At 43.8% G+C, this 72,089-nt stretch overlaps 1 protein-coding gene and 6 non-coding genes across 7 annotated transcripts; 5 read left to right on the top strand and 2 right to left on the bottom strand.

The window, feature by feature from the left end:
• Positions 1 to 7,120: 7,120 nt before the first annotated feature.
• On the bottom strand, positions 7,121 to 15,793 carry LOC140411338 (probable G-protein coupled receptor 139). The gene is made up of 2 exons (XM_072500459.1): positions 15,661 to 15,793; positions 7,121 to 8,016 (listed from the first exon to the last, which is right to left on the bottom strand). The coding sequence occupies exons 1-2, from the start codon at positions 15,791 to 15,793 to the stop codon at positions 7,121 to 7,123; spliced, it is 1,029 nt and encodes a 342-aa protein (XP_072356560.1).
• Positions 15,794 to 28,084: 12,291 nt separating this feature from the next.
• trnai-aau (transfer RNA isoleucine (anticodon AAU)) lies at positions 28,085 to 28,158 on the top strand. The gene has a single exon. It is a non-coding gene; the product is annotated as a tRNA-Ile (tRNA).
• Positions 28,159 to 29,738: 1,580 nt separating this feature from the next.
• trnat-agu (transfer RNA threonine (anticodon AGU)) lies at positions 29,739 to 29,812 on the top strand. The gene has a single exon. It is a non-coding gene; the product is annotated as a tRNA-Thr (tRNA).
• Positions 29,813 to 33,043: 3,231 nt separating this feature from the next.
• trnat-agu (transfer RNA threonine (anticodon AGU)) lies at positions 33,044 to 33,117 on the top strand. The gene has a single exon. It is a non-coding gene; the product is annotated as a tRNA-Thr (tRNA).
• Positions 33,118 to 39,470: 6,353 nt separating this feature from the next.
• Positions 39,471 to 39,544, bottom strand: trnat-agu (transfer RNA threonine (anticodon AGU)). Its single transcript has one exon. It is a non-coding gene; the product is annotated as a tRNA-Thr (tRNA).
• A 3,722-nt stretch (positions 39,545 to 43,266) lies between these two features.
• Positions 43,267 to 43,340, top strand: trnat-agu (transfer RNA threonine (anticodon AGU)). The gene has a single exon. It is a non-coding gene; the product is annotated as a tRNA-Thr (tRNA).
• A 22,848-nt stretch (positions 43,341 to 66,188) lies between these two features.
• trnat-agu (transfer RNA threonine (anticodon AGU)) lies at positions 66,189 to 66,262 on the top strand. Its single transcript has one exon. It is a non-coding gene; the product is annotated as a tRNA-Thr (tRNA).
• Positions 66,263 to 72,089: the final 5,827 nt, after the last annotated feature.

Genomic DNA, 72,089 nt, shown 5'->3' with positions numbered 1-72,089 from the left:
GAATCAAGTCCAGCCTGTTCAAACGATCCTCATAAACTAACCTGTTAATTCCAGCTATCAGTCGAGGTGGGAATTCTCCGACTGTTGGGATTCACTTTTCCCGCGGGCAGCGGATCCCCACCTGGGGTTTTCCTGGTGGGATGGCCATCAATGAGAATATCCATTGACAAGCGACATGAAAAATACCTACACACGATTTTATGCCAAATTAAATTTTCATTAGGGACCTGGAATTGCTGACAAAAGCAACAACGTACAAGGGTTGGAAAAGATTTCAATGATGACCAGACTTCCAAAGTTGAATTTAGCACCTTTTGTGCCACCTCACTGGAAGGACCTTGCAGGTAGACTCGGCTTACATTTATGACCAAGTCTGGGGGCCTCGAGTTGTTTGGCCTAGCTGCCTCCTGCCGGCACTGCTCCCTTGCCTGGTACCACCCAATTCGCCATCTGCTACCAGCAGAATAGGGCAGGCATCTGGTGTCAGGGTTAGAGGAAGAGGTAGCGGGTTTTAAATCTCAAAATGGCCCAACTACCAACAGTTGGCTCCAGTAAATTGAGGATTGGAAAGGACAACTTTAAACGCGAAGAGGAGTGCACTTTCCAGCACTTTACAAGGGACAGAGGTAGGAATTTGAGGGGCATACGATGTTACTGTGAGGGGTACTCGCCCCGAAACAGTTGACATAAAGTTGTTTCTCTCCATCCAGATCTGAAGTCTGATTAAGCAAAACTAAACGATGACCAGGGCAATATTGGAATTTACAATGTGAGAATGGAATCCCGCATCACCTACTTCTCGATCAATGATCTCTGTTGCACAGAACATTAGCGATCATTGTTCAATTATCCTGTCAGTTAGAATGACCTACGTGCAGGATTTGCTACTTCAGACACTGACCATCCTGATCGACATGTCACACGGCCTCTTCTCCTCTCCGAGACTACCCCGCAATTTCCAATTACCCAGTCCCACGTTAGGAATGCAAGGGACGAAGATTTAATAATGTTTTTATTAGTTAATAAATATACCGATCGACAAATAATAATGCATCTTCACATGGATATTTATAACATGTGCATGATTTTGATTTTCTGAGAACTCGTTTAATTTTACTTTTGGGAAAATGTGAAGAGTTGGGAATCGAGCCAGAAGAGGCAAAGGGAAGATGGTGTTTGCTGATACATTTCTAAAACCTTCATGTTCACTGTTGTCCATCCCGAATAGTTATTTTGTATTTCCTACTCTTCCTGGCCTTTTCTATACGATCAACCTGCTTTACCCTTTTGGACTTCAGCACTGTGTCATGAGAATGTCCCTTTAAGAAATGTGTGGCTGCTCATGTTACGGCAGTGAAGTCAGAGTGTGGATGAGCATGTTGTGGTTGCTTTTCAGGTGTGGTATTTTAGGTTTAGTGGGGTGTGTATTGTGAACAATGGCTCTTTCAGAGGCTCATAAGTTTTTGGGGGTGGAGACGGTCACATGCAGAACCTTACGGAGAGAGACGAAAATCAGACTGTTACATTTGGCAAACACATTGCAGTTAACATTACCTGACAAAATGCGAATAGGTGAGGTAATTATGGCGGTGGCTAAGCATTTAAAGTTGCCAGAGATACAGTCTGACTCATTAGAAATGGTAAAGATCCAGTTGCAGATTAAGCAACTTGAACATGAAAAATAATTAAAGCAGCTTGAATATGCAATGAGAGAAAACAAAAAGGAGAGAGAAGAAAGGAACAAAGAAAGAATAGTCCTAGCAAACCAAAAAGAAAAAGAAAGGAAGATACCGATCAGGGAAAAAGATAAAGAGAGAAAATTTGAACTTCAGAAAATGGCCACGAAACATGACAGTCAGTTAAAATTGGCAGACGTAAAGGGAAACGTACAGTTGGATGATAGTGATGAGGATAGTGAAAAAGAGCGTCATAGTCGAAGGCGTGGTGGGGATTTATTTAAATATGTCCAAGCATTGCAAAGGTTTGACGAGAAGGAAGTGGAAGCCTTTCTCATTTCATTTGAGAAGGTAGCTAAACAAATGGAATGGCCACAGGACATGTGGGTATTACTGATTCAAACAAAGCTGGTGGGTAGTGCTAGTGAAGTGTTTGCATCACTACCGGAGGAGATGAGGACGTATGAGGAGATGAATAAATCCATCTTAGGTGCATATGAACTGGTGCCTGAAGCCTACAGATAAAGATTTAGAAATTTAAGGAAATAATTTGGTCAAACATACATGGAGTTTGAAAGGCTCAAACAGAGTAATTTTGATAGGTCGATAAGGGCTTTGAAAATAGACCAAACGTATGAAGCTCTCAGAGAAATTATACTTTTGGAGGAGTTTAAAAATTAAAATCCTGATGTAGTGAGAACTCATGTGGAAGAGCAGAGGGTTAAAACTGCGAGTTTAGCAGCAGAAATGGCAGATGATTATGAATTAATTCATAAGTCAAAGCTTGGTTTCCAACATCAGTTTCAGCCTGTAAGGGATAGAAAGTGGGGCATCAGAAATACTCAAGTGGTAACGGTAAAGGTGATCTGATGGGAGATAATAAGGAGAGTGTACTTCAGATTTAAAAAGAAATCCAGGAGGGTGGAAAAGAAATGAAAAGTTTCAAATGTTGTCACTGTAATAAAATAGGCCATGTAAAGTCACAGTGTTGGTGGTTGAAGAAAAGCACTGGGAAGGCTGATGTGGTAAAACAGGATAAGTCAGTGGGGTTTGTTAAAGTGGTAAAGGAAAACCCCAAGTGAAGCGAAGGAGGTGCGAAAGATCGTACAGCCTGATCGAGAGGTGATTGATAAGAAGGTGCCAGATCTCTTTCAATAATTTACTTGTGTGGGTAAAGTTTACACATGTGTATCAGGAGGAGCAGGTAAAGAAGTCACAATTTTAAGAGATACGGGAGCAATCAATCTTTAATGGTAAGTGATGAGGAGTTATGTAGTTTGGGACGAATGTTGCCAGAAAAGGTGGTAATATGTGGAATTCGGGGTGAGAGGAGTAGTGTTCAATGATATAAGGTAAGGTTGGAAAGTCCAGTGAAGAGTGGTGAAGTGGTAGTAGGAATAATAGAGAAACTATCTTGTCCAGGAATACAGTTTATCTTGCGTAATGATATAGCTGGATCGCAAGTGGGAGTGATGCCTACTGTGGTTGAAAATCCAGTGGAGAATCGGACAACTGAAGTGTTGAAGGACGAATATCCTGGGATTTTTCCGGATTGTGTAGTAACAAGGTCGCAAAGTCACATGTTAAGACAAGAGGAGAAATCAAAGAGTGAAGATGAAGTTGAAGTGCAATTATCAGAAACGATTTTTGATCAGATGGTTGGAAAAGAACAAGAACAGGTGGAGGGTGAGGCGGATATTTTTAGTTCAGGAAAATTCGCAGAGTTACAACAAAAAGATAGAGAAATAAAACGGATGTTTGAGAAAGCATACATGGAAGAGGAATCTGCGTGTATACCAGAGTGTTATTACCGTAAAAGTGATGTCTTGATGAGAAAATGGAGACCTTTACATATGCAGGCGGATGAAAAGTGGACAGAAGTTCATCAAGTAGTATTGCCGGTAGGGTATAGAAAGGAGGTATTGCGAGTTGCACGTGAGGTACCAGTGGAAGGTCATTTCGGGATAAGGAAAACTCAAGCTAAAATCCAGAAACATTTTTATTTGCCTGGACTACATAAAGATGTAGTTAAATTTTGTCAATCATGTCACACATGTCAAGTGATAGGGAAACCTCAAGCAGTGATAAAACCAGCGCGCTTAATACCCGTTCCAGCCTTTGAGGAACATTTACAAGGGTCCTAATTGATTGCGTAGCACCGCTTCCTAAAACAAAAAGTGGGAATAAATATCTTTTGGCTGTAATGGATGTGTCTACTACGTTTCCAGAGGCCATTCCAGTACTTAATATTACAGCTAAAAAGATTGTGGAGGAATTACTTTAATTCTTTACTCGATATGGACTACCCACAGAAATACAATCGGATCAAGGATCAAATTGTACCTCCAGGTTATTCAAAAAAGTTATGGATAGCTTTGGAATAAAACAATTGAAATCAACTGCGTACCATCCAGAATCGCAGGGAGCGTTAGAAAGGTGGCATCAGACATTAAAGACAATGTTGAGGGCTTATTGTCAAGATTATCCAGAGGATTGGGATAAAGGAATTCCATTCGTACTGTTTGTAATTAGGGATGCAGCTAATGAGTCAATCAAATTCAGTCCCTTTGAACAAATTTTTGGCCGTAAGGTAAGAGGACCATCTAAATTGATTAAGTTAAAATTGGTGAGTGAGAAATCGGAAATTACATTATTGGATTATGTGTCAAATTTTAGGGAACAATTAAATAGAGCAGGTGAATTGGCTAGACAACATTTAAAAGTCGCACAAAATGCGATGAAACGGATCGCGGACAAAAAAACAAAGTTTGTAGTTTTGCCAGTGGAGATAGAGTTTTAGTGTTGTTAGCAGTGGTAGGTGAACCTTTAAAAGCAAGGTTTTGTGGACCTTATCAGATTGAAAGGAAATTAAGTGAGGTGAATTATGTGGTTAAAAACACCAGACAGAAGGAAGAATCATCGAATGTGTCTTGTTATGCTTAAAAGGTACTTTGAAAAGGAAGGAGAGAAAAAGGAGGAGGTTTTAAGGATTCTAACTCCAAGTGACGAACCAAATCCAGATAACTGTGAATTTGGCATCCCTCAAATTAAATTGGAAAATGAGGATGTTCTTAAAAATTGGGATAAATTGTTGAGTTACCTTCCAGAGGAAAAACGAACTGGCCTGAAAGAGTTATTGAGATCACATGGGCAAGTTTGTGGAGATAAATTGGGAAGTACTAAAATGACTAGACATGATGTAGATGTGGGAAATGCTGTTCAAATCAAACAACATCCATATAGACTTAATCCTTTAAAATTGGCACAGGTTAACAAAGAGGTTGAGAGTATGCTAAAAAATGGCATAATTGAGGTGGGTTGCAGACAATGGAGCTCACCCATACTGATGGTACCTAAACCAGACGGTACCCAACGGTTGTGGACTCTGGAAAGGTTAATGCAGTTACAAGAATGGACTCTTATCCTATCCCACGTTTGGGGCATTGCATGGTTAGGGGCTGGTTTAGCACACTGGACTAAATCGCTGGCTTTTAAAGCAAAGCACGGCAGGCCAGCAGCATGGTTCAATTCCCGTACCAGTCTCCCCGAGGCGCCGGAATGTGGCGACAAGGGGCTTTTCACAGTAACTCCATTTGAAGCTTTGAAGACAATCAGCGTTTTCATTTCATTTTTCATTGATAAAGTGGGACAGGCCACTTTTATTTCCAAATTGGACTTACTTAAAGGTTACTGGCACGTACCTTTTTCCGAAAGGGCGAAGCAGATTTTAGCTTTTGTGACTCCAGATGGTATATACCAATTCAAAGTTATGCCATTTGGCATGAAAAACGCCCCAGCCACATTTCAACGGTTAACTAACAAAGTTGTTTCAGGATTACCTAATTGTGCGGTATACATCGACAATCGGATCATTTTCAGCACGGCATGGAAAGAACAGTTAAACATCTGATGGAGTAATTCAGGAGGCGGGTTTGGTGATAAACCTAGCCAAAAGTCAATTTGGAAAGGCCTAAGTCACTTTCCTTGGCCATACAATTGGACAGGGTCGAATGGTCCCACGGTTTGTGAAAACAAAAGTTATTGGGGAGTTTGCGATACCCTCGACACAACGGGAAATGATGCGATTTCTTGGTATGAGTGGATTTTACCGGAAATTTGTACCCAACTTTAGCAGTGTGGTCGCTCCACTGACGGACTTGCTCAATAAGCGTAACAAATTCCAGTGGACAGCGGAGTGTCTACAGACATTTGACGGCCTGAAGGCTATGTTAACCACTGCTCCTGTATTAGCCATCCCAATTATACAAAACCATTCAAAGTGGCGGTTGATGCGAGTAATGTGGGTGTAGGTGCGGTGCTTCTACAAGACGACGACGAAAGGCTAGAGTGGCCTATTGGTTATTTTTCAAAGAAATTGAATTCTCACCAGAAAAAGTATTCCACGATTGAGAAGGAGACTTTGAGTTTGGTGCTGGCTTTGCAACATTTTCACATTTATTGACCAGCAATCCGTCTGACACCGTTATATATACTGATCGTAATCCGTTGACGTTATTGGAGTGATTCTGGAATAACATTGCAAGGCTGTTTCGCTGGAGTTTACAGTTACAGCCATTTCATTTTTAAAATAGTACATGTGGCAGGACGCGAAAATGTGATAGCCGATGCTTTGTCACGTATGTGATGAACGGAAGCAATTTCAGTTGGAGGAAGAAGAATGAAAAACAAATGGACTATATTATTATATCTGTTTGCGTGTGCTGTTTTTTGAAACAAAAAAGTGTATTTACTGTGTGCATTTCTTAAAGGATGGTGAAAAGTTGAAAAATGAAACCATCTTGAAGTTGATGGTTTACTTTTTTTTTTCTTGGGGGGAGCTGTCACGAGAATGTCGCTTTACGAAATGTTTGGCTGCTCATGTTACTGCAGTGAAGTCAGAGTCTGGGTGGAGCTGAGCTCTGGTTCTGCTTTTTAGTTTCACTTTGAGAAAAGCTTGGGTGTGTCTCTGTCCTTTTGGTTTCGTTTTGCAGGGTGTTGCAGCTGAAGTCAGTCAAAGCAGCTGTATTATTGGGCTCTCTGCCATGAAGGACTATCTCTTAATCATTTGTTGAATTCAGAAGAATTATAAATGTTTCCAGTAGTGACTGTAAACTCTGATGTGCTTATGTTTAAAGGTTTGTTAAGTCTTTTGGGTGGAAAAGGACAGCATACGGCTTACTTAGTGTTGCATTCTTTGGGGGATGTATTTGATTTACTGGTTGCTAAGATATTCACTGTTTGTTTTAAAAAGGTTAACTTGAATTCAAAGAATAAACATTGTTTTGTTTTTTAAAATACTTTTCCATTTCTGCTGTACCACACCTCTATAGGGGCCATGTGCTCCCCATACCACAACCTATTAAAAGTTATGGGTCAGGTGAACTCCATGATACACTTTGGGGTTCTATAAACTCTGCCCCATAACAACTGCAACTGATTAAGTCTCAGATGTGTTGTTTATTAATTAATTTAATGATTGATGTAACTGGATATTTCACCATGTTCGTTAACTGCTCTCTGAACTTAGACTGAGTCAGGACATAAATCAGGGTGTTTGTGCAGCAACTTAAGTTCCGCAGCATATATGCAATATTTCGAAAGATGTAAGATGAATCAGCATCTAAGAGGTCATTTACATCAAAGAAATACAAAACATAAACAAACCACAGGAGAATGAAGCTGCCGGATATGGAGAAGAGTAAAATCATCGACTTCCTTCTGCTCTCCATCTCCGGGTCACTGTGATTATCCCCCATGCTCTGACCTCTCAGTTGCTCACGGACCCGACTGGTCACCAAAATGTGTCTGACTGTCAGTAAGTTCAGCAGCAAAATTAAAGCGAATGGTATCAGTGGCGTTAAAACCTTTTCAAAGATTCTAAATCCAATCCAAACAGGGTCAGTAAAATAGCTCAGCTTATTTGAACAGATAAATGGTACATTATCGATAATCCATCTCGGTTTAAATCGAAAGTAGATGGGAATGTTTTTCACAGTGAACAGAATGCCGATAATTGCTAGGACCACAGCTGCAGTTCTCTTGGTGCAATATTTCGATTTCAGTTTCTGACAACAAATGGCGACAAATCGATCAAAAGTGAAAGCCACAGTGAACCAGACAGAACAGTCTGTAGCTATACGGAGCAGGACGTAGCGAACACTACACACAGTGGTGATTTTTAGGAAATTCAATGGGAAATAATAATCATTGATTCGGTTCAGTATGACCTCAGTGATAATGACCAGAAGATCCGCTGTTGCCATAGCCACCAAGTAGCGTGTGGTGCAGGTGGAGAGGCTGCACTTTCCACGGGAAAGAATCAAAATTGACACCAAATTCACTGTAAGAAATCAAAAGGAAAATAGACTTGAAATTGCTAACAAATATTGCCTGTTCCTGGGACCAGACAGCAAGCATTTTACCATCAAAAATGGGTGGCAAAGAATCAGGAAAGGCATCAACGAATCTGAACCATGACCGCAGGTTGGAATGGGGGAAGCAGCAGATTTCGCTCATTTGAAAGGTCGCAATGTAAAATATGTTTCTAAAGGAACCAGCAGACTAGGCCATTGGAGACTTATACCTTCTCTCTTCCCACGCCTCTGGTAGATACTTATTTTGGATTTGGATCAGGACGAGACCCTCATCGATGACCATAACTATTCAATGAGATAGACAATCCGCCAAAATCTCTGAACAATTCCTGTATTTGTGCAGCCAGGGCTGTAGATGTATGAATCAGTTCAATTTAGAAGGAAGTTAATGGGCTTCTGCAAATGCGACCTAAAAGGCCATTCTGATTGGAAGACCACTCAAACAAGAGAGGTTATCTTAACCTACATATTGCAATTATTTTAGACCACTTAACATACTTTGTACAGTCCTTGTCTTCACATCACAAAACATTTCGACTCATGGAGCAGGTGTACATATGCTGTTGACAAATAATGTAATACCTGATGGTTTAGAATGATGGGGTAATACCTCACCTCTCTCCTGTGGATAGGAGAATGCTGAAGCATGGTACAATTGAGGCCATTAAAATTCTAAAGGGGCTTAAGGGTTGAAAGATGGAGAAGGTTATTGCCTCACATGTGAGGTTGTGCATTTTTCAATATCATCAATGCAATGCCGGCAGCAATAAATGAATGAAAATATTGCAAGAAGCACAATTTACCTCAGTAGTGCTGCCAATATGTAATTTATGCCACATGCAGTAGGTGATATGAACAACATTTGGAGTGAAGAGAGGTAAGCACTTGAGTGAGCCAGGAATGGACTGTTGTACCCTCAGGGATAAATAAGCTGGAAAGCTAATTGGCCCAGGTTTCTTCAATACACAGCCAAAATTATTAGTTTATACTAAAATGAGTATTTGTGAAAAAAAAGCAAAGTTTGTTATTATACATTATGAAAGTATAATAACTGTTATTTCTAAATACCCTGACTCTAACGTAGACACACGCACAAAAATAAAGCAACATAAAATTACACCAACAGGTTACAAATCTTTGTTCCAAGGAAAATCAAATAGATGATGGCACCCTTAAAATGGTTTCTAGTTGCTTTCTCAACACTGCAGAATAAAAATCCATGACTCTTCGCATTGCTTTTCAGGCAGACAGGAGGACAACTTGCAGACACTCAGTGGCAGAACATAAAGCAACTTATCCGCCACGATTGAGTGGTGGGGCAGATTCGATGGGCCGACTGGCCTAATTCTGCTTCTATGTCTTTTGTCTTATGGTCAAACTTATTGCAGCTTCTAGTCACATCCCAATATGGACAGGCTCTGAAATGCAAAGAGCTGTGACTTTTTGCAGACAGTTGACCCTTCTCTTTTCTTCCAGATGTTATGGTCCTGGAACAGATCCCAACCATCGTTAGGATTTCGGATAAAAACGCCAAATTTCAACACAGAATGAACCTTATTAACATCTGTGAAAATAACTTAATAATTATCAGTTAAACAATTCATTCTTTTAAAATTTAGAGTACTCAATTCATTTTTTCCAATTAAGGGGCAGTTTAGCATGGCCAATCCACATACCCTGCACATCTTTGGCTTGTGGGGCGAAACTCACGGAAACACGGGGAGAATGTGCAAACTTCACACGGACAGTGACCCAGGGCCGGGATGGAACCTGGAACCTCGGCGCCGTGAGGCAGCGGTGTTAAACATTGCATCGCCGTGTTGCCCTCGTTGAACAAATCCTATACACAGGGAAAACTTAAACTCATGCCATCCGCCTGCACTATAGATATTCAATGAAAGTAATCCAAGAAATGTCGAATGCCACTGATAAATAAAGTTAATGGAATTGGTTTACTTGCATATCTGTGCAGATCTTTAGAGAGAAAGATCGTTTCAGGAATAACATTAAAATCATTCTGTCTTGTCAGACACATCTGAATGGAAAGACGTTAGGCACAGTTGATGTCAAAAGCGATTTGGAGGTTCGGGGTCACAATCATTAATGTGCCACCAACAAGGGCAGGAAATACTCAAAAAGGTTAATGTAATGCTAAGCTTTTTTCAAGAGGATAGTTGTACAAAGACACAGATGTTTTGCTGCAGCTATACAAAACTCTAGTTAGACACCAGTTGAAGTATTGTGATCAGTTCTGGCCACCACACCTTAGGAAGGATATTTTGGCCTTGGAGAGAGCGCAACTTGGGTTTACAGAAAATATTCCTGGACTACAGGGCTTAATTATGAAGAGAGATTACATAGATTATGCATGTTTTCGCTCGAATTATAAGGTGAACGGGTGATCTGTTCGAAGTATTCACGATAATAACAGGGAAAGTCAGGGTAGACTAAGATACATTGTTTCGACTGGTTGGAGATTCTAAAGCTCGGGGACATAGTCTAGAACGTAGGGCGAGACCATTCAGCAGATATATTCGGAAACACTTCTTCACTCAAAGGGTGGTAGGGGTTTGGAACTCTCTCCCATAACCAGCAGTTGAAGCTAGAACAATTGTTAATGTTAGGTCTGGGATATTTAGATTTTTGTTAAGCAAATATACTAAGGGATATGGACTGAAAGAGTTAGGCTCCAGATCAGCAATTACCTCATTAAATGGTGAGACAGGCTCGAGGGGCTGAATGACCTACTCCTGTTCCTATGCTCCTACATTCTGCCCAACCGGACAGCATTTGGGAGAAGTGCTGTTCAACTTAAATATATCCAGCAGACAGCAAAACTACGTGCAGACCTGGCTCCCATTAATTACATCACTGGCATGCCACTATGTTGCATGAACTGCTTAGCTACAGCTAAACAGCACTCCCCCATTAATTATCCACATTCCAGGGTATCTCTAGCAATAAAAACGGAATTCTATTAGCCCCTTCATCTGTAACAAAATAAATGTTTGGAATCAATCATGACTCCACCTTTTATGACTCCTAATTACAGCTTTAGCAGACATACGTCTGGATATATTAACATTGATTATTTAAGAATATTACTGCAACAAACACATACCTTATCCAAGCTTTTAAAACGTTTCTGCCAAAATCATAATATAAAATACAATTTATACAATCTTCACACCTCTACCTTAAAGAAGAACAGCAATATGAAATGATGGCTTCATTTTTCAACCCAAACTTGCAACAGCCAGCGAAACAAATCCAACTAGCCTTTGTTCAAATGACTGAATTCAAATGATCACCAGTGCTCTATATGAATTAACAACCCACTTTCCAACAATTTCACGCAAGCTCTGCCTCTTTCCCCAAACAAATATTCATCTGCAATTTTCTCAACTTACAGTGAACTGTTTCGAAACGTCATTTAAACCTGGTAGTATTCGGAAACTGGACCAGACTCCAACTTTTGTTTCCATGAGCCGGATGAGAACCCAAAGCAATATTTCCACAGGAAAGCATACTTCATCCCAGCAGTGATCATTCCGAACAATATGTAACTTCTATGTTAAAACACATTTGCATTTCAAAACAGAATGAACTACATTAACATCAAATAAATAGCTTCATAATTAAGAGTTCAACAGTGCTGAATTAAAAACAAAAACTTTGACTTACTGCCTGTACCTGCGCCACTCAGTCCAATGAAGCTATAGAGTAGCACTTGTAAATAAAGTTAATAAAACAGTTTGCTTACTTATCTTTTTTGGAGAGGGAGGCCCTTTCTAGAGCATTTCCAGTACAGGGCGGCCTTGACAGATTCTTCTGCCCAGCCTGGCAGAATTTGCAAAACTGCTGTTCAGGCTAAAATCTTATATCAGGCTGCAAAACTAAAGACATACTTGGGTCCATCATTAATTACATCATCTTTATCCTACTATGATATCCCATCAACCGTTTAGCCTGCACAAAATGCAATCCTTCATACATTATCTATTCTACAGGGTATCTGCAGAAATAATAACAATGTTCCATTCGCCCTCTATATGTAAACACTTATATGTAAAAACTTAATAAAAGATTTAACAGACACACAGTCTGGATCCTGTAACCTGCGTTCTTTAATAATATGACTGCAACAAATATATATCTTAACCAGCCTTTAGATAACATTGCTGCAACTGTTACAAAATGCAATATATACCAGTTTTGTTCATCGCCACATTTCCACCGAAACAAAATGAACCATCAAAATTAAAAGATGGCTTCAGTTTTCAAAGCCTTTAAACTTTAAACACTATTCATTACTACATAGTAAAATTGCTCTGTATGATACATATTTATGCATGCAAATTTAATCATCAGGATAGAACATTTCAGTCCTTGTTTCCCAACTTTGATGTTCCCCTCTCCTTTCATCTCGAATGGTGATAAAGCTTTCGCAATCAGATTCTCTCTTCCTTTCACATGTATAATTTTCAAGTTAGATTGTTGTAGCAATAAATTCCATCTAAACAGTCTTTCATTTCAATATTTAAACTTCTCTAACCTCAATGGATTACGGTCTGTGTAAAAGAAACATTCTATGACAAATAATTGTCAAAATGCAACAACGCCAATACCAAACACAATGCCTCCTTCTCGATGGACAAATACTTCCTTTCATGGGTCTCTAGCTTTCGGGAGAAATAACCAACTGGTCTTTCTATAGCTATTTTGTCTTCTTATAACACTACAGCAACAACGCCCACATCTCTCGCATCAATGGCCACCTGAAATTGCCTATCATAATTTGGTGTCTCCTAACCTGATGCAGTGGTTAGATTTTAGATTTCCAAATGGATCCTCACAATCTGACGTCCATAGAAATTTCCTGTTCTTTCTTAATAGTTCAGTCGGCTATAACGTTCTTCCTGTTGATTCCTTATTTCCCATTTATTTTACTTTTGCATTGTCATTTTTCATCCATGGTATGTAATGTACGTATGCGTTTAAGCTGAGCACAGGAAGTGAGGAACTCAAAAGTTGCAAAGTTGTGCACTCTTCTGACTTTTAAACATAAGACAATTGACTTTTTGCACACGAGAGCTCGGAGGGAGTTGATTCGATTCATTGGCTTGCAGCCAATGAATCGTCAAAAGGCTGCATTCTGCCCAGCGCCGGTCAGTGATTGGGTCCAACGTGAGTGAGGTCGTTTTCAGAGAACCAAGAAAAGGGCTGGAATTCAACTATCTGAAAGAAAGAGTCTTATCTTTTAATTGTCATCATTACACTACACCCGTATTTTACCTCTGTGTTTGTTTGTCTGCCTTGTGGGGATGAGTAAAATGGGAGGGGGTGGGGTTAGGAGTTATATAACCTGTTGTATCTGCTGCAAACTGAATTATAGTTATTGCGAAAATGAAATTTAATATTGTTTAAATTTACAAACCTGCTGACTGTAATTATTTGTGAGTCAAAGATCAGAGACGTCGGGCTTCTTCTAAGACTTAATTGTTAATTTCAAATATGTTACGATTCGGTGACACGTGGGACAGTAATTGACCGCATACTCGCACAGGTTGTTGCAACATAATTTCGGGGCTTGCCCGAGATCTTTGCAATGGTACACAGCAACATTTAAATTAGGAAGATACACCAGATTTGTTGTATTATAACACAATGGCTCTGGAGGCTGCTAAGAGTTTTCTTCAGGTGGATGACAGGCTTCGCTTTATTTAAAAGCTCTTTGAAAAGCAAACGAATGGAACTACCTAGATTGTGGCTTGGGTTTTTGTAAATTGACTTTGAGTCAGGTTTACCATGAAGCCGTCCTCTTGTAGGAGATTGGACAATTCCTTGAGGTGTTCCAGATGTTTCTTTCACGTTTGACGGAACACTACTCGATCATCTGTGTGTACTGCACAATTGTGTTATCCAGCAATGGCCTTGTTGTTTTGTCGTTGGAATGTTGCTGGTGCATTCTTCATTCCAAACTACAAAAACATTACACTGGTACAGTGATACAAAAGCCGAAACATCCTTCACCCTTTCTGAAAAAGGTACATGCCAGTATCCGTTTAGTGAATCAACTTTGGTGATGGACTTTGCTTGTCCCACCTCTTCAATACAATTTTCAAAGTGAGGACTAGGATACGTTCAGCCTTCATAGGTGTATTGACGTTCCTGTAGCCCATGCACAATCATTTTGTTCCATTTGGTTTTGGTACCATCACAATAGATGATTTCCAATCGCTGTTCCTCACTTCAATTATATCATTATAAAGCACGTGCTTAATCTCCTTTTGTATCTGCCCTAACTTTAGTGGACACAGTCAATATGGATGTTGCTTAATTTGAAGAGAACTTCCTCCCCCGATATTATGTATCATTAACTTTGTACTTCCGAGTTTATTCCAACATATAGCTCTATGTGATTCCAACAACTTCTTCAGGTCACTTTGATTTTCCTCCAGAAGTTAAATAATAACTTAGCCAAATTTCTTGTTCCGTCCTCATTGTCCAATGTAATTTGAGAAAATATCACATTCAAAATCACCTGGATGCCTTCTCTCTGAGATACAACTGCTTAAACACCCTCCTTCTGCTTTCCTTCCCTATGAAAGTATATTTTGACATGTCACCCTCTGTGGGTTTCTCTTATATTAGTCATTCTTATCAAATGATACACCTTACTACCTTTCCTTGCGCTATGATAAGACACATTGATTATAGCTTTTAAGAGTTCAGCTATCATTGGTAATAATGCTGAATTATTTCTCTTCATTAACAAAATTACATTTGGAAAAACAGCTATTCTACTTAACTCCTGACAGACTGCAAAACTACAGACAGACCTGACTCCTCCTATTAACTACATGTTGTGTAACACACTAATTTCCACAACCTGCCTAGCTAAGACGAGGCACCAGCCCCCAAAATATTATTGTATTTTCCAGGAACAGCAGCAGCCACTGTCCTTGATTTAAACAATTAAAGGACATTATCTGGAAAATAACTCTTTAAAAATAAATTTAGAGCGCCCAATTCATTTTTTCCAATTAATGGGCAGTTTAGCATGGCCAATCCACCTAGCTTGCACATCTTTGGGTTGTGGGTGTGAAACCCACGCAAACACGGGGATAATGTGCAAACTCCAAATCGATAGTGATCTATAAAATAACTTAAATTGTTCGAGAATGTCCTAACTTCTTGGCGATGAAAACTTTTCTGTCAATAAAGCGGCCAGGAATCATGTGATCATAGGATTAAAAGTGAAGAAGGAGGCCATTCAACCCACAGAACCTGCACTGGCCATTGCAAAGAGCATCCTACGTGAGCACACACATCCACCTATCACGTAACCCAGCAACCCCATCAACCATTTTGGAATTAAGGGCAATTTATCATGGCCAATGCAGCTAACCTGCACACCTTTTGACTGCGGGAGGAAACCGGAGCACCCGGAGCAAACCCATGCAGACACCGGGTTAAAGTGCAGACTCCGCACAGACAGTGATCCAAGGCAGGAGTCAGGAGCTGTGGAGCAACAGTGCTACTGTGCAGAATTACAAAAAAAAACGCATGTTCAGAATTTCAGAACCTCATTTGTTGTAGACTCTTACCTGGAACACCAATTATAGCAAGTATCAAGTAGTATATTTTCCTGACCCACTGAATCGGCAGAAGCATTTTCTGTGTGAAGTAAATCTCTTCCTGCGTGCAGCAGACAATATCTTCTAATAAAACTGCATTCATTTTATACTCTCCAAGAGCCCAGAGGGAAACTGAGGTTGGAAAATGGTTCAAATTGTTTTTTTTGTATTATTTGCACAAACAGATTACGACAGCTGAATTCATTCCCTGTTGACTGAATATGAAAACTGTGATTTCATTGTATTCCCAACTACTTCCTTCCCCTGAGACTGGAAAGTCTCATCATGTTCACTAACAAAACAGACTTGGAAGCAGTATTAAACATCTTTACAATCATTGATGCAAATATTATGAGCCCTATGTTCAGAATCCGTATCATTTCAGTAAATGACCTTCCTTTTAGCGAATTTGTGGTAATCCTAATGTCAGTGGGCATTCTTAAGGTTCTTTCTTTACACTCTGGCATGTGGTTTCTATCGTCACCTGTAGAAATTCAGTTGGATAATTCATTGAATTCAAAACAGAACGTGAAATGGTATCAACAGAAAAGTTGGCCATTCGGCCCATTTTTCCATTGCGTGGTCTCCGGACACCCAATCGCATTTCCCCCCCACAGTTTGCTCGCAGCGGGATTCTATACTACAGCTGCTTGTCAATGGAAAATTTCCCATTGAAGCGACCCCACACTGTTGGGGGCTCCGCGGCGTGAGGGCGCTGCCGACAGGAGCAAAGAATCCATAGGGACGGAGGCCAGCCAATGTTGCCTATTATCAATGGTGTTCTGATTTTCCAAACTTCCAGCTGCTCAATCGTTAACCATGATTTCCAGTATTTTCTCAATGATAGGTATTAGGCTCGCTGGTCTAGTGTGCCCTAGGTTCTATTTCTCCTTGTTCATGAAGAGAGGTGTAATATTGTCATTCTCTAAAACACTGCGGCATTTCCAGAATCTGGATCATTTCATAATTTTAAATCAACACATCGTCTCTCTCCGCAGCCACTATTGCTGCGACATTCGAATATAAGCCTTCAGATCCAGGGAACTTGGTGTTCTCATGCCTTGTATTGTTCAACGTTTGTCGTCTTGACACTTTCCACCATACATTTTACTCAGTGGTGCGTCGAGGCCATCAGTTAATATCATAGATGTAGATGCACAGGTTTACAAGAAAATTACAAAGATTTACAAGAATTGTAAGATACTTACAATATGCGATTTGATTTATGTGATTAACAGTTGCGGAATTGTCAGAGATGGGCAAGAGTTCCCAGAGAATGCTCGGCATAAGTATTTTCAGCCATACATTTTTTTTTAAAATTAATTTTTGGTCTCACAAGCAGGCTTACATTAACACTGCAATGAAGTTACTGTGAAAATACCCTAGTCGCCACATTCCAGCGCCTGTTCAGGTACATGGAGGGAGAATTCAGAATGTCCAAATTACCTAACAGCACATCTTTTAGGACCTGCGGGAGGAAACCGGAGCACTCAGAGAAAATCCACGTGGAAAGGGCGTGCAGGCTCCTCACAGACAGTAACCCAAACTGAGATTCGAACCTGTGACCCTGGCACTGTGCTGCCGTGCTGCCGAGACAGGGGGCATTGCAGCACTTGTTTCTTGACAATGAGGGGAGCCAAGGTGATAATTGAGGAAAATTTAAGGGACAGCGATGATTTAACATGGGATTTAAGATGCTGGATGGAAAGGACAAACAAATCTTCCAAAAATCAATGGCCTTGGGGAATTGGGTGAGACTCGGTCTGGTCACATCCAACTGGAATCATTGTTCGATTGGAAAAAGTGTCTGCAAACATAAGCTATGTTTAGGCTAAATATAAAGGTACGGAGGAGAAGTGAAGGAGCAAAAACAGATGAAGACCACATTTGAAAAGAGGCTGTCAGTTATTACAAATGGTAATCCAACGTCTTTGGTGGGCACATAGAATTTACAGTGCCGAAGGAGGCCATTTGGCCCATCGAGTCTGCATCAACCCTTGGAACGGCACCCTACACAAGCCCCCACCTCCAGCCGATCCCCGCAACCCCAGCTAACCTTAATGGACACCAAGGGCAATTTAGCTTGGCCAATCCACCGAACCTACACATCTTTGGACTGTGGCAAGAAACCCATATAGAGAACGTGCCGATACCACAATGTAAACAGGAGATCCTGAATTCGAATCTCAGCAGTGTCTTCATACCTCATCAAAATGAGCTGGAGAGGCTGAATTACCAACGCAGGAAATTCAAAAGATGCCTCATCAGACACTGAAGTGAGGTATGAGAAACGTTTCTGACTGGGCATTGGCAGCTCAGCCGGCAGAGCATCAGAAACTTAATCTGTGGGTCCAGGCTTCAAGTCCCTGTCAGAGATTTTATTTTGGCTCAAGGTGTTTGCTTCCAAATGAACAGCAGGAAAAATGAATAAAGAATGCAGGATGCCTTGGGGAAAAGGGAAGAACCGTGACAACATCAGCTTCACCAAATTGCAACAGCCATCGAGAATTTTCAAGAATCGTTGCTTCATTTTCAGTTCATGTTAAAATTCTCTCCTGGGCTTGTCCTACAAATACCACAATAATTTTCTGGTCAGGTTCAATATCGTTCCAATTCGCAAAACCTTTCCTGTTTGTTTACTTCTTCCCTGCAGAGCTGCTATAAATCAATATCTTGCAGAAATAATTGCAATTTTTAGTTTCAAAAGTTCCAGACCCGCTTTCCCCTTACGCCATAGAGGTAGCAACCACAGACCGCACCCTTTCGGCCGTGCTCCTCCAGGAACGGCACGGACAGTTAAGGCCGGTAGCTAACGCCTCCAGAATTTTAGATGCTGTGGAGCAGTGATTTTCAGCCTGAGAGATGCACCAGCTCACAGTATTTTGGGCAGTGCAGTATTTTTCATATATTACCGGACAGAACCCCATCACAATTCTCACCGAACACACCCCCACCCAACATTTTACTGGACGGACGACTCAAGGACAATACAGTCATCCAGATTAGAGCAGCTAGATGGACCCTTCTCTTGCAGGGACGGGACATTACTGTTAAAAGGACAAAGACGCACACCTACTTAGCCGACAACTCACAGTACCCCGGAACCCCCATGAATGTGAAATTATCTCTCCACACCACAACACAGGCCCCTTTTTTGATAAAACAACCCCCAGAAAGATAGGTAGTTCAACCCAGAGCCCCCAGCACACGGACACGTGTGAGCCCATAAAGATCTATGTGGATGGATCTTCCACAGTCTTGGATGGGAGGCGCATAACAGGTTGCGGTGTATATTTCAAGGACGCGCAGGGACGTGCCCTTGAGGAAATATTGTTAAAACTTCCAGGCCACTTATGCTCGCAGGCAGCAGAGCTCGCGGCCATCGCGAATATAGTGGAACACCCAGATTCCTTCCCCAGCCCAGCAGACATATACTCGGACAGCCTCTATGTCTGCAACAGCCTCACGGAATTTCTGCCCCTGTGGAAAGTAAGAGGATTTGTTTCCGCAGACAGAAAACCCCTCCCCTCAGCCCCATTGCTCCGTCATATTTTAGAAAGAGACCAGAACAGGGCTTTTGGGATAATCAAAGTCCGCAGTCACCATCATTCCTCCCCCCCTGGAAATGTAAAAGCCGACGCACTGGCCAAAGCAGGTTCCAGACACGGATATTTTTTGGACACCGCCCGAACGCGCACCAGTGAGTGCAGTTCAGGTCTCACAGACAAAGATCGAGGATCTAGTGGAAGCCCAGAAGCAGGACAGCAATCTCAGGGAGATTGTAAAAGGCAAATATCCAGCTCCCTATGAGAGGTTTAGAAATGCACTGACCACACATGACGGTGTGGTGTTAAAAGACACCCTTTATGTGGTTCCTGAACAGAACAGGAATCAACTGATTTGTTTGTTCCATGACAGTCATGGACATCAGGGAATCGATCCCACTACAGCCCATCTCAAGCAGCTTTGTTGGTGGCCGAATTTAAAGGACGATGTAAACCACTACATCGAGAATTGTCTTATCTGTGCCCAGAATAATCCAGACAGATGTGCCAAAAAGGCTCCACTCAGCCACACCCGACACGTTAATGGCCCCTGGACTAACCTCCAGATTGATTTTATAGGACCATTGCCCCCTTGCAGGAATGGCTATAAATATGTACTTGTGGTAATTGACACATTTACGAAATGGGTGGAAGCATTCCCAGCCCGCACAAACACTGCAAAAACCACGGCAAAGATTTTGACCCACCACATTTTTACAAGATGGGGACTCCCCCACAGCATTGAATCCGACCAAGGTTCCCACTTTACGCGACATGTCATGCAAAACGTCCTCACGATATTTGGCATCACCTAAAAATTCCACATAGCATACCACCCACAGTCGAGTTGTATCGTGGAGCGCATGAATCGGACCCTAAAATCCACCCTCAGAAAAATGGTCCAGCAGAACAACACCACTTGGGGACTCAGTCCTCCCTTTTGCGCTGATGTTTTTGCGTAATGCAATTTCTACTTCCACAGGTTACACCCCACACACTCAAGACCGGACGCCCTATGAAAGGCACAGAATTTTTGTTAAGTTTGGACTTGACCAGCCCCAAAATGACGGCCCTCACACACGAGAAAGCAGTAGAGCAATTAGTGGAGAATGTTAAAACTGCTCAGTTAGCAGCCGCAGTAAAATTGGGCACAATGAAGAAAAAGAGCAAGGCTTGTTTCGACAAGACAGTGCATGCGACTGAGGACAGTATAGGGCAGCAAGTGATGCTTTCTGTATATAACCCCAGCACATTCCTGTCACCAAAATACTCGGGTCCTACTCCATTGTGGATAAAGTAAGCCCTTCCATGTATAAAATAAAGTACCCCAACGGTAAGACTGCGTGGTTCCATATAAACCAGCTGAAGGCATATGGAACCCAGTCGAACCACGCAAACCACGTCATGCTCGACGCAGCACACCACACCCCGCCCACCGCCAACGTAACCCTACCATCCCCCAACACATCCAGCCCAGCCACGGACTCGACCTCGACTCCACCCCCGAAATATACACTCCGCCCCGGTTCGCCCACAGACTGAAGCAGCAGAGACAGCGACTGTGACTCGGATGATAGCCACAGCACGCCTCCTACTATCTCCATGCAACAGGACCCACACCCAGCGATTCCGACTATGATCCAAGTGATCACTTTCCTAAATAAACCCCACCACCGACCACCGAACTTCCATGGCGACCCCGATTTTGTCCCCACACAACTAGACACCAACTATTGGCACCATGATAACTCGTTCCGACTCGTCCGCAACGACGAGAGCGACCCCACCTCACACTATGCAGCCCTTTCAGCCCTGATACACTCAAGAGTTTGGCACCCGGGAGAAGAGGACGACCTTGGGTCTGACTCCCAAACCGAGAACCCCTTTGCGACCCTGTTCGCAACCGAGAACTGAGGTGTCCAGATGATGTTTTAAAAGGAACCGCTTGGGAGAAGTGTTGTCCTTTCTGATGGAACCTGCAGAATCTTTTATGTTGTTTGTAAGTTTGTTAAACGTTGCATGACCGACAGGAGAATTTCTTCTCACTGCCCCAAGCCTATTCGGACGAAACCTCTGAGGACTTGCCTACAGAGACTCACCATTGCCAGACACTAGTTCAGCAGAAGCCTCTGAGAGCTTGTCTGCAGAGACTGGTTAAGGAACCAGATGCCCGTTCGTAACTGCCCTTCTGGTTCGAAGGTAAAACCACTACGGCAGCCCCACCATGATGACTACATTTCTTGCCCGTTCTTGTCGGTTTCTCAGGCAGTGGAGAAATGGCTTGGGACCCGCCCTGCCTGGGACCCCCCCCCCCCACCTCTGGTCAACTACGCTCGGGTAGGAGAGACACGACATTGGTAGCCGTCCTACCCGGGGACTCCATCCAAATCTTACCCGTCGCGGCCCATACGCACCTCATTTTGGCACTTTTCGTTCAAAACGTTTTGTTTTGTTTAGGTAACCTTTAGGTTGCCAACCACATGCTATTTACATCCTGAAACATTTGGATGGTAAATTGCACAGTCTGCGAGACGGCTCGCACTGGTTCATTAGTTGGAAGCGTGTCTTGTCCTAAAATTCGGTTTTTGAAATACAATGAGGGAGTCACACATAGTGACCAATTATAAAGGGAGTATTTGGCACTACAGGACAGACACACTATCGTACAAGATATTAAACAAAGATAGTTACAGACACTATGCTTGTTTCTACAGAACTCCAGAAGCTCCAGGACCGGAGAAGAGAAGAAAGAAAAGGAAAGAGAAGAGCCATGAGGACTTCCTTCACATGGATCAGCATCATCTTTATAGACATTTGGTTGCACGTGAACACGAACTTCATGACTTCAAGCCCCCCAGCCGTTAATGTCTCACTTCCCCGCAGTACCCAGAGCCCAGTCACCAGCGACACCGCATCATCTTGGTGTGCCAGGTTTATAACCTGGTACCCTCTGTCCTATGTAATAGAAACATTACTGGTATTAGCGATACTCTGCTGCATAGTGCAGACTATGCGTCTACAGAAATGGAGAAAGAGAGACGGTATATAGGATCAGATCCCCTATTTTCGGATATGACCAGGCCCCAGAAGCCCGCGATCTATAATAAAGTGCATTCACTTCCGTTTATTGTAAATAAAGAAATGTAAAGAACTGTTCATGAGCAAATTGTACGATCCTGAGCTTGACTGCCAAGCCAGGAAAACAGATGTATAAAATGCTATGATTTTGTTTGTATGGTTGAGGAAGTTGGGATGATGAAATGTTTAAGTGAGTGTAGCGTATTAAGAATAGTTAGAGGTTCCCAGTTTATTGTTTTGTAATGCATGTCCCTGTTTGACATAGCGCCCTTAGAATTGTTAGTTAAAAATTTTTGCATAGCTATGGTCAGTGCAGAGGCCATAAAGGAAGTGTCCCCCGCCAGGTCAAGGAATGGAAAGCAACAGAGTTATGTGATCCTACACGCTTCGCGTTAGGATCACAAGGAGGATTTGTAGCCACTTAAAATGGCTAACTCCGGATTTAAAATGGCGAACGGCAAAGGCTGATGGGAAAGTCAACCAACAGGACACAAACAAGCAGCTGCAGGTTGACTGTGTATTTACCTCTGGAAAGACCAGACAAGATGATCGATACCAGCAACCATCAGCATAACAAAACACCAGCCATCTGCATACTAATGAGAAATCCCTGGGAACAATGAGCAACATTTAGACAAATAAAGCAAATCCAGAATCTTCGGCGACAGCAGAGGCCTACACAAAAGGAGGTGAACGACCACCACAGGACCGCCCATCGATCAGGGAACCGCTCCAGCATTGGAGAAAATCGAACCAAGCGATTGGGACAAAGTACACTCACTTGGAACCAGGTACAGGGTTCACACCCGAAAGGTGGGAAGCCCCTGGGGACTATAAGAATTGAGCCCCAAGTTCAAATTGTTCTTCTTGACCGGGTCACTCAGCAACGCGAACCAACCAATGACAGTGACCGGTTCAGCCGCCGCCGCTGTCCATCCAGTAAGTCTTACTTCAACGCTCGCTACGAGATAGGCGCTCCTAGCTACCAATCTGTACCAACTTCGAAACCCGCAGGCTCAGAACCCAAACAAAAGGCATTCGTTTCCCTGACCTGGGGGGCCAGTTCCAAGTTAAGTATTGGCCTGTTAGCTGTAGAAGTAGCTTAGACATGGAATTTGTACATGAGTAGTGATTACTGTGTAAAATAAATGTGCTTTGATTTAAATCTTACTAAGCGGTGCATTGGATTATTGATCATTACTCGGACTTGAACCACGTGGCAGTATCATAAAGATACCTGGCGACTCAAGACCAAAGGTGATAAAACAGAGCAATTAAACTAAGGCAAAGTTAGCAACAGGGTAACAACTGCTGTCATATCACAAGTCACTGGTAAGAAGCGAGTAGTTGGTGCAAGCTGAAGAATTTGTGACAGGAAGCCAAACGGAGGCTGCTGCTCTGCCTGCGAGTAAAATGAGCTGCAGAGGCTGCATCACCAAAGAAGGAAATTCAAAACATCCCTCATGAGACTTTGAAGTAACTTATGAGAAGCAGCAAAGATTAGGCCATGGTAGCTCATTCGGTAGTGCTTCAGAATTTTATTATGAGGGTCCAGCGTTCAAGTCGCTATCAGGGCTCTTACTTTGGCTCAAGACGTTTGCTTCCCAATGAACAACAAAAAAGATGAATAAAGAATGCAGAACGGGTCAGGGAAAATGGAAGAACGGTGACAATATCATCTTTGCTAAAGTGCAACAGCCATGGAGAATTGTCAAGAAGTTTGCTACATTTTCAGTTCATGTTAAAACTCTCTCCTGACATTGTCCTGTATTATACCACAATAGATTTCTGGTCATGTTCACTAACTTTCCAATTCGACCAATCATTTCCTGTTTGTTTACTTATCCCATGCAGAACTGCTACAAATCCAGCATTTCCAGTAATAAGTGCAATTTTACAGTTCCAAAGACCAGTGCCAATGAATATTTTAATATGCACTCGGAAGGCCCGTATGAGAAGTCAGGAAAACTGATGTTGAATCAAAATGATTGAAATCTGTTCTAAGCTTGCACGCTAAGCTTGCATGCTGGTGCTGTGGCTTAGATGGCGGGAATAAGCGAATGACTAGGGAAAGAATGTCAGGAATAAGCGAATGACTAGGGAAAGAGTAGGACCAGTCAAGGACAGGGGTGGGAAATTGTGTGTGGAGTCTGAAGAGATAGGCGAGATACTAAATGAATATTTTTCGTCAGTATTCACTCAGGAAAAAGAGAATGTTGTGGAGGAGAATGCTGAGCCCCAGGCTAATAGAATAGATGGCATTGAGGTATGTGGGGAAGAGGTGTTGGCAATTCTGGACAGGCTGAAAATAGATAAGTCCCCGGGACCTGATGGGATTTATCCTAGGATTCTCTGGGAGGCCAGGGAAGAGATTGCTGGACCTTTGGCTTTGATTTTTATGTCATCATTGGCTACAGGAATAGTGCCAGAGGACTGGAGGACAGCAAATGTGGTCCCTTTGTTCAAAAAGGGGAGCAGAGACAACCCCGGCAACTATAGACCGGTGAGCCTCACGTCTGTAGTGGGTAAAGTCTTGGAGGGGATTATAAGAGACAAGATTTATAATCATCTAGATAGGAATAATATGATCAGGGATAGTCAGCATGGCTTTGTGAAGGGTAGGTCATGCCTCACAAACCTTATTGAGTTCTTTGAGAAGGTGACTGAACAGGTAGATGAGGGTAGAGCAGTTGATGTGGTGTATATGGATTTCAGCAAAGCGTTTGATAAGGTTCCCCATGGTAGGCTCTTGCAGAAAATACGGAGGCTGGGGATTGAGGGTGATTTAGAGATGTGGATCAGAAATTGGCTAGATGAAAGAAGACAGAGGGTGGTGGTTGATGGGAAATGTTCAGAATGGAGTACAGTCACAAGTGGAGTACCACAAGGATCTGTTCTGGGGCCGTTGCTGTTTGTCATTTTTATCAATGACCGAGAGGAAGGCGCAGAAGGGTGGGTGAGTAAATTTGCAGACGATACTAAAGTCGGTGGTGTTGTCGATAGCGTGGAAGGATGTAGCAGGTTACAGAGGGATATAGATAAGCTGCAGAGCTGGGCTGAGAGGTGGCAAATGGAGTTTAATGTAGAGAAGTGTGAGGTGATTCACTTTGGAAGGAATAACAGGAATGCGGAATATTTGGCTAATGGTAAAGTTCTTGAAAGTGTGGATGAGCAGAGGGATCGAGGTGTCCATGTACATAGATCCCTGAAAGTTGCCACCCAGGTTGATAGGGTTGTGAAGAAGGCCTATGGAGTGTTGGCCTTTATTGGTAGAGGGATTGAGTTCCGGAGTCGGGAGGTCATGTTGCAGCTGTACAGAACTCTGGTATGGCCGCATTTGGAGTATTGCGTACAGTTCTGGTCACCGCATTATAGGAAGGACGTGGAGGCTTTGGAGCGGGTGCAGAGGAGATTTACCAGGATGTTGCCTGGTATGGAGGGCAAATCTTATGAGGGAAGGCTGATGGACTTGAGGTTGTTTTCGTTGGAGAGAAGAGATTTACCAGGATGTTGCCTGGTATGGAGGGCAAATCTTATGAGGGAAGGCTGATGGACTTGAGGTTGTTTTCGTTGGAGAGAAGAAGGTTAAGAGGAGACTTAATAGAGGCATACAAAATGATCAGGGGGTTGGATAGGATGGACAGTGAGAGCCTTCTCCCGCGGATGGATATGGCTGGCACAAGGGGACATAACTTTAAACTGAGGGGTAATAGATGTAGGACAGAGGTCAGAGGTAGGTTCTTTACGCAAAGAGTAGTGAGGCCGTGGAATGCCCTACCTGCTACAGTAGTGAACTCGCCAACATTGAGGGCATTTAAAAGTTTATTGGATAAACATATGGATGATAATGGCATAGTGTAGGTTAGATGGCTTTTGTTTCGGTGCAACATCGTGGGCCGAAGGGCCTGTACTGCGCTGTATTGGTCTATGTTCTATGTTCTATGGTTAAAGCACCTGTCTAATAGAAAAAAGATCATGAGTTCAAATCTCAGCAATGCCTTCAATCGAAATTAACAGCTGGAGTGATGCTCATCATTTCATGGTGAATGCAGAAAATGTTGGCACAATCCCTGCAACACGAACGTTAAAGCTTCTTTTCCCTTGTGTGCAGAAGCATTTTTTTCAAACCTTTTAACTCCCATTTTCCGCTCATCTTCAATTTTGCTCACCTGCACCTCGCTTCAGCCTTGTAGATGGATATTGCGCATTTGAAACTTTAACTCTGTGTCTGGCACCACGGATATCTTCAGATTTTTATAGATTTTATCCTCTCACTTTTAGTTTCTCTTGCAGATTTGCAGCATCCGCGGTATTTTCCTTTGAATGCATAATAGGATTTACCTCAAGAAAACCTGGAGGAACATTTTAAATGTATAGCAACGACAACAGAGTGTAACGATTGAATGATTAACTGATTTGCTCTGCCGAAGAGTGACCCTGAGTCGAAAAAATTGCTCAGTTCTCTCTTCACAGATGCTGCCAGAACCGCTGGGATTTTCCATCTTTTCCCCTTTTTCTTTGAGATTTCACAACCGCAGTAATTTGCTTTAATATTGAACAATTTCTGTTGCTGGACGTTAGCAAGAACAATTCGGGCGGGAGAAATAGCGGTCCGTTTTGCATGAAGATTTGGTGCTGACAAATCTACTTCCACCCAAAAACATTGAGATTTTGACACTTTGCAACTTGACCGGTTAACCTTACTTGCATTCACACTCTGCCACAACAAACACCAGATGACACCCTTTACTCTCTCTCACAATACAATCTGTGTCTTTTTAGCTTCCCACTTAGATTTCACCGAATTAAACGTAATCTTCAAAGCCTTGAAGTGACAGTGCAGGTCCGTGGGTAACAACTGATGTCACATCACAAGTCACTGGTAAGAAGCGAGTAGTTGGTGCAAGCTGAAGAATTTGTGAAAGGAAGCCAAACGGAGGCTGCTGCTGTGCCTGCGAGTAAAATGAGCTGGAGAGGCTGCATCACCAAAGAAGGAAATTCAAAACATCCCTCATGAGACGTTGAAGTAAATTATGAGAAGCAGCAAAGATTAGGCCGTGGTAGCTCATTCGGTAGAGCTTCAGACTTTTATTATGAGGGTCCAGCGTTCAAGTCCCTATCAGGGCTCTTACTTTGGCTCAAGACGTTTGCTTCACAATGAACAACAAAATAGAAGAATAAAGAATGCAGAACGGGTCAGGGAAAATGGAAGAACGGTGACAATATCATCTTTGCTAAAGTTCAACAGCCATGGAGAATTGTCAAGAGGTTTGCTTTATTTTCAGTTCATGTTAAAATTCTCTCCTGACATTGTCCTGTATTATACCACAATAGATTTCTAGTCATGTTCACTCACTTACCAATTCGACCAAGCATTTCCTGTTTCCTAGATTATCATAGAGTTTACAGTGCAGAAGGAGACCATTCGGCCCAACGAGTCTGCACCGGCTCTTGGAAAGAGCACCCTACCCAAGGTCAACACCTCACCCTATCCCCATCACCCAGTAACCCCACCCAACACTCTAAGGGCAATTTTGGACACTAAGGGCAATTTATCATGGCAAATCCACCTAAGTTTGTTTACTTATCCCATGCAGAACTGCTACAAATTCAGCATTTCCAGTAATAAATGCAATTTTACAGTTTCAACGACTAGTGCCAATGAATATTTTAATTTGCACTCGCAAGGCCCGTATGAGATGTCAGGAAAACTGATGTTGAATCAAAATGATTGAAATCTGTTCTAAACTTGCACATTAAGCTTGCATGCTGGTGCTGTGGCTTAGATGGTTAAAGTGCCTGTCTAATAAACATGAGATCCTGAGTTCAAATCTCAGCAGTGCCTTCAATGGAAATTAACAGCTGGAGTGATGCTCAACATTTCATGGTGAATGCAGTAAATGTTGACACAATCCCTGCAACACCAACCTTAAAGCTCGCTTTCCCTTGTGTGCAGAAGCACCTTTTAACTCCCATTTTCCGCTCCTCTTCAATTTTGCTCACCTACACCATCGCATTTACTCCTCGTTTCAGCCCTGTAGAAGGATCACGTGCATTTCAAACTTTAACTCTGTGTCTGGCATCTCAGATATCCTCAGATTTTTAAAGATTTTATCCTCTCACCTTCACTTTCTCTTGCAGATTTGCAGCATCCGCGGTATTTTCCTTTGAATGCATAATAGGATTTACCTCAAGAAAACCTGGAGGAACATTTTAAAAGTATAGCAACGACAACAGAGTGTAACGATTGAATGATTAACTGATTTGCTCTGCCGAAGAGTGAACCTGAGTCGAAAAAATTGCTCTGTTCTCTCTTCACAGATGCCGCCAGAACCGCTGAGATTTTCCATCTTTTCCCCTTTTTCTTTGAGATTTCACATCCGCAGTAATTTGCTTTAATATTGAACAATTTCTGTTGCTACACGTTAGCAAGAACAATTCGGGCGGGATAAATAGCGGTCCGTTTTGCATGAAGGTTTGGTGCTGACAAATCTATTTCCACCCAAAAACTTTGAGATTTTGACACTTTGCAACGTGACTGGTTAACCTTACTTGCATTCACACTCTGCCACAACAAACACCAGATGACACCCTTTACTCTCTCTCACAATACAATCTGTGTCTTTGTAGCTTCCCACTTATATTTCACCGAATTAAACGTAATCTTCAAAGCCTTGAAGTGACAGTGCAGGTCCGGGGGTAACAACTGATGTCACATCACAAGTCACTGGTAAGAAACGAGTAGTTGATGCAAGCTGAAGAATTTGTGAAAGGAAGCCAAACGGAGGCTGCTGCTATGCCTACGAGTAAAATGAGCTGGCGAGGATGCATCACCAAAAAGGAAATTAAAAACATCCCTCAAGAGACTTTGAAGTAACTTATGAGAACCGGCAAAGATTAGGCCGTGGTAGATCATTCGGTAGAGCATCAGAATTTTAATATGAGGACCCAGCTTTCAAGTCCCTATCAGGGCTCTTACTTTGGCTCAAGACGTTTGTTTCCAAATGAACAACAAAATAGAAAAATAAAGAATGCAGAACGGGTCAGGGAAAATGGAAGAATGGTGACACTATCATCTTTGCTAAAGAGCAACAGCCATGGAGAATTGTCAAGAAGTTTGCATCATTTTCAGTTCATGTTAAAATTCTCTCCTGACATTGTCCTGTATTATACCACAATACATTTCGGGTCATGTTCACTCACTTCCCAGTTCGACCAATCATTTCCTGTTTGTTTACTTATCCCATGCAGAACTGCTACAAATCCAGCATTTCCAGTAATAAGTGCAATTTTACAGTTTCAAAGACCAGTGCCAATGAAAATTTTAATTTGCACTCGGAAGGCCCGTATGAGATGTCAGGAAAACTGATGTTGAATCAAAATGATTGAAATCTGTTCTAAACTTGCAAGCTAAGCTTGCATGCTGGTGCTGTGGCTTAGATGGTTAAAGCGCCTGTCCAGTAAACAGGAGGTCCTGAGTTCAAATTTCAGCAGTGTCTTCAATGGAAATTAACAGCTGGAGTCATGCTCAACATTTCAAGGTGAATGCAGTAAATGTTGGCACAATCCCTGCGACGCGAACCTTAAAGCTCGTTTTCCCCTGTGTGCTGAAGCACTTTTTTCAAATCTTTGAACTCCTATTTTCAACTCATCTTCAATTTTGCTCACCTACACCATCGCATTTCCTCCTCGCTTCAGCCCTGTAGAAGGATATCGCGCATTTGAAACTTTAACTCTGTGTCTGGCACCACGGATAACCTCAGAATTTTAAAGATTTTATCCTCTCACTTTTAGTTTCTCTTGCAGATTTGCCGCATACGCGGTATTTTCCTTTGAATGCATAATAGAATTTACCTCAAGAAAACCTGGAGGAACATTTTAATAGTATAGCAACGACAACAGAGTGTAACGATTGAATGATTAACTGATTTGCTCTGCCGAAGAGTGACCCTGAGTCGAAAAAATTGCTCAGTTCTCTCTTCCCAGATGCCGCCAGAACCGCTGGATTTTCCATCTTTTTCCCTTTTTCTTTGAGATTTCACATCCGCAGTAATTTGCTTTAATATTGAACAATTTCTGTTGCTGTACGTTAGCAAGAACAATTCGGGTGGGAGAAATAGTGGTCCGTTTTGCATGAAGATTTGGTGCTGACAAATCTATTTCCACCCAAAAACTTTGAGATTTTGACACTTTGCAACTTGACCGGTTAACCTTACTTGCATTCACACTCTGCCACAACAAACGCCAGATGACACCGTTTACTCTCTCTCACAATACAATCTGTGTCTTTTTAGCTTCCCACTTATATTTCACCGAATTAAACGTAACCTTCAAAGCCTTGAAGTGACAGTGCAGGTCCGGGGGTAACAACTGATGTCACATCACAAGTCGCTGGTAAGAAGCGAGTAGTTGGTGCAAGCTGAAGAATTTGTGACAGGAAGCCAAACGGAGGCTGCTGCTCTGCCTGCGAGTAAAATGAGCTGGAGAGGCTGCATCACCAAAGAAGGAAATTCAAAACATCCCTCATGAGACGTTGAAGTAAATTATGAGAACCAGCAAAGATTAGTCCTTGGTAGCTCATTCGGTAGAGCTTCAGACTTTTATTATGAGGGTCCAGCGTTCAAGTCCCTATCAGGGCTCTTACTTTGGCTCAAGACGTTTGCTTCCCAATGAACAACAAAAAAGAAGAATAAAGAATGCAGAACGGGTCAGGGAAAATGGAAGAACGGTGACAATATCATCTTTGCTAAAGTTCAACAGCCATTGAGAATTGTCAACAAGTTTGCTACATTTTCAGTTCATGTTAAAATTCTCTCCTGACATTGTCCTGTATTATACCACAATAGATTTCTGGTCATGTTCACTCACTTCCCAGTTCCACCAATCATTTCCTGTTTGTTTACTTATCCCATGCAGAACTGCTACAAATCCAGCATTTCCAGTAATAAATGCAATTTTACAGTTCCAAAGAATGTTTTAATATGCACTCGGAAGGCCCGTATGAGATGTCAGGAAAACTGATGTTGACTCAAAATGATTGAAATCTGTTCTAAACTTGAACGCTAAGCTTGCATGCTGGTGCTGTGGCTTAGATGGTTAAAGCGCCTGTCCAGTAAACAGGAGATCCTGAGTTCAAATCTTGGCAGTGCCTTCAATGGAAATTAACAGCTAGAGTAATGCTTTACTTTTCATGGTAAATGCAGAAAATGTTGGCACAATCCCTGCAATGCGAACCTTAAAGCTCGCTTTCCCTTGTGTGCTGAAGCAATTTTTTCAAACCTTTAAACTCACATTTTCCGCTCATCTTCAATTTTGCTCACCTACACCATCGCATTTCCTCCTCGCTTCAGCCTTGTAGAAGGATATCGCGCATTTGAAACTTTAACTCTGTGTCTGGCACCACGGATAACCTCAGAATTTTAAAGATTTTATCCTCTCACTTTTAGTTTCTCTTGAAGATTTGCAGCATCCGCGGTATTTTCCTTTGAATGCATGATAGGATTTACCTCAAGAAAACCTGGAGGAACATTTTAAAAGTATAGCAACGACAACAGAGTGTAACGATTGAATGATTAACTGATTTGCTCTGCCGAAGAGTCACCCTGAGTCGAAAAAATTGCTCAGTTCTCTCTTCCCAGATGCCGCCAGAACCGCAGAGATTTTCCATCTTTTCCCCTTTTTCTTTGAGATTTCACATCCGCAGTAATTTGCTTTTATATTGAACAATTTCTGTTGCTGTACGTTAGCAAGAACAATTCGGGCGGGAGAAATAGCGGTCCGTTTTGCATGAAGATTTGGTGCTGACAAATCTATTCCCACCCAAAAACCTTGAGATTTTGACACTTTGCAACATGACCGGTTTACCTTACTTGCATTCACACTCTGCCACAACAAACACCAGATGACACCCTTTACTCTCTCTCACAATACAATCTGTGTCTTTGTAGCTTCCCACTTATATTTCACCGAATTAAACGTAATCTTCAAAGCCTTGAAGTGACAGTGCAGGTCCGGGGGTGACAGCTGTTGTCACATCACAAGTGACTGGTAAGAAGCGATTAGTTGATGCAAGCTGAAGAATTTGTGAAAGGAAGCCAAACGGAGGCTTCTGCTGTGCCTGCGAGTTAAATGAGCTGGAGAGGCTGCATCACTAAAGAAGGAAATTCAAAACATCTCTCATGAGACGTTGAAGTAAATTATGAGAACCAGCAAAGATTGGGCCTTGGTAGCTCATTCGGTAGAGCTTCAGACTTTTATTATGAGGGTCCAGCGTTCAAGTCCGTATCAGGGCTCTTACTTTAGCTCAAGATGTTTGCTTCCCAATGAACAACAAAAAAGAAGAATAAAGAATGCAGAACGGGTCAGGGAAAATGGAAGAACGGTGACAATATCATCTTTGCTAAAGAGCAACAGCCATGGAGAATTGTCAAGAAGTTTGCATCATTTTCAGTTAATGTTAAAATTCTCTCCTGACATTGTCCTGGATTGTACCACAATAGATTTCTGGTCATGTTCACTCACTTCCCAGTTCGACCAATCATTTCCTGTTTGTTTACTAATCCCATGCAGAACTGCTACAAATCCAGCATTTCCAGTAATAAATGCAATTTTACAGTTCCAAAGAATGTTTTAATATGCACTCGGAAGGCCCGTATGAGATGGCAAGAAATCTGATGTTGAATCAAAATGATTGAAATCTGTTCTAAACTTGCACGCGAGCTTTGCATGCTGGTGCTGTGGCTTAGATGGTTAAAGCGCCTGTCTAGTAAACAGGAGATCCTGAGTTCAAATCTCAGCAGTGCCTTCAATGGAAATTAACAGCTGGAGTGATGCTGAACATTTCATGGTAAATGCAGAAAATGTTGGCACAATCCCTGCAACGTGGATCTTAAAGCTTGCTTTCACTTGTGTGCTGAAGCAATTTTTTCAAACCTTTAAACTCACATTTTCCGCTCATCTTCAATTTTGCTCACCTACACCATCGCATTTCCTCCTCGCTTCAGTCTTGTAGAAGGATATCGCGCATTTGAAACTTTGACTCTGTGTCTGGCACCACGGATAACCTCAGAATTTTAAAGATTTTATCCTCTCACTTTTAGTTTCTCTTGCAGATTTGCAGCATCCGCGGTATTTTCCTTTGAATGCATAATAGGATTTACCTCAAGAAAACCTGGAGGAACATTTTAAAAGTATAGCAACGACAACAGAGTGTAACGATTGAATGATTAACTGATTTGCTCTGCCGAAGAGTGACCCTGAGTCGAAAAAATTGCTCAGTTCTCTCTTCCCAGATGCCGCCAGAACCGCTGAGATTTTGCATCTTTTCCCCTTTTTCTTTGAGATTTCACATCCGCAGTAATTTGCTTTAATATTGAACAATTTCTGTTGCTGTACGTTAGCAAGAACAATTCGGGCGGAAGAAATAGCGGTCCGTTTTGCATGAAGATTTGGTGCTGACAAATCTATTTCCACCCAAAAACTTTGAGATTTTGACACTTTGCAACTTGACCGGTTAACCTTACTTGCATTCACACTCTGCCACAACAAACGCCAGATGACACCGTTTACTCTCTCTCACAATACAATCTGTGTCTTTGTAGCTTCCCACTTATATTTCACCGAATTAAACGTAACCTTCAAAGCCTTGAAGTGACAGTGCAGGTCCGGGGGAAACAACTGATGTCACATCACAAGTCACTGGTAAGAAGCGAGTAGTTGGTGCAAGCTGAAGAATTTGTGAAAGGAAGCCAAACGGAGGCTGCTGCTGTGCCTGCGAGTAAAATGAGCTGGAGAGGCTGCATCACCAAAGAAGGAAATACAAAACATCCCTCTTGAGACTTTGAAGTAACTTGTGAGAACCAGCAAAGATTAGACCTTGGTAGCTCATTCGGTCGAGCTTCAGACTTTTAATATGAGGGTCCAGCATTCAAGTCCCTATCAGGGTTCTTACTTTGGCTCAAGACGTTTGCTTCCCAGTGAACAAGAAAAAGGAAGAATAAAGAATGCAGAACGGGTCAGGGAAAATGGAAGAACGGTGACAATATCATCTTTGCTAAAGTGCAACAGCCATTGAGAATTGTCAACAAGTTTGCTACATTTTCAGTTCATGTTAAACTTCTCTCCTGACATTGTCCTGTATTATACCACAATAGATTTCTGGTCATGTTCACTCACTTCCCAGTTCCACCAATCATTTCCTGTTTGTTTACTTATCCCATGCAGAACTGCTACAAATCCAGCATTTCCAGTAATAAATGCAATTTTACAGTTCCAATGACCAGTGCCCATGAATACAAAGAACAAAGAACAAAGAAATGTACAGCACAGGAACAGGCCCTTCGGCCCTCCAAGCCCGTGCCGACCATGCTGCCCGACTAAGCTACAATCTTCTACATTTCCTGGGTCCGTATCCCTCTATTGCCATTCTATTCATGTATTTGTCAAGATGCCCCTTAAACGTCACTATCGTCCCTGCTTCCACCACCTCCTCCGGTAGCGAGTTCCAGGCACACACTACCCTCTGTGTAAAAAACTTGCCTCATACATCTACTCTAAACCTTGACCCCTCTACCCCGGGGAAAAGCCTCTGACTATCCACTCTGTCTATGCCCCTCATAATTTTGTAGACCTCTATCAGGTCACCCCTCAACCTCCTTCGTTCCAGTGAGAACAAACCGAGTTTATTCAACCGCTCTTCATAGCTAATGCCCTCCATACCAGGCAACATTCTGGTAAATCTCTTCTGCACTCTCTCTAAAGCCTCCACATCCTTCTGGTAGTGTGGCGACCAGAATTGAACACTATACTCCAAGTGTGGCCTAACTAAGGTTCTATACAGCTGCAACATGACTTGCCAATTCTTATATTCAGTTATTATACCTTCTAAGTTAACATTCTGGTTTCCACCTGCCCATTCCTGGACACTAAGGCGCAACTTTAGCATGGCCAATGCACCTAACCTGCACATATTTGGACTGTGGGAGGAAACCGGAACGCCCGGAGGAAACCCACAGAGACATAGCAAAAAGCGTATAGTCACCCAAGGCCGGAATTGAACCCGGGTCCTGACACAGTGAAGCAGCAGTGCTAACATCTGTGCCACCGCACTGCCCCATGAAGAAACATGAAGAACTGAACACAAGTCTAGGCCAACAGTCCAATGCGGAGTGCTGCCTTGTGTGCAGGTGCCAACTTTTTATCTTTCATGGGATGTTTGCATCACCGACAAGGCCAGGATTTGTTTCCCGCCCGCCCCCCCCCCCCCCCCCCCCGCCCCCGCCCCCAGCCACCACTCTTTGCTTGCACTTAGTTCAAGCGGATATTAAAGACCTTCAATGGGATTTTTCAGGTGGTGGGGTTTCTCCTCCCTCAGATGGAAGTCCTACCTCAAAGAGCTGCCAGCCAATCTGCTTAGCCCACAGCTTAGTCCTAGCATCGCCAGTAACAATGGTGGCCAGGATTGGGATTACCAGCAGTCCCCAAAACCTAATTCTGGAGCTCAGAACCAGGTAAGTGCGGCGGTGGGAGGGAGGCAAAGCCCAGGGCGACAAAGCAACCTTGGAAGTCAGACCTGGCGACATGGGGGGGGGCGTCATAGTGGAAGGTGCCGGTTATGGAAAGGGGGCCATTGAGAGCGCAACTTCTCCATCTCACATTCCTGCCAGGGTCCAAGCAAATTGTTCTGCCTAGCTCCCCCTCCTGCTCCTGAACTCTCCCACCACTTAATGGCCTCACTAGCGTGAGGCCTAAGCTAGCCCGCCCCTATATAATTGTGGACAGCTTCAGGGTAGGGAGGAAACCATAAAATCCAGCCCCCCAGATTCCAACAGTTATTAGCTGTCTTATGGCGTCGAGCAACCGGGTTCGATCCCAGCCCTGCGCCACTGTCCGTGTGGAGTTTGCACATTCTCCCCGTGTCTGCATGGGGCTCACCCCCACAACCCAAAAGATGTGTAGGGTAGGTGGATTGACCATGATAAATTGCCCCTTAATTGGAAATTTTTAAAAATATAGTAATGTTTACAGCCAGATCTACCAAGTGTCCGGGATTGAATCCCCTCGCCTCGGAGACCCCGGGCGGGCACCATTTAGCACTGGTCTCCAAAAACGTGGGTCCGGCGGAATGGCATTTTCAGGGGGGTCCCCAAGGTGATCGGAGGTTCCTGGGTGGTCAGCCTCTGGGCGGAATGGTACCCTGGCACTGCTGTCAAATGGGCACCTTAACACTGCCAGCCTGGCACTCCATCTGGGCATCCTGGTAGTTCTACCTGGGTGCCATCACTACACCTGACAGGGACACTGCCAAGGTTCAAAGTTGGCAGTGCCAAGGTGCCTGGTTGGAATTTTGCCTGTGCCAGGGATCGGGCCTGGGGGTGTCTGCCCTTTTGAGGTGGGAGGCTCGATGACCCCTTGTATTGGAGTTGTGGGGTCTGGAGGTCGCGATGAGGGGTTCAAGGTATTGGGATGTCATTGAAAAATGGCACCTTGATTTTTTTCCAGCACTGGCGATAGGAGCTCGTTATTGTAGGAAATGGGACTAAGAGAGGACTGAGCAATAGTGTCCTTGGTTGGATATCCTCGTTTAATAGCGGGGTTGTTCTCAGCGCTGCCAGTGCGGGGAAACACCCGGCTAGTCGCGCTCAAAATGGGACTCTATTTCATTTCCGTTAAATCGCACCCAATATTTATTTTTAAAGTGATATCACTACAAGCACTGGAAACAAATGCTGATTAATTGTCATTGTAATTATCTTTTAGAACCAGTAAGTAGGGGTTGCAGACCTTTGGGCACTATTGCTCAGGTTGGGAATGGATTTCAGTCTTCCGGTGTTCAATGCCCTATTGTGAACTGATTGAGTGGGGAGACATTGACCAAGGGCCACAGCATCTTCTAGAGGAGAGTGAGGAATTACTCCAAGGGGACATTCATACCTGGACATTTCACATGCAATAATCATTGTTGGAATTTTGGGACAAAGTTTGTCTGGGATAATTCAGGATGGGGTTTAATTTTTGTAACAGTAAAATTGAGAAGTAACTGCTTCAAGTAACTAGAAGTAGAATATGCAATGTTAACATCCGCATTACAGCAACATGTATAAACATTTCAAAACCACCACTGCTAAAATATGATTTTCAAGACTTCCCAGTAACCAGTTGTCTGGCGACTTCTTCATTAAACTAATTAAAACACAAAATAGTGTGACACTGCTGAGGGCAAAGATCATGTGCCATCCTCTGTGCCCGAGGGCAATCTCAGGTCTACCAGTACAATAAGACTGTGTTCAATGAACTAATGCACTGGTTAGAAAAAAAAAAATCAAAGCATTGCCCAATTTGTCTGAAATAAAAAAGCACTTCTACCCTGCTGAACTGACACAGGGAGTAGTCTAAAGACAAAACAAAATAACAAAGGTCGACAGAAACCAGATTAGTTACTGGCAACGGAAGAATTCAATGAATATTATTGCGAAACTGTAAATTAAGAAAAGTAATCCTGTATTTATAATGCAGTCGCAATGTTTTGAGAATAGGTTTCAAGGTGCGAGTTAGCAGCCTCGTCGTGCCCGATTTGGCGACGGGATGAGGTCATTGAATCTCGCAAAGGCCTCTCGCGACATTTATATACTCGGAATGCCTCGCAGGGTTTAATGAAACATCACGATCTGGATTCACTGGGTGTGATCCAGACCTGCATATTAAAATGAGCCATATGCATTCGTGGGATTCTCCCAGCACCAGAAACCTAACGGCCACACAAACAAAGAACAAAGAAAGAACAAAGAAATGTACAGCACAGGAACAGGCCCTTCGGCCCTCCAAGCCCGCGCCGACCATACTGCCCGACTAAACTACAATCTTCTACACTTCCTGGGTCCGTATCCTTCTATTCCCATCCTATTCATATATTTGTCAAGATGCCCCTTAAATGTCCCTATCGTCCCTGCTTCCACTACCTCCTCCGGTAGCGAGTTCCAGGCACCCACTACCCTCTGCGTAAAAAACTTGCCTCGTACATCTACTCTAAACCTTGCCCCTCTCACCTTAAACCTATGCCCCCTAGTAATTGACCCCTCTACCCTGGGGAAAAGCCTCTGACTATCCACTCTGTCTATGCCCCTCATAATTTTGTAGACCTCTATCAGGTCGCCCCTCAACCTCCTTCGTTCCAGAGAGAACAAACCGAGTTTATTCAATCGCTCCTCATAGCTTATGCCCTCCATACCAGGCAACATTCTGGTAAATCTCTTCTGCACCCTCTCTAAAGCCTCCACATCCTTCTGGTAGTGTGGCGACCAGAATTGAACACTATACTCCAAGTGTGGCCTAACTAAGGTCCTATACAGCTGCAACATGACTTGCCAATTCTTATACTCAATGCCCCGTCCAATGAAGGCAAGCATGCCGTATGCCTTCTTGACTACCTTCTCCACCTGTGTTGCCCCTTTCAATGACCTGTGGACCTGTACTCCTAGATCTCTTTGACTTTCAATACTCTTGAGGGTTCTACCATTTACTGTATATTCCCTACCTGCATTAGCCCTTCCAAAATGCATTACCTCACATTTGTCCGGATTAAACTCCATCTGCCATCTCTCCGCCCAAGTCTCCAGACAATCTAAATCCTGCTGTATCCTCAGACAGTCCTCATCGCTATCCGCAATTCCACCAACCTTTGTGTCGTCTGCAAACTTACTAATCAGACCAGTTACATTTTCCTCCAAATCATTTATATATACTACAAACAGCAAAGGTCCCAGCACTGATCCCTGTGGAACACCACTGGTCACAGCCCTCCAATTAGAAAAGCATCCCTCCATTGCTACCCTCTGCCTTCTATGGCCTAGCCAGTTCTGAATCCACCTTGCCAGCTCACCCCTGATCCCGTGTGACTTCACCTTTTGTACTAGTCTACCATGAGGGACCTTGTCAAAGGCCTTACTGAAGTCCATGTAGACAACATCCACTGCCCTACCTGCATCAATCATCTTAGTGACCTCCTCGAAAAACTCTATCAAGTTAGTGAGACACGACCTCCCCTTCACAAAACCGTGCTGCCTCTCACTAATACAAGGTTCGCGTTGCAGGGATTGTGCCAACATTATCTGCATTTACCATGAAATGTCAGGCATGACTCCAGCTGTTAATTTCCATTGAAGGCACTGCTGAGATTTGAACTCAGGATCTCCTGTTTACTAGACAGGCGCTTTAACCATCTAAGCCACAGCACCAGCATGCACACCTGGGAGACCTCGCCAGGATGCCATTTGGTATTGGTTTCCACAAAGTGGACCAGTCTTAATGGCACCCGAGGGGATATCCCAGGCCACTAAAGGCAATATATTTTAATTTGCACTCGGAAGGCCCGTAAGAGATGTCAGGAAAACTGATGTTGAATCAAAATGATTGAAATCTGTTCTAAACTTGCACGCGAAGCTTGCATACTGGTGCTGTGGCTTAGATGGTTAAAGTACCTGTCTAGTAAACAGGCGATCTCTAAGTTCAAATCTCAGCAGTGCCTTCAATGGAAATTAACAGCTGGAGTGATGCTCAACATTTCATGGTGAATGCAGTAAATGTTGGCGCAATCCCTGCAACGCGAACCTTAAAGCTCGCTTTCCCTTGTGTGCTGAAGCACTTTTTTCAAACCTTTTAACTCCCATTTTCCGCTCATCTTCAATTTTGCTCACCTACACCATCGCATTTCCTCCTCGCTTCAGCCCGATATCGCGCATTTGAAATTTTAACTCTGTGTCTGGCACCACGGATATCCTCAGAATTTTAAAGATTTTATCCTCTCACTTTTAGTTTCTCTTGCAGATTTGCAGCATCCGCGGTATTTTCCTTTGATTGCATAATAGGATTTACCTCAAGAAAACCTGGAGGAACATTTTAAAAGTATAGCAACGACAACAGAGTGTAACGATTGAATGATTAACTGATTTGCTCTGCCTAAGAGTGACCCTGAGTCGAAAAATTTGCTCAGTTCTCTCTTCACAGATGCTGCCAGAACCGCTGAGATTTTCCATCTTTTCCCCTTTTTCTTTGAGATTTCACATCCGCAATAATTTGCTTTTAAATTGAACAATTTCTGTTGCAGTACGTTAGCAAGAACAATTCGGGCGGGATAAAAAGCGATCCGTTTTGCATGAAGATTTGGTGCTGACAAATCTATTTCCACCCAAAAACTTTGAGATTTTGACACTTTGCAACTTGACCGGTTAACCTTACTTGCATTCACACTCTGCCACAACAAACACCAGATGACACCCTTTACTCTCTCTCACAATACAATCTGTGTCTTTGTAGCTTCCCCACTTATATTTCACCGAATTAAACGTAATCTTCAAAGCCTTGAAGTGACAGTGCAGGTCCGGGGGTAACAACTGATGCCACATCACAAGTCACTGGTAAGAAGCGGGTAGTTGGTGCAAGTTGAAGAATTTGTGAAAGGAAGCCAAACGGAGGCTGCTGCTCTGCCTGCGAGTAAAATGAGCTGGAGAGGCTGCATCACCAAAGAAGGAAATTCAAAACATCCCTCATGAGACTTTGAAGTAACTTATGAGAACCAGCAAAGATTAGGCCTTGGTAGCTCATCCGGTAGAGCTTCAGAATTTTAATATGAGGGTCCAGCGTTCAAGTCCCTATCAGGGCTCTTACTTTGGCTCAAGACGTTTGCTTCCCAATGAACAACAAAAAAAATGAATAAAGAATGCAGAACGGGTCAGGGAAAATGGAAGAACGGTGACAATATCATCTTTGCTAAATTGCAACAGCCAGGGAGAATTGTCAAGACGTTTGCTACATTTTCAGTTCATGTTAAGATTCTCTCCTGACATTGTCCTGTATTATACCACAATAGATTTCTGTTCATGTTCACTCACTTCCCAATTCGACCAAGCATTTCCTGTTTCCTAGATTATCATAGAATTTACAGTGCAGAAGGAGGCCATTCGGCCCATCGAGTCTGCACCGGCTCTTGGAAAGAGCACCCTACCCAAGGTCAACACCTCACCCTATCCCCATAACCCAGTAACCCCACCCAACACTCTAAGGGCAATTTTGGACACTAAGGGCAATTTATCATGGCCAATCCACCTAAGTTTGTTTACTTATCCCATGCAGAACTGCTACAAATTCAGCATTTCCAGTAATAAATGCAATTTTACAGTTTCAGCGACTAGTGCCAATAAATATTTTAATTTGCACTCGCAAGGCCCGTATGAGATGTCTGGAAAACTGATGTTGAATCAAAATGATTGAAATCTGTTCTAAACTTGCACGCAAACCCTGCATGCTGATGCTGTGGCTTAGATGGTGAAAGCGCCTGTCTAGTAAACAAGAGATTCTGAGTTTAAATCTCAGCAGTACTTTCAATGGAAATTAACAGCTGGAGTGATGCTCATCATTTCATGGTGAATGCAGAAAATGTTGGCACAATCCCTGCAACACGAACGTTAAAGCTTCTTTTCCCTTGTGTGCAGAAGCATTTTTTTTCAAACCTTTTAACTCCCATTTTCCGCTCATCTTCAATTTTGCTCACCTACACCATCGCATTTCCTCCTCGCTTCAGCCTTGTAGATGGATATTGCGCATTTGAAACTTTAACTCTGTGTCTGGCACCACGGATAACCTCAGAATTTTAAAGATTTTATCCACTCACTTTTAGTTTCTCTTGCAGATTTGCAACATCCGCGGTATTTTCCTTTGAATGCATAATAGGATTTACCTCAAGAAAACCTGGAGGAACATTTTAAATGTATAGCAACGATAACAGAGTGTAACGATTGAATGATTAACTGATTTGCTCTGCCAAAGAGTCACCCTGAGTCGAAAAAATTGCTCAGTTCTCTCTTCCCAGATGCCGCCAGAACCGCTGAGATTTTCCATCTTTTCCCCTTTTTCTTTGAGATTTCACATCCGCAGTAATTTGCTTTAATATTGAACAATTTCTGTTGCTGTACGTTAGCAAGAACAATTTGGGCGGGAGAAATAGCGGTCCATTTTGGATGAAGATTTGGTGCTGACAAATCTATTTCCACCCAAAAACTTTGAGATTTTGACACTTTGCAACTTGACCGATTAACCTTACTTGCATTCACACTCTGCCACAACAAACGCCAGATGACACCGTTTACTCTCTCTCACAATACAATCTGTGTCTTTGTAGCTTCCCACTTATATTTCACCGAATTAAACGTAACCTTCAAAGCCTTGAAGTGACAGTGCAGGTCCGGGGGTAACAACTGATGTCACATCACAAGTGACTGGTGAGAAGCGAGTAGTTGGTGCAAACTGAAGAATTTGTGAAAGGAAGCCAAACGGAGGCTGCTGCTGTGCCTGCGAGTAAAATGAGCTGGAGAGGCTGCATCACCAAAGAAGGAAATTCAAAACATCCCTCATGAGACGTTGAAGTAAATTATGAGAACCAGCAAAGATTGGGCCTTGGCAGCTCATTCGGTAGAGCTTCATACTTTTATTATGAGGGTCCAGCGTTCAAGTCCCTATCAGGGCTCTTACTTTGGCTCAAGACGTTTGCTTCCCAATGAACAACAAAAAAGAAGAATAAAGAATGCAGAACGGGTCAGGGAAAATGGAAGAACGGTGACAATATCATCTTTGCTAAAGTGCAACAGCCATGGAGAATTGTCTAGAAGTTTGCTTCATTTTCAGTTCATGTTAAAATTCTCTCCTGACATTGTCCTGTATTATACCATAATAGATTTCTGGTCATGTTCACTCACTTCCCAGTTCGACCAATCATTTCCTGTTTGTTTACTTATCCCATGCAGAACTGCTACAAATCCAGCATTTCCAGTAATAAATGCAATTTTACAGTTCCAAAGAATTTTTTAATATGCACTCGGAAGGCCCGTGTGAGATGGCAAGAAAACTGATGTTGAATCAAAATGATTGAAATCTGTTCTAAACTTGCACCCTAAACTCGCATGCTGTTGCTGTGGCTTAGATGGTTAAAGCGCCTGTCTAGTAAACAGGAGATCCTGAGTTCAAATCTCAGCAGTGCCTTCAATGGAAATTAACGGCTGGAGTGATGCTGAACATTTCATGGAAAATGTTGGCGCAATCCCTCCAACGCGAACCTTAAAGCTTGCTTTTCCTTGTGTGCTGAAGCATTTTTTTCAAACCTTTAAACTCACATTTTCCGCTCATCTTCAATTTTGCTCACCTTCCCCATCGCATTTCCTCCTCGCTTCAGCCGTGTAGATGGATATCGCGCATTTGAAACTTTAACTCTGTGTCTGGCACCACGGATAACCTCAGAATTTTAAAGATTTTATCCTCTCACTTTTAGTTTCTCTTGCAGATTTGCAGCATCCGCGGTATTTTCCTTTGAATGCATAATAGGATTTACCTCAAGAAAACCTGGAGGAACATTTTAAAAGTATAGCAACGACAACAGAGTTTAACGATTGAATGATTAACTGATTTGCTCTGCCGAAGAGTGACCCTGAGTCGAAAAAATTGCTCAGTTCTCTCTTCACAGATGCTGCCAGAACCGCTGAGATTTTCCATCTTTTCCCCTTTTTCTTTGAGATTTCACATCCGCAGTAATTTGCTTTAATATTGAACAATTTCTGTTGCTGTACGTTAGCAATTCGGGCGGGAGAAATAGCGGTTCGTTTTGCATGAAGATTTGGTGCTGACAAATCTATTTCCACCCAAAAACTTTGAGATTTTGACACTTTGCAACTTGACCGGTTAACCTTACTTGCATTCACACTCTGCCACAACAAACACCAGATGACACCGTTTACTCTCTCTCACAATACAATCTGTGTCTTTGTAGCTTCCCACTTATATTTCACCGAATTAAACGTAACCTTCAAAGCCTTGAAATGACAGTGCAGGACCGGGGGTAACAACTGATGTCACATCACAAGTCACTGGTGAGAAGCGAGTAGTTAGTGCAAGCTGAAGAATTTGTGAAAGGAAGCCAAACGGAGGCTGCTGCTCTGCCTGCGAGTAAAATGAGCTGGAGAGGCTGCATCACCAAAGAAGGAAATTCAAAACATCCCTCATGAGACGTTGAAGTAAATTATGAGAACCAGCAAAGATTGGGCCTTGGTAGCTCATTCGGTAGAGCTTCAGACTTTTATTATGAGGGTCCAGCGTTCAAGGCCCTATCAGGACTCTTACTTTGGCTCAAGATGTTTGCTTCCCAATGAACAACAAAAAGAAGAATAAAGAATGCAGAACGGGTCAGGGAAATGGAAGAACGGTGACAATATCATCTTTGCTAAAGAGCAACAGCCATGGAGAATTGTCAAGAAGTTTGCATCATTTTCAGTTAATGTTAAAATTCTCTCCTGACATTGTCCTGTATTATACCACAATAGATTTCTGGTCATGTTCACTCACTTCCCAGTTCGACCAATCATTTCCTGTTTGTTTACTAATCCCATGCAGAACTGCTACAAATCCAGCATTTCCAGTAATAAATGCAATTTTACAGTTCCAAAGAATGTTTTAATATGCACTCGGAAGGCCCGTATGAGATGGCAAGAAAACTGATGTTGAATCAAAATGATTGAAATCTGTTCTAAACTTGCATGCTAAGCTTGCATGGTCGTGCTGTGGCTTAGATGGTTAAAGCGCCTGTCTTGTGAACAGAAGAGCCTGAGTTCAAATCTCAGCAGTGCCTTCAATGGAAATTAACAGCTGGAGTGATGCTGAACTTTTCATGGTAAATGCAGAAATTGTTGGCACAATCCCTGCAACGTGAACCTTAAAACTTGCATTCCCATGTGTGCTAAAGCAATTTTTTCAAACCTTTTAACTCTATTTTTCCGCTCATCTTCAATTTTGCTCACCTACACCATCGCATTTCCTCCTCGCTTCAGCCCTGTAGAAGGATATCGCGCATTTGAAACTTTAACTCTGTGTCTGGCACCTCGGATATCTTCAGATTTTTAAAGATTTTATCCTCTCACTTTTAGATTCTCTTGCAGATTTGCAGCATCCGCGGTATTTTCCTTTGAATGCATAATAGGATTTACCTCAAGAAAACCTGGAGGAACATCTTAAAAGTATAGCAACGACAACAGAGTGTAACGATTGAATGATTAACTGATTTGTTCTGCCTATGAGTGACCCTGAGTCGAAATAATTGCTCAGTTCTCTCTTCCCAGATGCCGCCAGAACCGCTGAGATTTTCCATCTTTTCCCCTTTTTCTTTGAGATTTCACATCCGCAGTAATTTGCTTTTATATTGAACAATTTCTGTTGCTGTACGTTAGCAAGAACAATTCGGGCGGGAGAAATAGCGGTCCGTTTTGCATGAAGATTTGGTGCTGACAAATCTATTTCCACCCAAAAACTTTGAGATTTTGACACATTGCAACTTGACCGGTTAACCTTACTTGCATTCACACTCTGCCACAACAAACACCAGATGACACCCTTTACTCTCTCTCACAATACAATCTGTGTCTTTGTAGCTTCCCACTTATATTTCACCGAATTAAACGTAACCTTCAAAGCCTTGAAGTGACAGTGCAGGTCCGGGGGTAACAACTGATGTCACATCACAAGTCACTGGTGAGAAGCGAGTAGTTGGTGCAAGCTGAAGAATTTGTGAAAGGAAGCCAAACGGAGGCTGCTGCTATGCCTGCGAGTAAAATGAGCTGGAGAGGCTGCATCACCAAAGAAGGAAATTCAAAACTTCCCTCATGAGACTTTGAAGTAACTTATCAGAACCAGCAAAGATTAGACCTTGGTAGCTCATTAGGTAGAGCTTCAGAATTTTAAAATGTGGGTTCAGCGTTCAAGTCCCTATCAGGGTTCTTACTTTGGCTCAAGACGTTTGCTTCCCAATGAACAACAAAAAAGAAGAAAGAATGCAGAACGGGTCAGAGAAAATGGAAAAACGGTGACAATATCACCTTTGCTGAAGTGCAACAGCCATGGAGAATTGTCAAGAAATTTCCTACATTTTCAGTTCATGTTAAAACTCTCTCCTGACATTGTCCTGTGTTATACCACAATAGATTTCTGGTCATGTTCACTCACTTCCCAGTTCGAACAACTATTTCCTGTTTGTTTACTTATCCCATGCAGAACTGCTACAAATCCAGCATTTCCAGTAATAAATGCAATTTTACAGTTCCAAAGAATGTTTTAATATGCACACGGAAGGCCCGTGTGAGATGTCAGGAAAACTGATGTTGAATCAAAATGATTGAAATCTGTTCTAAACTTGCACGCTGAGCTTGTATGCTGGTGCTGTGGCTTAGATGGTTAAAATGCCTGTCTAGTAAACAGGAGATCCTGAGTTCAAATCTGAGCAGTGCCTTCAATGGAAATTAACAGCTGGGGTGATGCTCAACATTTCATGGTGAATGCAGAAAATGTTGGCACAATCCCTGCACTGCGAACCTTGAAGCTCACTTTCCCTTGTGTGCTGAAGCAATTTTTTCAAACCTTTAAACTCACATTTTCCGCTCATCTTCAATTTTGCTCACCTACACCATCGCATTTCCTCCTCGCTTGTGCCTTGTAGAAGAATCACGCGCATTTGAAACTTTAACTCTGTGTCTGGCACCACGGATATCCTCAGATTTTTAAAGATGTTACCCTCTCACTTTTAGTTTCTCTTGCAGATTTGCAGCATCCGCGGTATTTTCCTTTGAATGCATAATAGGATTTACCTCAAGAAAACCTGGAGGAACATTTTAAAAGTATAGCAACGACAACAGAGTGTAACGATTGAATGATTAACTGATTTGCTCTGCCTAAGAGTGACCCTGAGTCGAAAAAATTGCTCAGTTCTCTCTTCACAGATGCCGCCAGAACCGCTGAGATTTTCCATCTTTTCCCCTTTTTCTTTGAGATTTCACATCCGCAGTAATTTGTTTTTATATTGAACAATTTCTGTTGCTGTACATTAGCAAGAACAATTCGGGCGGGAGAAATAGCGGTCCGTTTTGCATGAAGATTTGGTGCTGACAAATCTATTTCCACCCAAAAACTTTGAGATTTTGACACTTTGCAACTTGACCGGTTAACCTTACTTGCATTCACACTCTGCCACAACAAACACCAGATGACACCCTTTACTCTCTCTCACAATACAATCTGTGTCTTTGTAGCTTCCCACTTATATTTCACCGATTTAAACGTAATCTTCAAAGCCTTGAAGTGACAGTGCAGATCCGGGGGTAACAACTGATGTCACATCACAAGTCACTGGTGAGAAGCGAGTCGTTGGTGCAAGCTGAAGAATTTGTGAAAGGAAGCCAAACGGAGGCTGCTGCTGTGCCTGCGAGTAAAATGAGCTGGAGAGGCTGCATCACCAAAGAAGGAAATTCAAAACATCCCTCATGAGACGTTGAAGTAAATTATGAGAACCAGCAAAGATTGGGCCTTGGTAGCTCATTCGGTAGAGCTTCAGACTTTTATTATGAGGGTCCAGCGTTCAAGTCCCTATCAGGGCTCTTACTTTGGCTCAAGACGTTTGCTTCCCAATGAACAACAAAAAAGAAGAATAAAGAATGCAGAACGGGTCAGGGAAAATGGAAGAACGGTGACAATATCATCTTTGCTAAAGAGCAACAGCCATGGAGAATTGTCAAGAAGTTTGCATCATTTTCAGTTAATGTTAAAATTCTCTCCTGACATTGTCCTGTATTATACCACAATAGATTTCTGGTCATGTTCACTCACTTCCCAGTTCGACCAATCATTTCCTGTTTGTTTACTAATCCCATGCAGAACTGCTACAAATCCAGCATTTCCAGTAATAAATGCAATTTTACAGTTCCAAAGAATTTTTTAATATGCACTCGGAAGGCCCGTATGAGATGGCAAGAAAACTGATGTTGAATCAAAATGATTGAAATCTGTTCTAAACTTGCACCCTAAGTTCGCATGCTGTTGCTGTGACTTAGATGGTTAAAGCGCCTGTCTAGTAAACAGGAGATCCTGAGTTCAAATCTCAGCAGTGCATTCAATGGAAATTAACAGCTGGAGTGATGCTGAACATTTCATGGTAAATGCCGAAAATGTTGGCGCAATCCCTGCAACGCGAACCTTAAAGCTCGCTTTTCCTTGTGTGCGGAAGCAATTTTTTCAAACCTTTAAACTCACATTTTCCGCTCATCTTCAATTTTGCTCACCTACACCATCGCATTTCCTCCTCGCTTCAGCCTTGTAGAAGGATCACGCGCATTTGAAACTTTAACTCTGTATCTGGCACCACGGATAACCTCAGAATTTTAAAGATTTTATCCTCTCACTTTTAGTTTCTCTTGCAGATTTGCAGCATCCGCGGTATTTTCCTTTGAATGCATAATAGGATTTCCCTCAAGAAAACCTGGAGGAACATTTTAAAAGTATAGCAACGACAACAGAGTGTAACGATTGAATGATTAACTGATTTGCTCTGCCGAAGAGTGACCCTGAGTCGAAAAAATTGCTCAGTTCTCTCTTCCCAGATGCCGCCAGAACCGCTGAGATTTTCCATCTTTTCCCCTTTTTCTTTTAGATTTCACATCCGCAGTAATTTGCTTTTATATTGAACAATTTCTGTTGCTGTACGTTAGCAAGAACAATTCGGGCGGGAGAAATAGCGGTCCGTTTTGCATGAAGATTTGGTGCTGACAAATCTATTCCCACCCAAAAATTTGAGATTTTACACATTGCAACTTGACCGGTTAACCTTACTTGCATTCACACTCTGCCACAACAAACACCAGATGACACCCTTTACTCTCTCTCACAATACAATCTGTGTCTTTGTAGCTTCCCACTTATATTTCAACGAATTAAACGTAATCTTCATAGCCTTGAAGTGACAGTGCAGGACCGGGGGTAACAACTGTTGTCACATCACAAGTCACTGGTAAGAAGCGAGTAGTTGGTGCAAGCTGAAGAATTTGAGAAAGGAAGCCAAACGGAGGCTGCTGCTCTGCCTGCGAGTTAAATGAGCTGGAGAGGCTGCATCACCAAAGAAGGAAATTCAAAACATCCCTCATGAGACTTTGAAGTAACTTATGAGAACCAGCAAAGATTGGGCCTTGGTAGCTCATTCGGTAGAGCTTCATACTTTTATTATGAGGATCCAGTGTTCAAGTCCCTATCAGGGCTCTTACTTTGGCTCAAGATGTTTGCTTCCCAATGAACAACAAAAAAGAAGAATAAAGAATGCTGAACGGGTCAGGGAAAATGGAAGAACGGTGAAAATATCATCTTTGCTAAAGAGGAACAGCCATGGAGAATTGTCAAGAAGTTTGCATCATTTTCAGTTAATGTTAAAATTCTCTCCTGACATTGTCCTGTATTATACCACAATAGATTTCTGGTCATGTTCACTCACTTCCCAGTTCGACCAATCATTTCCTGTTTGTTTACTAATCCCATGCAGAACTGCTACAAATCCAGCATTTCCAGTAATAAATGCAATTTTACAGTTCCAAAGAATTTTTTAATATGCACTCGGAAAGCCCGTGTGAGATGGCAAGAAAACTGATGTTGAATCAAAATGATTGAAATCTGTTCTAAACTTGCACCCTAAACTCGCATGCTGGTGCTGTGGCTTAGATGGTTAAAGCGCCTGTCTTGTGAACAGGAGATCCAGTGTTCAAATCTCAGCAGTGCATTCATTTGAAATTAACAGCTGGAGTAATGCTCAACATTTCATGGTGAATGCAGAAAATGTTGGCACAATCCCTGCAACACGAACGTTAAAGCTTCTTTTCCCTTGTGTGCAGAAGCAATTTTTTCAAACCTTTTAACTCCCATTTTCCGCTCATCTTCAATTTTGCTCACCTACACCATCGCATTTCCTCCTCGCTTCAGCCCTGTCGAAGGATTGACGAACGTGATATTAAATAGTTACTTTAGATGTATTAGTTACTGTAATGTCGAGATAGGCCAGTCTCATTCTGGTGAGTTCACAGACAAAGGATTTCAGACCGCATGGCAATGCAAGGAGGAGGTGTGTCCACCAAAGGAGGAGAAAATGATGCTGTGTAATAGGGGCCAGTGGAAGGGATTGGAAGTGAGCAAATCAGAATGTCTGACTAGGTCAGGAGGGGTATAGGATGACCTATGGGAATCGTGTAGGTGAAACTTGATACCATTTGAATTGATTTGCAGAGATCCCTTTGTATCTTTGTTCATTCGCTTTCCGGGGTGTAGTAGACTGGATGTGTCTTATGCCTCTGAGATGAATCAAGCTTGCAAGCCAAATAAAATAACTAATGCTGTACCTGCAAATCCATCTCGACTTTTATTGAGGCCAGACTGACGGGTAAAGAAATTTGGGATTTGACAATTAGTGCCGAAATCCGGGATTTCTCAGGACGGTTCTGACCAACTGCGAAATCAGAATTTGACTGATTATGAACAGGAGGATGGGGAAAAAGGGCCCACAATGTACAGCTGGAAAATGACCGCGCATTGATTTTTCCCCTCTTCTTATCGTCTGATTAGTCTGGTCACTCGCGGTTGGTACAGAAAGATCGTCTCGATGAAATCAAAGGTCAGTCTGGGGATTAGAAATTTAATTGATGGGATTTCATATTGTTGATTCGGCTTGGGTTAGGTATTGGGTTGATGGGACATCTAAAAGATGATTCAATTCCAAGTATAAGTGTTTTTATGGCTGATGTGACTTCAGTAGATGGAGGTTCAGTCAAGAATAAGTGTTTTTATGGCTGATGTGACTTCAGTAGTCAAGGTTCAGTCAAGTATAAGTGTTTTTAAATCTGAAGATGATTCAATTCCATGTGTTAGTGTTTTAAATCTATAGTTGATTAAGCTAAAAAATTGTACCCTTGGGCTGTCGTGGCGAAGGGTGCAGTTCTGAGGACTAGTTGAGATTGTGGGGAATGCTGCATATTGGTTGAAGCAGAAGTCTCTCAAAGGGTTAACAGCAGCAGCCAAAATTAAAGATGACAGACAGTGCTTCTCACTCAGGCCTTGAGATAACAGCAGCATCCTGTAGTGTAATCGGATACCTTTCCTTTGAGTCAGTGAACTCCAGCAAAGTTACGTTTTGAATTAATTAAAGGAAACCAGTGGGTTTCTCCACCTCTTTGATAAAAGTTATTATTTTCGAAAGCAATTGATTGAAATTGCCAGAATCTTAAGTTTTACTTACTTGAAATAATGTTTATCTCATTTTATTTGTGAATTAATAGAAACTTAAAGAAGATCACTGACACCATTTTAAAAAGTGTAAATCTGGAGATGATAGTTGACTTTGCCAACATTTTTGTGAATGTAAGAAAAACTCGTTTCAAGAAAAATTGTTAAGATAAAGAATTAATTAAGTTGTAAATGTTATACAAGTTTGTGTTAAGCAAATCGTAAATTTAGTTCTGAGTTGAGATCAGAGCTAAGCTTGCAAGTTGCAGTACTTCAATTTGAATTTTCAAACATTTTTAAGTTTTAAAAGAACACTGTTAGAACCTTTTCAATCGTTTTGCCAAGAAAAAAAACGCGCAAGTAGAGACAGGAAAGGCTCGGGTCAAACAAAAGATGAGCTATGTACTTCAATGGCTGGCCTTGAATTGACAGAAAATGATTAATTCAATACTTTAAAAATGTCAGTAAAAGTTTTGACTGCACCTGCAGCATTGTCTGCACTAATTCCAGAACCACCAGAGTATAATAATTTATATCCAGTCACTGCTCCCCAGATTCTAATCATGCCAGTAACTCCAGCCCTTTTTGGTTGATAGTGTGGGTCCCGATTTACCATCTTCACGATCAGTAGAGAAAGAGGAGCTCTGTTCCGCAAGCCCAGTTAGCTCTAGGACCAGATCTCGGACAGCGAGAGACGGGCTTGGTCCTAACCAGAAACAATTAAGCATACCACCTAAATCCCTCCAAACCAAGGGGAAACCGCAAATTTCGAGAACAAAGGGAGCTGCAACAGATGATTTTGAAGAGAAAGAACTCCCTCTAGTGACAGGGAGGGACGTCGAAGTCTTGGAAGAACCAGAGGAAATAGCTAGAGTGCCCCCTGGTGGGACTCGGAGACAGTTGCCGATTAGGAAGATACCAATCACCTGAATTATGCTAGCCACGCCGCACTTCAGCAAGCCCATGCGTTAGACGACGATAGATGGACACAGATCCTGAATGCATTGAATAACACATTTCAAAAGCCCATAAATATTTCTGCTATCTTAGACCTAAAACCTAAGAAGACTGAAGAGCCAGAGGAATTTCTGGAGCGTTTTAATGAAATCTACCGTGGGCATTCAGGCGACTTGCCATATCAAAATGGTCAGAATTCCCCTCAATATTGTGCTATGTTAATGCATTGCCTACCACCTTCTGTGGCTACTGCTGTGACATGTAATAACATGAATTGGACAGAGAACGACCCTTCCCAGATGGCAAGGGCAGTCAGATTTTATTGGAAGGAGAGTGTAGGCCAGGAAGGAGGCTCGGTTACAAAGGTTAAGACTGAGTATGTAATGAAAAAGGATGATCTGCAACCCCAACAAGCGGCAGAAATGGTAGTTTACCAGCAGGAGCCCCAATATTGTGACTCTGGGTGGGTGGATCAGCGAGGGGGAGGATATCAAACCCACCCAAAGGGACCCTCAGCTCCTTTTTATGGCCCACCATATGCACCAACAGCTTTACAACCGACGCCCCCTCTGAGGGGCCATTGGTCTACTGGGAGAAGAGGACGGGGCAGATATAGAGGGAGCAATGCATGTTTTAATTGCGGCCGTGCAGATCACTGGCAACAGGAATGCCCCTTTAAAAGACAGGCAGCAGAAGGAGATTATCCGACCCAAAGGAGGGGGTACCCACCAAGGGGAGGACAGACGAGATACACTGACTTCTCCCAGGCAAACCCTTTCCCAACACAGGATTGACTAGCTAATTTAGTCATAAGGACTCTCCAATCGGACAGGGAACCTATTATCTCTCTGCAGATTGGAGATTAACGTCACTCATTTGTAATCGACACTGGAGCAGCCATGTCTTCTGTGCAATCAGAACTTCGACTACCATTATCCGACCACACGCAGCAATTGTCAGGGTTCCAAGGACAGGTGTGTGAGTATCCTATTTTTGAACCTGTGACAGTCACTTACGAGAATAAGTCTGCAGATCATCAGTTTGTAGTGACTACTGGATTGGACAGTAATTTGTTGGCCCGAGATTTACTGTGTATCTTCCAGCTGCAGCTAGAGTACGGAGACGAAGGGGTAACGGTCCAATCATGGAGGATGAGACAACAGTGCTATATTTCTATCACCCCCAGTGGTGAACGTTAGACATTGAACAGTCACTGCACCACGTTACCCTGGCCTATGACAGAACCGGACAAAACAGGGAGTTGGAGGACAAATACCGGCCATTAATTGGGACCGAATGGCCAGTCAAAGGTACAGCCATAGTCACGGGAAAAGAAGGTACAGCCGATTTTGTTACAATACCACCACATTTATGGCCACAGTCAGCTTCGGTAAGCCCTCATATTACACGTCAGGTCCACGACCAGTACCATGCCAGGAATCTGGGGCAAATAGTAAGGAGGGCAGTGGATCATTCGGATCCAACAGAGTACACACTTCAAGTCATGCCGGACGGCACTGCCATAAAATATTTTGAGGTCCCTGAAACAATTAACACTCGACTGCAGCATCACTGGGGACATGATGTTTTGGAATATGTCAATCCACAGGTCTGGGCGAAATACCCATCACAAGTGGGAAAGACAAATGTTACACCTATAAAGGTACCGATTAAGGATCATGTAAAGCTACCTTCCATTCGGCAATACCCCCTGAAATCCCAAGCTGCTCCGTCTATAGACAAATTAACCCAAGAGCTGTTGCAACAGGGTATTTTGGTCCCTTGCCAATCAGAATGTAACACCCCCATACTTGCTGTGCCTAAACCAGCCAAACCAGACCAGTACCGATTAGTACAGGATTTACGTTCAATCAATGCCATCGCATAGCCGTTGTTTGCTCTCACCCTCCAACAGGATATTACGGTGTATAGCTCCCACTCGGTCATCGCACTACTGAGGCAACTGCAGACTCAGCATCTTACCGCAGCTCGTCAGAATAGGTATGAGATATACCTTTTGAACAATCCACGTCTGACATTTAAACACTGTACCACTATCAATCCAGCCTGTTTTCTTAGTGGTCCATGAAGACGCACCTGGCCACGACTGTTTAGCCTTGATTCAGGAAACTACCACAATAAGGGTCGATTTAAGTGACATTTCGTCAGAACAACCTGACATGATTATGTGTGGTCAAATATCCCACCGGGGTTTAGTTAATGACTTACTGCAGGCCCTCCTTATGCCCGCGCAGATTTCAGTTATTAAATGCGCTGCCCACACAAATGGTTAGACCCCAGTTGACGTTGGTAATGAACAAGCAGATTGTGCAGCGCGGACAGCCGCGCAAATTCAGCAAGTGATGGTGCCTAAAATGTTAAGTCAGACTAAACGATCTACTATAAATATGTCTGCTTCTGACAAGTCAATGCCAACCATCCAAGACGTCATAAGGTTACAGGAGGACGCTCCTGAGAGTGATAAACAAATGTGGAAACGGTTAGGTTGTACATATGATTCTGTTTCTTCTTTATGGACCACGCCTGCACATCAGACTTGTATGTCTGATGTACTGGCTTTATGAGTCATCGAATGTGTACACTTTGCAACTCATTGTGGGGCTCGATGGACTAGTGATTTGTTGCTGGACACTTGGTGGCACCCTAAAATGCAGGGGTTGGCCCAGAGTATCAGTAATCGGTGTTTGATTTGTCAGCAATATAACACCGGAAAAGGTATCCCTTGTGGGTTGGGGCAAACCCCATTGCCCAGTGGTCCCTTTGAGACGCTCCAAATGGATTACATTGAGTTGGAAAGGTGTCAATGTTATAAATATGTTTTGGTCATTGTGGATGGGTTCAGCAGATGGGTTGAGGCATATCCGACTACCGATAATAAAGCTGCTACTGCGGTTAAAGTTCTGATGCGGGAAATCATTCCCCGGTACAGTAGACCAGCTCAGTTGAGTTCTGATAACGGGCCTCATTTTCTTGGACAGATTAACCTGCCTCCCTTCTCCAGTGCTGTTTTACAGGTGTGGAGCATGATGGGGTGGCTACGCACCGTCTGTGTGATATTTGGCCTCACCTCGCTTGGAGTGTTATTGGCGACGGACATAGAAAAGGGGAATATTATCTATATTTGTAACCCCAACCAATCTACAAGGATACATCACCTATGCAAAGGTGATGTTCTTCGCTGCCCCCATATACGAAGACATGGTATCGACTCATGGAAGGTCGTCAAAGTTAAGGAGAATGCAGGAGTCATGAAGCAATTGCACTGGTCCCGGCGATGGGAAGGGAACATTATATGGACATTGCCTCGTTTTTGGAGTACATGTAAGTTTGATTTTGGATGTGTTAAGATTGGTGCGATAAAGGTAACATCAGACCGTCAGGAGAGCGTAGGAAGAGATTGTGAGAGAGCGAGAGGGACGAGAGAGAGGACGGGGCGTGTGGGAAGGGAAGTACAGCTAGAACGTAGGTTATCGGGAGATACACTTAATTTAGTTAAAGGCCAAACTGAGGAAAACCTGGGTAGTATGAATCACTTCTACCAGATTTACCACCGCTTATATGGCCATGGACGGGTTGTCTGCTACCCGAACCCCGCAGCTGTGTCTAGGTTATTTTCTGTTTCACCGCTTTGGGGAACTCCCCAAACGGTGGTTCATTGTCAACGTTCCGAGCCACCGCCCGAGCAAGTCACTCTTCCTTACGATCCGGGTTCCGTACCACCGGCTATTTGCCTATCCCTTCCTCGGGATAATTCCCATTCACAGTATGATAGGCTGCAACGGTGGAGGGCATATATACCTAGCCACTTCACTCCCAATAGGGATTCCCGGTCGTACGAGAATTGTTTCAGCAGTGAAGGATACGGCTGTTTGCTGGTACAGGTGGAAACGAATATAACATGCCTGTTCCCCACCTGTACGGACAGGAGGTGCCATATCACCCAGGCGTCTGGCCAATGCGTTTGTTACAACACCACTTGCGTTCCATTGAACGCCGGCCTCCAGCTCCTTTGTGGCTGGGGGAATGTCTCTCATATCACTATTGGGACGAGGGCTTTCCGCATTGCTAGGCGGCCCGAATGGGCGTTTCGAAGCTAGATAAACTGGGCTACTGGGGGGTTCCTTGGCTGTCAGCAATAGGAATTATTTTATTTGTGGCCTTACCATCTTGGGAAATGAAACCTTGGGAGCCCTCGGGGCAATAACCAAGGAATTGCCTCAGCTACGGTTGTTTGCAATGCAGAACCGGTATGCTCTTGACTGTCTTCTGGCCCGTGAGGGTGGGGTATGCGCCATAGTGCAGGACAAGTGTATCATGGGAGTTCAGGACTTGACCGCTAACATCACTAAATTTATGGATCACATACGGGATCACCTAGACGGAATGCAGGATCCTGGCGCTTGGGGTAACTGGGGATTTGGAGGTTGGAAGGACTGTTTGATAAATATGGTCATGCATTTAGTGGTGGCTATCGGCTGCATCTTTGTGGGCCCAGCCATCCTTAAATGTGTGATGGGTAGAATGTGGGGTACACTGGAACAGATCAACGCCCCTAAAATCTTAGCTGTCAAAATCCATGAGGGTGCAGCTACGCCAGGAATTGGAAATGCAGTGACAGATCTTTTTAGGTGAGGGACCGTAGCTATGGATTTGATAGTTCGGTTATCATGGAATGATAAAAGGAGGGAATGACGGATGTGATATAAAATAGTTACTTTAGAGATATTAGTTACTGTAATGTAGAGATACGCCAGTCTCATTCTGGTGAGTTCACAGACAAATGATTTCAGACCGCATGGCAAAGCAAGGAGGAGGTGTGTCCACCAAAGGAGGAGAAAAGGATGCTGGGTAATAGGGGCCAGAGGAAGGGATTGGAAGTGAGCCAATCAGAATGTCTGACTAGGTCAGGAGGGGCATAGGATGACCTATGGCAATCGTGTAGGTGAAACTTGATACCATTTGAATTGATTTGCAGAGATCCCTTTGTCCCTTTGTTCATTCGCTTTCCGGGGTGTAGGAGTCGGGATGTGTCTTATGCCTCTGAGATGAATCAAGCTTGCAAGTCAAATAAAATAACTAATGCTGTACCTGCAAATCCATCTCGACTTTTATTCAGGCCAGACTGACGGGTAAAGAAATTTGGGATTTGACAGGATCACGCGCATTTGAAACTTTAACTCTGTGTCTGGCACCACGGAAATCCTCAGATTTTTAAAGATTTTACCCTCTCACTTTTAGTTTCTCTTGCAGATTTGCAGCATCCGCGGTATTTTCCTTTGAATGCATAATAGGATTTTCCTCAAGAAAACCTGCTGGCACATTTTAAAAGTATAGCAACGACAACAGAGTGTAACGATTGAATGATTAACTGATTTGCTCTGCCGAAGAGTGACCCTGAGTCGAAAAAATTGCTCAGTTCTCTCTTCGCAGATGCCGCCAGAACCGCTGAAATTTTCGATCTTTTCCCCTTTTTCTTTGAGATTTCACATCCGAAGTAATTTGCTTTTATATTGAACAATTTCTGTTGCTGTACATTAGCAAGAACAATTCGGGCGGGAGAAATAGCGGTCCGTTTTGCATGAAGATTTGGTGCTGACAAATCCATTTCCACCCAAAAACTTTGAGATTTTGACACTTTGCAACTTGACCGGTTAACCTTACTTGCATTCACACTCTGCCACAACAAACACCAGATGACACCCTTTACTCTCTCTCACAATACAATCTGTGTCTTTGTAGCTTCCTACTTATATTTCACCGAATTAAACGTAATCTTCAAAGCCTTGAAGTGACAGTGCAGGTCCGGGGGTAACAACTGATGTCACATCACAAGTCACTGGTAAGAAGCGAGTAGTTGGTGCAAGCTGAAGAATTTGTGAAAGGACGCCAAACGGAGGCTGCTGCTATGCCTGCGAGTAAAATGAGCTGGAGAGGCTGCATCACCAAAGAAGGAAATTCAAAACATCCCTCATGAGACTTTGAAGTAACTTAGAGAACCAGCAAAGATTAGGCCTTGGTAGCTCATTCGATAGAGCTTCAGAATTTTAATATGAGGGTCCAGCGTTCAAGTCCCTATCAGGGCTCTTACTTTGGCTCAAGATGTTTGCTTCCCAATGAACAACAAAAAAGAAGAATAAAGAATGCAGAACGGGTCAGGAAAAATGGAAGAACGGTGACAATATCATCTTTGCTGAAGTGCAACAGCCATGGAGAATTGTCAAGAAGTTTGCTACGTTTTCAGTTCATGTTAAAACTCTCTCCTGACGTTGTCCTGTATTAAACCGCAATAGATATCTGGTCATTTGCACTCACTTCCCAATTCGACCAAGCATTTCCTGTTTGTTTACTTATCCCATGCAGAACTGCTACAAATCCAGCATTTCCAGTAATAAATGCAATTTTACAGTTCCAAAGACCAGTGCCAATGAATATTTTCATTTGCACTCGGAAGGCCCGCATGAGATGTCATGAAAACTGATGTTGAATCAAAATGATTGAAATCTGTTCTAAACTTGCACGCTAAGCTTGCATGCTGGTGCTGTGGCTTGCATGGTTAAAGCACCTGTCTAGTAAACAGGCGATCTTGAGTTCGAAGCTCAGCAGTGCCTTCACTGAAAATTAACAGCTCGTGTGATGCTCAACAATTCATGGTGAATGAGGGGAATATTGGCAGAATCCATGTCACTTAAAGCTTGCTTTCACTTGTGTGCTGAAGTACTTTTTTCAAACCTTTTAACTCCCATTTTCGGCTGATCTTCAATTTTGCTCACCTACACCATCGCATTTCCTCATCGCTTCAGCCCTGTAGAAGGATCACGCGCATTTGAAACTTTAACTCTGTGTCTGGCACCACGGATATCCTCAGATTTTTTTTTTTTTTAAATAATATTTTATTGAAAATTTTTGGTCAACCAACACAGTACATTGTGCATCCTTTACACAACATTGTAACAATACAGATAATAATGACCTTTTTAAATTTAAACAAAAACAACAACAAATAAATAAATATTAAATAACAAAAAAATAAAAACTAGCCCTAATTGGCAACTGCCTTGTCTCAGGCCACCCCCCCCCACCCCCCCATCCCCCCATCCCTCCCCCCCCCCCCAAGTCCTGGGCCGCTGCTGCTGCCTTCTTTGTTCTCCCCTATCTATCTTTCCGCAAGATATTCGACGAACGGTTGCCACCGCCTAGTAAACCCTTGAGCCGACCCCCTTAGGACGAACTTAATCCGCTCTAACTTTATGAACCCCGCCATATCATTTATCCAGGTCTCCACCCCCGGGGGCTTGGCTTCTTTCCACATTAGCAATATTCTGCGCCGGGCTACTAGGGACGCAAAGGCCAAAACATCGGCCTCTTTCGCCTCCTGCACTCCCGGCTCTTGTGCAACCCCAAATATAGCCAACCCCCAGCTTGCTTCGACCCGGACTCCTACTACTTTCGAAAGCACCTTTGTCACCCCCATCCAAAACCCCTGTAGTGCCGGGCATGACCAAAACATATGGGCATGATTCGCTGGGCTTCTCGAGCACCTCGCACACCTATCCTCCACCCCAAAAAATTTACTGAGCCGTGTTCCAGTCATATGTGCCCTGTGTAATACCTTAAACTGAATCAGGCTTAGCCTGGCGCACGAGGACGACGAGTTTACCCTGTTTAGGGCATCTGCCCACATCCCCTCCTCAATCTCCTCCCCTAGCTCTTCTTCCCATTTCCCTTTTAGTTCGTCCATCATAGTCTCCCCTTCGTCTCTCATTTCCCTATATATATCCGACACCTTACCGTCCCCCACCCATTTCTTTGAGATGACTCTGTCCTGCACCTCTTGTGTCGGGAGCTGCGGGAATTCCCTCACCTGTTGCCTCGCAAAAGCCCTCAATTGCATGTACCTGAATGCATTCCCTTGGGGCAACCCATATTTCTCGGTCAGCGCTCCCAGACTCGCAAACTTCCCATCCACAAATAGATCTTTCAATTGCGTTATACCTGCTCTTTGCCACATTCCATATCCCCCATCCATTCCCCCCGGGGCAAACCTATGGTTGTTTCTTATCGGGGACCCCCCCAGTGCTCCGGTCTTTCCCCTATGTCGTCTCCACTGTCCCCAAATCTTCAGTGTAGCTACCACCACCGGTCTCGTGGTATAGTTCCTTGGTGAGAACGGCAATGGGGCTGTCACCATAGCCTGCAGGCTGGTCCCCCTACAGGATGCCCTCTCTAATCTCTTCCACGCCGCTCCTTCCTCCTCTCCCATCCACTTACTCACCATTGAAATATTAGCGGCCCAATAATACTCACTTAGGCTCGGTAGTGCCAGCCCCCCCCTATCCCTACTACGCTGTAAGAATCCCTTCCTCACTCTCGGAGTCTTCCCGGCCCAAACAAAACCCATGATACTCTTTTCTATCCTTTTGAAAAAAGCCTTCGTGATCACCACCGGGAGACACTGAAACACAAAGAGGAATCTCGGGAGGACCACCATCTTAACCGCCTGCACCCTCCCTGCCATTGACAATGCTACCATATCCCATCTCTTGAAATCTTCCTCCATCTGTTCCACCAACCGCGTCAAATTTAGCCTGTGCAATGTGCCCCAATTCTTAGCTATCTGGATCCCCAGGTAACAAAAGTCTCTTGTTACCTTCCTCAACGGTAGGTCTTCTATTTCTCTACTCTGCTCCCCTGGATGCACCACAAACAGCTCACTCTTCCCCATGTTCAATTTATACCCTGAAAAATCCCCAAACTCCCCAAGTATCCGCATTATTTCTGGCATCCCCTCCGCTGGATCCGCCACATATAGTAGCAGATCATCCGCATATAAAGATACCCAGTGTTCTTCTCCTCCCCTAAGTATTCCCCTCCATCCCTTGGAACCTCTCAGCGCTATCGCCAGGGGCTCAATCGCCAGTGCAAACAGTAATGGGGACAGAGGACATCCCTGCCTTGTCCCTCTATGGAGCCGAAAATATGCCGATCCCCGTCCATTCGTGACCACACTCGCCACTGGGGCCCTATACAACAGCTGCACCCATCTAACATACCCCTCTCCGAACCCAAATCTCCTCAACACCTCCCACAGATAATCCCACTCCACTCTATCAAATGCTTTCTCGGCATCCATCGCCACTACTATCTCCGTTTCACCCTCTGGTGGGGCCATCATCATTACCCCTAACAACCTCCGTATGTTCGCGTTCAGCTGTCTCCCCTTCACAAACCCAGTTTGGTCCTCATGAACCACCCCCGGGACACATTCCTCTATTCTCATTGCCATTACCTTGGCCAAGACCTTGGCATCTACATTGAGGAGGGAGATTGGTCTGTCGGACCCGCATTGTAGCGGATCCTTTTCCTTCTTTAAAAGAAGCGATATCATTGCTTCTGACATAGTCGGGGGCAGTTGTCCCCTTTCCTTTGCCTCGTTGAAGGTCCTCGTCAGTAGCGGGGCGAGCAAGTCCAAATATTTTCTGTAAAATTCAACTGGGAATCCGTCCGGTCCCGGGGCCTTTCCCGTCTGCATGTTCCTAATTCCTTTCACCACTTCTTCTACCGTGATCTGTGCTCCCAATCCCATCCTTTCCTGCTCTTCCACCTTGGGAATTTCCAGCCGATCCAAAAACTCCATCATTCTCTCCCTCCCATCCGGGGGTTGAGCTTCATACAATTTTTTATAAAATGTCTTAAACACTTCATTCACTCTCTCCGCTCCCCGCTCCGTCTCTCCATCTTCGTCTCTCACCCCCCCTATTTCCCTCGCTGCTCCCCTTTTCCTCAATTGGTGTGCCAGCAATCTGCTCGCCTTCTCTCCATATTCATACTGTACACCCTGCGCCTTCCTCCATTGTGCCTCTGCAGTGCCTGTGGTAAGCAAGTCAAATTCCACATGCAGCCTTTGCCTTTCCCTATACAGTCCCTCCTCCGGTGCTTCCGCATACTGTCTGTCCACCCTCAGAAGTTCTTGCAACAACCGCTCCCGTTCCTTACTCTCCTGCTTCCCTTTATGTGTCCTTATTGATATCAGCTCCCCCCTAACCACCGCCTTCAACGCCTCCCAGACCACTCCCACCTGAACCTCCCCATTGTCATTGAGTTCCAAGTACTTTTCAATGCATCCCCTCACCCTTAAGCACACCCCCTCATCCGCCATTAGTCCCATGTCCATTCTCCAGGGTGGATGCCCTCTTGTTTCCTCCCCTATCTACAAGTCTACCCAGTGTGGGGCATGATCCGAAATGGCTATAGCCGTATATTCCGTTCCCCTCACCCTCGGGATCAATGCCCTACCCAACACAAAAAAGTCTATGCGTGAATAGACTTTATGGACATAGGAGAAAAACGAGAACTCCTTACTCCTAGGTCTACTGAATCTCCACGGGTCCACCCCTCCCATCTGCTCCATAAAATCCTTAAGCACCTTGGCTGCTGCCGGCCTCCTACCAGTCCTGGACTTCGACCTATCCAGCCTTGGTTCCAACACCGTGTTAAAGTCTCCCCCCATTATCAACTTTCCGGTCTCTAGGTCTGGGATGCGTCCGAGCATTCGCCTCATAAAATTGGCATCATCCCAATTCGGGGCATACACGTCTACCAACACCACCATCTCTCCCTGTAATTTGCCACTCACCATCACGTATCTGCCCCCGTTATCCGCCACTATAGTCTTTGCCTCGAACATTACCCGCTTCCCCACTAATATAGCCACCCCCCTGTTTTTCGCATCCAGCCCCGAATGGAACACCTGCCCTACCCATCCTTTGCGCAACCTAACCTGATCTATCAGTTTCAGGTGCGTTTCCTGTAACATGACCACATCTGCTTTAAGTTTCTTAAGGTGTGCGAGTACTCGTGCCCTCTTTATCGGCCCGTTAAGCCCCCTCACGTTCCACGTGATCAGCCGAGTTGGGGGGCTTCCCACCCCCCCCCCCCTTGCCGGTTAGCCATCATCTTTTTCCAGCTTCTCGCCCAGTTCCCACGCGGCTGTATTTCTCCCAGACGGTGCCCCCCCGCCCATCCTTTCCCGTACCCACTCCCCCCTTTCCCGAGCAGCAGCAACCCAGTAATTCCCCCATCCCCCCCCCCCCCCGCTAGACCCCCCGCTAGCGTAATTACTCCCCCCATGTTGCTCCCAGAAGTCAGCAAACTCTGGCTGACCTCGGCTTCCCCCCGTGATCACGGCTCGCCCCGTGCGGCGCCCCCTCCTTCCTGCTTCTCTATTCCCGCCATAATTATCATAGCGCGGGAACCAAGCCCGCGCCTCTCCCTCGGCCCCGCCTCCCATGGCCAACGCCCCATCTCCTCTCCCTCCCCACCTCCCCCCATCACCACCTGTGGGAGAAAGAAAAGTTACCATACCGCAGGATTAATCATACAATCCCTCTTCGCCCCCCCCCCCCCCCCCCACTCGTCCCACCACTTTGTCCAAACGTTCATTTTCGTAGTCCAATCATTCCAATTTTTCTTCTACAATAAAAGTCCACGCTTCATCCGCCGTCTCAAAGTAGTGGTGCCTCCCTTGATATGTAACCCACAGTCTTGCCGGTTGCAGCATTCCAAACTTTATCTTTTTTTTGTGAAGTACCGCTTTGGCCCGATTAAAGCTCGCCCTCCTTCTCGCCACCTCCGCACTCCAATCTTGATAGATGCGGATCACCGCGTTCTCCCATTTACTACACCGAGTTTTCTTCGCCCATCTAAGGACCATTTCTCTATCCTTAAAACGGAGAAATCTCACCACTATGGCTCTGGGAGCTTCTCCTGCTCTCGATCCTCGCACCATAACTCGGTATACTCCCTCCACCTCCAACGGACCCATCGGGGCCTCCACTCCCATTAACGAGTGCAGCATCGTGCTCACATATGCCCCGACGTCCGCCCCCTCCACACCTTCAGGAAGGCCAAGAATCCTCAAGTTGTTCCTCCTTGCGTTATTTTCCAGTGCCTCCAACCTCTCCACAGATCGTTTCTGGTGTGCCTCCTGTATCTCCGACTTGACCACCAGGCCCTGTATGTCGTTTTCATTCTCTGCTGCTTTCGCCTTCACGATCCGAAGCTCCTGCTCCTGTGTCTTTTGTTCCTCTTTCAGCCCTTCAATCGCCTGTAATATCGGGGCCAACAACTCTTTCTTCATTTCCTTTTTTATCTCCTCCACGCAGCGTTTCAAAAACTCTTGTTGTTCAGGGCCCCATATGAGACTGCCACCTTCCGACGCCATCTTGGTTTCTGCTTGCCTTCCTTGCCGTTGTTCCAAAGGATCCGCTGCAATCCGGCCACTTTCCTCTCCTTTTTCCATCCGTGTCCAGGGGGAACACCCTTCTGGTTTACCGCACGGTGTTTTCAGCCGTTAAAATTGCCGTTGGGGCTCCTATCAAGAGCCCAAAAGTCCGTTTCACAGGGAGCTGCCGAAACGTGCGACTCAGCTGGTCATCGCCGCACCCGGACATCCTCAGATTTTTAAAGATTTTATCCTCTAACTTTTAGTTTCTCTTGCAGATTTGCAGCATCCACGGTATTTTCCTTTGAATGCGTAATAGGATTTACCTCAAGAAAACCAGGAGGAACATTTTAAAAGTATAGCAACGACAACAGAGTGTAACGATTGAATGATTAACTGATTTGCTCTGCCTAAGAGTGACCCTGAGTCGAAAAAATTGCTCAGTTCTCTCTTCACAGATGCCGCCAGAACTGCTGAGATTTTCCATCTTTTCCCCTTTTTCTTTGAGATTTCACATCCGCAGTAATTTGCTTTTATATTGAACAAGTTCTGTTGCTGTACGTTAACAAGAACAATTCGGGCGGGAGAAATCGCGGTCCCTTTTGCATGAAGATTTGGTGCTGACAAATCTATTTCCACCAAAAAACTTTGAGATTTTAACAATTTGCAACTTGACCGGTTAACCTTACTTGCATTCACACTCTGCCACAACAAACACCAGATGACACCCTTTACTCTCTCTCACAATACAATCTGTGTCTTTGTAGCTTCCCACTTACATTTCACCAAACTAAACGTAATCTTCAAAGCCTTGAAGTGACAGTGCAGGTCCGGGGGTAACAACTGTTGTCACATCACAAGTCACTGGTAAGAAGCGAGTAGTTGGTGCAAGCTGAAGAATTTGAGAAAGGAAGCCAAACGGAGGCTGCTGCTCTGCCTGCGAGTAAAATGAGCTGGAGAGGCTGCATCACCAAAGAAGGAAATTCAAAACATCCCTCATGAGACTTTGAAGTAACTTATGAGAAGCAGCAAAGATTAGGCCTTGCTAGCTCATTCGGTAGAGCTTCAGACATTTAATATGAGGGTCCAGCGTTTAATATGAGGGTCCTTCAGGGCTCTTACTTTGGCTCAAGACGTTTGCTTCCCAATGAACAACAAAAAAGAAGAATAAAGAATGCAGAACGGGTCAGGGAAAATGGAAGAACGGTGACAATATCATCTTTGCTAAAGTGCAACAGCCATGGAGAATTGTCAAGAAGTTTGCTACATTTTCAGTTCATGTTAAAACTCTCTCCTGACATTGTCCTGTATTATACCACAATAGATTTCTGGTCATGTTCACTCACTTCCCAGTTCGACCAATCATTTCCTGTTTGTTTACTTATCCCATGCAGAACTGCTACAAATCCAGCATTTCCACTAATAAATGCAATTTTACAGTTTCAAAGACCAGTGCCAATGAATATTTTAATTTGCACTCGGAAGGCCCGTTTGAGATGTCAGGAAAACTGATGTTGAATCAAAATGATTGAAATCTGTTCTAAACTTGCACGCTAAGCTTGCATGCTGGTGCTGTGGCTTAGATGGTTAAAGCGCCTGTCTAGTAAACAGGAGATCCTGAGTTCAAATCTCAGCAGTGCCTTCAATGGAAGTTAACAGCTGGAGTGATGCTCAACATTTCATGGTGAATGCAGAAAATGTTGGCACAATCCCTGCACCACGAACGTTAAACCTTGTGTGCTGAAGCACTTTTTTCAAACCTTTTAACTCCCATTTTCCGCTCATCTTCAATTTTGCTCACCTACACCATCGCATTTCCTCCTCGCTTCAGCCCTGTAGAAGGATGACGCGCATTTGGAACTTTAACTCTGTGTCTGACACCACGGATATCCTCAGATTTTTAAAGATTTTATCCTCTCACTTTTAGTTTCTCTTGCAGATTTGCAGCATCCGTGGTATTTTCCTTTGAATGCATAATAGGATTTACCTCAAGAAAACCTGGCGGAACATTTTAAAATTATAGCAACGACAACAGAGTGTAACGATTGAATGATTAACTGATTTTCTCTGCCTAAGAGTGACCCTGAGTCGAAAAAATTGCTCAGTTCTCTCTTCACAGATGCCGCCAGAACCGCTGAGATTTTGCATCTTTTCCCCTTTTTCTTTGAGATTTCACATCCGCAATAATTTGCTTTTATATTGAACAATTTCTGTTGCTGTACGTTAGCAAGAACAATTCGGGCGGGAGAAATAGCGGTCCGTTGTGCATGAAGATTTGGTGCTGACAAATCTATTTCCTCCCAAAAACTTTGAGATTTTGACACTTTGCAACTTGACCAGTTAACCTTACTTGCATTCACACTCTGCCACAACAAACACCAGATGACACCCTTTACTCTCTCTCACAATACAATCTGTGTCTTTGTAGCTTCCCACTTATATTTCACCGAATTAAGCGTAATCTTCAAAGCCTTGAAGTGACAGTGCAGGTCCGGGGGTAACAACTGATGTCACATCACAAGTCACTGGTGAGAAGCGAGTCGTTGGTGCAAGCTGAAGAATTTGTGAAAGGAAGACAAACGGAGGCTGCTGCCATGCCTGCGAGTAAAATGAGCTGGAGAGGCTGCATCACCAAAGAAGGAAATTCAAAACATCCCTCATGAGACTTTGAAGTAACTTATGAGAAGCAGCAAAGATTGGGCCTTGGTAGCTCATTCGGTAGAGCCTCAGAATTTTAATATGAGGGTCCAGCGTTCAAGTCCCTATCAGGGCTCTTACTTTGGCTCAAGACGTTTGCTTCCCAATGAACAACAAAAAAGAAGAATAAAGAATGCAGAACGGGTCAGGGAAAATGGAAGAACGGTGACAATATCATCTTTGCTAAATTGCAACAGCCATGGAGAATTGTCAAGATGTTTGCTACATTTTCAGTTCATGTTAAAATTCTCTCCTGACATTGTCCTATATTATACCACAATAGATTTCTGTTCATGTTCACTCACTTCCCAATTCGACCAAGCATTTCCTGTTTCATAGATTATCATAGAATTTACAGTGCAGAAGGAGGCCATTCGGCCTATCGAGTCTGCACCGGCTCTTGGGAAGAGCACCCTACCCAAGGTCAACACCTCACCCTATCCCCATAACCCAGTAACCCCACCCAACACTCTAAGGGCAATTTTGGACACTATGGGCAATTTATCATGGCCAATCCACCTAAGTTTGTTTACTTATCCCATGCAGAACTGCTACAAATCCAGCATTTCCAGTAATAAATGCAATTTTACAGTTTCAAAGACCAGTGCTACTGAATATTTTAATTTGCACTCGGAAGGCCCGTATGAGATGTCATGAAAACTGATGATGAATCAAAATGATTGATATCTGTTCTAAACTTGCACACTAAGGTTACATGCTGGTGCAGTGGCTTAGATGGTTAAAGCGCCTGTCGAGGAAACAGGAGATCCTGAGTTCAAATCTCTGCAGTGCCTTCAATGGAAATTATCAGCTGGAGTGATGCTGAACATTTCATGGTAAATGCAGAAAATGTTGTCGCAATCCCTGCAACGTGATCCTGAAAGCTTGCATTCCCGTGTGTGCTGAAGCAATTTTTTCAAACCTTTCAACTCACATTTTCCGCTCATCTTCAATTTTGCTCGCCTACACCATCGCATTTCCTCCTCGCTTCAGCCCTGTAGAAGGATCACGCGCATTTGAAACTTTAACTCTGTGTCTGGCACCACGGATATCCTCAGAATTTTAAAGATTTTATCCTCTCACTTTTAGTTTCTCTTGCAGATTTGCAGCATCCGCGGTATTTTCCTTTGAATGCATAATAGGATTTACCTCAAGAAAACCTGGAGGAACATTTTAAAAGCATAGCAACGACAACAGAGTGTAACGATTGAATAATTAACTGATTTGCTCTGCCGAAGAGTCACCCTGAGTCGAAAAAATTGCTCAGTTCTCTCTTCACAGATGCCGCCAGAACCGCTGAGATTTTCCATCTTTTCCCCTTTTTCTTTGAGATTTCACATCCGCACTAATTTGCTTTTATATTGAACAATTTCTGTTGCTGTACGTTAGCAAGCACAATTCGGGCGGGAGAAATAGCGGTCCGTTTTGCATGAAGATTTGGTGTTGACAAATCTATTTCCACCCAAAAACTTTGAGATTTTGACACTTTGCAACTTGACCGGTTAACCTTACTTGCATTCACACTCTGCCACAACAAACACCAGATGACACCCTTTACTCTCTCTCACAATACAATCTGTGTCTTTGTAGCTTCCCACTTATATTTCACCGAATTAAACGTAATCTTCAAAGCCTTGAAGTGACAGTGCAGGTCCGGGGGTAACAACTGATGTCACATCACAAGTCACTGGTAAGAAGTGAGTAGTTGGTGCAAGCTGAAGAATTTGTGAAAGGAAGTCAAACGGAGGCTGCTGCTATGCCTGCGAGTAAAATGAGCTGGAGAGGCTGCATCACCAAAGAAGGAAATTCAAAACATCCCTCATGAGACTTTGAAGTAACTTATGAGAAGCAGCAAAGATTAGGCCTTGGTAGCTCATTCGGTAGAGCTTCAGACTTTTATTATGAGGTTCCAGCGTTCAAGTCCCTATCAGGGCTCTTCCTTTGGCGCAAGACGTTTGCTTCCCAATGAACAACAAAAAAGAAGAATAAAGAATGCAGAACGAGTCAGGGAAATGGAAGAACGGTGACAATATCATCTTTGCTAAAGTGCAACAGCAATGGAGAATTGTCAAGAAGTTTGCTACATTTTCAGTTCATGTTAAAATTCTCTCCTGACATTGTCATGTATTATACCACAATAGATTTCTGGTCATGTTCACTCACTTCCCAATTCGACCAAGCATTTCCTGTTTCATAGATTATCATAGAATTTACAGTGCAGAAGGAGGCCATTCGGCCCATCGAGTCTGCACCGGCTCTTGGGAAGAGCACCCTACCCAAGGTCAACACCTCACCCTATCCCCATAACCCAGTAACCCCACCCAACACTCTTAGGGCAATTTTGGACACTAAGGGCAATTTATCATGGCCAATCCACCTAAGTTTGTGTTATAACCTGCCTACTGACGATTGGCTGGGGACTAATGATTATCCCACAATCCTATGGGAGTATGAACTTCCCCAATGAGGGGGGGGGGAGAAACTCCTACTATAAATAAGCTGGCCAGTCCAGGAGCTAAGAGGAAGGAGAAGGTAGCAAGGGAAGTTACTGCTACTACTATGTATATATTGTTATTGTAAATAAACTTTATTATTTTGTATCCTTAAAACTCGTGCTGGGTTCTTCGGGGCCCTTACAAAACTGGCGACGAAGGTAAAAGTGAATAGCTGTCTACACTGCTGAAGCCACCTCCCTGGATTTTTGTTGGATACAGGTTGGAAGTTGTTTTCTATTATACCATGCCTCTGTACGGACGTTTGGATGTTTTTGATGCTGCGCTGGAAAGCTGGAACCAGTACACGCAACGGATGCGTTACTATTTCCGGGCAAACAATATCACTGAAAACGAGCGCCTGGTGGTCATATTGCTCACCGCCTGCGGGCCGCATACGTTTGGGGTGATTAGGAGCCTTACGTACCCAGCTGCGCCGGACACCAAAACGTTTGACGAACTTGTGAATATAGTGGGGCAACACTTTAACCCAACCCCGTCCACGATAGTCCAGCGTTACCGGTTTAATACCGCTGAGAGGACCCCTGGAGAATCCCTTGCCGATTTTTTTTATCCAGGCTACGCGGGATTGCGGAATACTGTGACTATGGTGAGACCTTGTCAGAAATGTTACGCGACCGTTTGGTTTGCGGTATTAACAATGCGGCCACCCAGAGAAAGTTGTTAGCGGAGCCAACATTGACTTTTCAACAGGCAATATAAATAGTCTTGTCCCGAGAGAGCGCAGAGCGAGGAGTACAGGAGCTACAGGGAATGGAAGTGCATGCCTTGGGGCAAAACCCTTTCCGCCCAAAAACGTCCCCCCGCACTCCTGCGGTACCTTGGGCGAGGCAACGACCAGACCGACGCCAGTGGCCATCGGACATTCCTCCCCGAAGGGAGCCTTCTCCAGAGCCAATGGATGAGGAGCCATGTCCGTGTCAGACTTGTAGGCGCCAACCCCGTCGCGGACGGCGGTCCTGGGGACGCCACAGGCGCCGTCGTTTCCGACCGAAACTGGGACCAGCCCAGGGGCCGTAACTGGGACCAGCCCAGAGGCCGTACCTTCCATGTGGATGAACCTGCGGCGACCACTCCTGAGGATGTGGAGACGGAGGACGACTGCCTGCAGCTGCATTGTGTGGCAGCTCCCCGTGTGGCCCCCATTAAGGTGACAGTACGGGTCAACGGCCACCCGCTGGAGATGGAGTTGGATACTGGCGCAGCGGTCTCCGTGATCGCCCAGAGGACATTCGACCGCATCAAGCAGGGTATACAGACCCTTACACTAACTGACTCACAGGCCAGGTTGGCCACCTACACGGGGGAACCACTGGACATTGCAGGAACTACAATGACCCCTGTTGTCTATGGACGCCAGGAGGGGCGTTTCCCACTTATCGTAGTGCATGGCCATGGGCCCAGCCTGTTGGGTCGGGACTGGTTGCGCCATTTGCGGTTGCAATGGCAGCACATCCTCCAAACAGTTTCTGGAGGGTTGACTGAGGTGCTAGGACGATACCCAGACGTATTCCAGCCTGGTCTGGGGAAAATAAAAGGGGCCGTAGCCCGTATCCAAGTTGAACCAGGAGCCACACCGCGCTATTTCCGGGCGCGCCCAGTGCCTTACGCTTTGCTCGAGAAGGTAGAAGGGGAGCTCACTCGTTTGGAGAGTTTGGGTATTATCAGGCCTGTCCGTTTTGCTGAGTGGGCAGCACCAATTGTGCCAGTAATGAAGCCAGATGCCACAGTTCGCTTGTGTGGCGACTATAAACTTACAGTGAATACAGTTTCCCGACTCGACCGATACCCAATGCCTCGCATAGAGGATCTCTACGCGAAACTTGCTGGCGGACTCTCATTCACAAAATTAGATATGAGTCACGCCTACCTGCAGTTGGAGCTGGACCCTGCCTCCCGACCATATGTAACAATTAACACACACCGGGGCCTGTATGAATATACACGGTTGCCCTTTGGAGTATCCTCTGCCTGCGCAATTTTTCAACGTGTTATGGAGGGCATTTTGAGAGGTTTACCACGTGTGGCTGTCTACCTAGATGGCGTGTTGATTACAGGGACGTCGGAGCAAGAGCATTTGGAAAATCTGGAGGCTGTCCTTAAACGCCTTTCGGAGGCTGGAGTCCGTTTACGTCACACAAAGTGCGTATTTCAGGCAAAAGAAGTAGTCTACCTAGGTTATCGGGTGGACCGCGAGGGTCTGCACCCCGTCGCAGAGAAGGTGCGTGCAATTCAACATGCCCCCACCCCGACTGACAC

The sequence above is a fragment of the Scyliorhinus torazame genome, chromosome 4 (assembly GCF_047496885.1).
Source record: "Scyliorhinus torazame isolate Kashiwa2021f chromosome 4, sScyTor2.1, whole genome shotgun sequence".
Lineage (NCBI taxonomy): Eukaryota > Metazoa > Chordata > Chondrichthyes > Carcharhiniformes > Scyliorhinidae > Scyliorhinus > Scyliorhinus torazame.
The sequence above is the reverse complement of the archived record's forward strand: the minus strand, read 5'-3'. Positions and strand labels throughout refer to the sequence as shown.

Bases quoted from the DNA above. Each gene is read 5' to 3' on its own strand.
- LOC140411338 (XM_072500459.1), bottom strand. From the start codon at position 15,793: ATGAATGCAGTTTTATTAGAAGATATTGTCTGCTGCACGCAGGAAGAG. The intron at 8,017-15,660 runs GTAAGAGTCTAC...GATTTCTTACAG, and splicing joins TGCTATAATTGGTGTTCCAG to TGAATTTGGTGTCAATTTTG.